We start from the raw sequence: 72,089 nt of genomic DNA, 5'->3' as shown, positions 1-72,089 counted from the left end.
CGCTCGAGGCATTGGTCGCCCGGCAGGGGGAGGCGAACTGCAGCCGTTTGCTGAGGACACCACTGTGACAGAGGGCTGGCGTGGCAGGACTGCGGCGGAGGAGATAAATTCATTGAAGCCTGCTGCAGCAGGTGTGTGGTCTCCTGGTTCTCCCTCCCCACGCATCAGGGAAACCTTAAGAGCCCCTCCCAGCTCTCCCGAGAGTGCTACAGCCAGCCCAAGGGAGTCAGAGGTGCTGCGGGACTGCCGCTCCCTCCAGGGATGGCTGTTGAGGTCTCTTGCACCAGCTATGGGGGTGTGGCTACAGGAGGGCAAGCAAAATTCGCTGAGGATTCTCAGCACCAAGCTCTACAAGCTTAGGGTCTGAGGGAATGGCAATCTGGAGGAGTGAGCCCAGTCGTTCATGAAAACAGGGCTCCCGGGAGCAGCAGACCCGGCCTGTAGCCAGTATTGTGGTGAGAGGGGCCTGGCTAGAGGAAAAGTGGAAGTGTTTGGACACAAGAGGAGGCCCTAGGCACTCAGGATTGGAGACTCGCCCAGTCTGGGAGGAGCTGCTGCACAGTGATTGGTTCCCGCGTACTGACGGGAAAGACTTGACCTGGGGGGCACAGCGCCACCTAGTGGAAGAGAAGTTAATCAAACTCTAAGACGGCATTTATTAGTCTTTTTTATTGTTTTTTTTTTTTTTTTTTGATTGATTGGGGTTTTTCTTTCATCTTCATTTTTCAATCTTGTTTTTTCTTTCTTTTCTCTTTTTTTTCTCCTTCTTTCTCTTCTAATCTCAATTTTATTTATTTTTTAATTATTATTAATATTTTTTAAAATTTTTGTTCTTTTTTAGTTCCTATTTCTTTCTTCTTTTGTCTTTTCATTTTTCTTATCCCCCCTTCCTTGAATTCTACCTGCCTACTCTCATTCTCCTTAGTGACTCCTTCCCTTCCCTTCTAATACCTTTCCTCCCTAGCATCAAATAAATTTATAGGAAAATAACAGTAACCCAGCAGTCAACCAGAACAAGAAGCAACATGAGCAGCTTCAAGAAGCAAGGAAGAAGAGGAGTACAAGCAATGCAGGACAACCTAAATACTCAGGAGGACCTAGAGTCATCAGAAAAATGGTCATATAAAGACCTCAAGGAACACCTTAGACAGATGGAATGGAACCTCAAAGAGGATACGAGACAGCAAATTCAAGCAGCGAAAGAACACATTGAGAATGAGTTACATAAACAGCTAAAAGAAGAAGTTAAGCATCTTTATAAGGAGATAGAGATTATAAAAAATAATCAAACAGTAATTCTAGAAATGAAGGAAACGATAAACCAAATTAAAAACTCAATCGAGAGTATCACTAACAGAGTGGAGCAAGTAGAAGCCAGAACGTCAGATAATGAAGACAAAATATATCAACTTGAAAAGAGTCTAGCCAACTCAGATAGGCTGGTTAAGAATCACGAGAAAAACATCCAAGAGATTTTGGATAACTTAAAAAAACCAAACTTACGAGTCATCGGGATAGAGGAAGGCACAGAGATTCATGCCAAGGGAATGAATAACCTGCTGAATGAGATAATTACAGAAAACTTTCCAGAAATAAAAAAGGAAACAGATATACAAATTGTAGATGCATACAGGACACCGAGCACACAAAATCACAGTAGACCAACGCCAAGACACATTGTTATGAAGCTATCCAATATACAGAACAAGGAGAAAATATTAAAAGCTACAAGAGAAAAGAGACAGATTACATTTAGGGGTAAACCAATAAGGTTGACAACGGATTTTTCATCACAGACACTGAAAGCGAGAAGATCCTGGAACAACGTATTTCAAACACTGAAAGACAATGGATGCCAACCAAGAATTCTGTATCCAGCAAAATTAAGCTTCAGATACGACAACGAAATAAAAATCTTTCATGATAAACAAAAGCTAAAAGAATTTGCAGCCAGAAAACCTGCATTGCAAAGCATTTTGAGCAAAACACTACACGAGGAAGAGATGAAAAACAATAACCAAAACCATCAGTGGGAAGTGCCTCAGTAAAGACAGAGGGCGAGGGGAAAGATAATCACGGAGAAACAAACTAAATATTAAAAAAAAAAAAAAGGATAAACATTCAAACATGGATGGAAGTTCAAACCATATATCAATAGTAACTCTGAATGTTAACGGCCTAAACTCTCCAATAAAGCGACATAGGCTGGTATCATGGATTAAAAAAACAAATCCAACAATATGCTGCCTCCAGGAGACACATCTGATTGGAAGAGACATACACAGGCTGAAGGTGAAAGGATGGGAAAAAATATACCACGCACACAGTTCTCGTAAGCAAGCAGGAGTGGCCATCCTCATATCGAATAAAATCGACTTCAAGACTAAGTTAATCAAAAGGGATAAAGAAGGTCATTATATACTGTTAAAAGGAACCATTCACCAACAAGACATAACAATTATCAATATTTATGCACCAAACAATGGTGCTGCGACATTCATAAAACAAACTCTCCTCAAGTTCAAGAATCAAATAGACCACAACACAATAATTATGGGTGACTTCAACACACCTCTTTCACCGTTGGACAGATCCTCCAAACAAAAATTGAATAAAGAAACTATAGAACTCAATATCACAATCAACAACCTAGACTTAACTGACATATATAGAATATATCAACCATCATCAAATGGATATACTTTTTTCTCAGCAGCACATGGATCCTTCTCAAAAATAGACCATATATTATGCCATAGGGCAACCCTCAGTAAATATAAAGGGGTGGAGATAATACCATGCATTTTATCTGATCATAATGGAATGAAACTGGAAATCAATGATAAAAGAAGGAAGGAAAAATCCTACATCACATGGAAAATGAACAATATGTTACTGAATGATCAATGGGTTACAGAAGACATAAAGGAGGAAATTAAAAAATTCTTAGAGATAAATGAAAATACAGACACAACATATCGGAATCTATGGGACACAATGAAAGCAGTTTTAAGAGGAAAATTCATCGCCTGGTGGTCATTCCTCAAAAAAAGAAAAAACCAACAAATAAATGAGCTCACACTTCACCTCAAAGCCCTAGAAAAGGAAGAGCAAAACAACAGCAAATGTAGCAGAAGGCTAGAAATAATTAAAATTAGAGCGGAAATCAATGAAATTGAAACAAAAGAAACTATTGAAAAAATTAACAAAACTAAAAGTTGGTTCTTCGAAAAAATAAATAAGATCGACAGACCTTTAGCCATGCTAACGAAGAGAAGAAGAGAGAGAACTCAAATTACTAACATACGGGATGAAAAAGGCAATATTACAACAGATCCTACAGAAATACAGAAGACAATTAGAAATTATTTTGAAAACCTATATTCCAACAAAATAGAAGATAGTGAAGACATCGATAAATTTCTTAAGTCATATGATTTGCCCAGACTGAGTCAGGAGGATACACACAATTTGAACAGACCAATATCAATGGATGAAATTGAAGAAGCCATCAAAAGACTACCAACCAAGAAAAGCCCAGGACCAGATGGATATACAGCGGAGTTTTACAAAACCTTTAAAGAAGAATTAAAACCAATACTTTTCAAGTTATTTCAGGAAATAGAAAAAGAGGGAGCTCTTCCAAACTCATTCTATGAGGCCAACATCACCCTGATTCCGAAACCAGACAAAGACACCTCAAAGAAAGAAAACTACAGACCAATATCTCTAATGAACCTAGATGCAAAAATCCTCAATAAAATTCTGGCGAATCGAATACAAAAACACATCAAAAAAATTGTGCACCATGACCAAGTAGGATTCATCCCTGGGATGCAAGGATGGTTCAACATACGGAAATCAATAAATGTTATTCACCACATCAATAGACTTAAAGATAAGAACCATATGATCATCTCGATAGATGCAGAGAAAGCATTTGACAAAGTACAGCATCCCTTTATCTTCAAAACATTAGAAAAATTAGGGATAACAGGAACCTACCTTGACATTGTAAAAGCTATCTATGCTAAGCCTCAGGCCAGCATCATTCTGAATGGACAAAAGTTGAAGGCATTCCCTCTAAAATCCGGAACAAGACAGGGATGCCCTCTATCTCCACTTCTATTCAATATAGTTCTCGAAACACTGGCCAGAGCAATTAGACAGACGAAAGAAATTAAAGGCATAAAAATTAGAAAAGAAGAACTTAAATTATCACTATTTGCAGATGACATGATTCTATACCTAGAAGACCCAAAAGAGTCTACAAAGAAACTACTGGAACTAATAAATGAATTCAGCAAAGTGTCAGGATATAAAATCAACACGCATAAATCAAAGGCATTTCTGTATATCAGCGACAAATCTTCGGAAACGGAAATGAGGAAAAACACTCCATTCAAGATATCCTCAAAAAAAATAAAATACTTGGGAATTAACCTAACAAAAGAGGTGAAAGATTTATATAATGAAAACTACAGAACCCTAAAGAGAGAAGTTGATGAAGATCTTAGAAGATGGAAAAACATACCCTGTTCATGGATAGGCAGAACTAACATCATCAAAATGGCGATATTACCAAAAGTTCTCTATAGGTTTAATGCAATGCCAATCAAAATCCCAACGGCATATCTTGTAGAAATTGACAAAGCAATCATGAAATTCATATGGAAAAATAAAAGACCCAGAATAGCAAAAGCAATTCTAAACAGGAAGTGTGAATCAGGCGGTATAGCGATACCAGATTTCAAACTATATTACAAAGCAATAGTGACAAAAACAGCATGGTACTGGTACCAAAACAGGCGGGTGGACCAATGGTTTAGAATAGAGGACACAGAGACTGATCCACAAAGTTACAACTATCTTATATTTGATAAAGGGGCTAAAAGCATGCAATGGAGGAAGGATAGCATCTTCAACAAATGGTGTTGGGAAAACTGGAAATCCATATGCAACAAAATGAAACTGAACCCCTTTCTCTCGCCATGCACAAAAGTTAACTCAAAATGTATCAAGGAACTTGATATCAAACCAGAGACTCTGCATCTGATAGAAGACAAAGTTGGATCCGATCTACAAATTGTGGGGTCGGGCTCCAAATTCCTTAATAGGACACCCATAGCACAAGAGTTAACAACAAGAATCAACAAATGGGACTTAATTAAACTTAAAAGTTTTTTCTCAGCAAGAGAAACAATAAGAGAGGTAAACAGGGAGCCTACATCCTGGGAACAAATCTTTACTCCTCACACTTCAGACAGAGCCCTAATATCCAGAGTATACAAAGAACTCAAAAAATTAGACAATAAGACAACAAATAACCCAATCAACAAATGGGCCAAGGACCTGAACAGACACTTCTCAGAGGAGGATATACAATCAATCAATAAGTACATGAAAAAATGCTCACCATCTCTAGCAGTCAGAGAAATGCAAATCAAAACCACCCTAAGATACCATTTCACTCCAGTAAGATTGGCAGCCACTATGAAGTCAAACAACAATAAGTGCTGGAGAGGCTGTGGAGAAAAGGGTACACTTGTACATTGCTGGTGGGACTGCAAATTGGTGCGGCCAATTTGGAAAGCAGTTTGGAGATTCCTGGGAAAGATGGGAATGGAACCACCATTTGACCCTGCTATTGCCCTTCTTGGACTATTCCCTGATGACCTTAAAAGAGCATGCTACAGGGATACTGCCACATCGATGTTCATAGCAGCACAATTCACAATTGCTAGACTGTGGAACCAACCCAGATGCCCCTCAGTAGATGAATGGATAAAAAAAATGTGGCATCTATACACAATGGAGTACTATGCAGCAATAAAAAATGACAAAATCATAGAATTTTCAGGGAAATGGATGGCACTAGAGCAGATTATGCTTAGTGAAGCTAGCCAATCCCTAAAAAACAAATACCAAATGTCGTCTTTGATATAATGAGAGCAACTATGAACAGAGCAGGGAGGAAGAGTAGGAAGAAAAGATTAACATTAAACAGAGACATGAGATGGGAGGGAAAGGGTGAGAAAAGGGAAATTGCATGGAAATGAAGGGAGACCCTCATTGCTATACAAAATTACATACAAGAGGTTGTGAGGGGAATGGGAAAATAAACAAGGAGAGAAATGAATTACAGTAGATGGGGTAGAGAGAGAAGCTGGGAGGGGAGGGGAGGGGGGATAGTAGGGGATAGGAAAGGTAGCAGAATACAACAATTACCAATAGGACATTATGTAAAAATGTGGAGGTGTAACCGATGTGACTCTGCAAGCTGCATTTGGGGTAAAATTGGGGGTTCATAACCCACTTCAGTCCAATGTATGAAGTGGGTTATGTCAAGAGCTTTGTAATGTTGTGAACAACCAATAAAAAAAAAAGAAAAAGAAAAAAAAAAAAAGAAATTATATAAGAAAGGTATGTGTTGCGTGCTGATGATTTTGGCCTTGAAGTTGAGTCTAAAGAATAAAATGTACATGTGCATATACAAATATGTAACAAGAAATCAAACTATTATGTATAATTATAATGAACCAATAAAAATTTAAAAAAAGAATAAAATTTACTCTGCCATAGTTGAATTTTGAGCAGAGGAATGCCACAATAAGATTTTTGTTTTACCTGTTCATCCTGGCTGCTCTGTTGAAAATCCTCGGAAGCAGGGAGGCTATAGAAACAGGTTGAACACAAGATGTGAGAGAAAGGAAGGAATCAAGAAATGACTAAGAACTTTTTTTGTTCTGAGATCCTGGAAGGATAAATTTGCTCCTGATTAAAATGGACAAAAGTGTGGAAGAAGTAAGTTATGGGAGAAAGACCATTATATCTGTTTTAAATGTGTTGCATTTGAGATGTTGATTACATATCAGGAGAGAGGTCTGGGCTGGAGGCATACTTTTGGATGTTATCAACATATATTTGATGTTGACTATGAAGAAACTAAGTTTATTAAAACAATGAGTGTAGATCAGAAAGAGAAGAGTCCTGAGTACTGCTAGCTGGGGCATATCAACATGTAAAGATGGAGAGATGAGGAAGAAACACTCATTGAACAGGGTCTAAGTCATCAGTGAATGTGAATGTGAGGTGTTAGAAGGCAAGTGTTGCCCTTCAATAGATGAATGGATTAAAAAATGTGGCATATATACACAAGGGAATATTACTCAGCAATAAAAGAGAGTACCATCATGACATTTGTAGGTAAATGGATGGAGTTAGAGAAGATAATGCTAAGTGAAGTTAGCCAATCCCAAAAAAACAAATGCGGAATATTTTCTTTGATATAAGGAGGCTGATTCATGGTGGGATAGGGAGCAGGAGCATGGGAGGAATAGATGAACTCTAGATAGGGCAGAGGGGTTGGAGGGAAGGGAGCGGGCATGGGGTTATAAATGATGGTGGAATGTGATGATCATTATTATCTAAAGTACATGTATGAAGACACGAATTGGTGTGAATATACTATGTATACAACCAGAAATATGAAAAATTGTGCTCTATATGTGTAATAAGAATTGTAATGCATTCCACTGTCATATATAAAAAAGAGTAAAAAATCATTATTATTTAGGTTTAAGATATCTGACATTTTTGTATTGATAAGCACCACTTCATATATTGATAATGTCTGTTCAATTGCTCTTTTATAAACTTGTATAGTTATATTTTAGTGTTTTATTACAATCCTTTGTTTTACATTTTGATTGTTTTTAAGTTAGAATGTATATGGCATTCACAATAATTGCTACTAAATGTAGTGTTTTGTCATTACTAATATTATATTAGTTTTCTTCTTCTTCCATTATTAAATAGCTATTATTCCCTAAAAAAAGAAAAGGAAAAGAAGGCAAGTGTAAAGAAAGTTTCAAGGAGGAGTGAGTGATCTAACCCATTAAGCATTGGTTTTTCATCTATGTTCAGTGTAGGAGCATATGTGGTAGAGAGAGTCTTGGAATTAGCCACTTAGAATCAGGACTAGTGTGTATAAAGAAGGAAACTATTATAAAAATTGAGACTGGAATACAAATTATTAAAGCCAGTGATAAGGATATGACTTTCAAGCACATTTATTCACAAATATTTATTTATTTATTTATTTTTTTCACAAATATTTATTGAATGTAGAAGATCACCATATACTCAACATTGGGCTCGAAACTACATATGCAAAGGACATAGAATTGATCTCTTCATTTATTCATTAGCTGTGGTTACCTCCTCTGAAGTAATCAAGAAAAGGAAACAAAATACATAGATTAGAAAGGAAGAAATAAAACTGCCTCTATTTGCAGATACTATATGATGGTCTACATATAAAAACAGCATACTACAGGGACGCAGTCACATCAAGTTTATAGCAGTACAATTCACAATAGCTAAACTGTGGAACCAACCTAGATGCCCTTCTCTAAATGAATGGATTAAAAAATGTGGTGTATATACACAGTGGAATATTACTCAGCAATAAAAGAGAATAAAATCATGGCATTTGCAGGTAAATGGATGGAGTTAGAGAAGATAATGCTAAGTGAAGTTAGACAAAAAAAAAAGGTGAATGTTTTCTCTGATATAAGATGACTGACTCATAGTTGGGTAGGGGGAGGGAGCATGGGAGGAATAGATGGATAGGGCAGAGGGGTGGAAGGGGAAGGGAAGGGGCCTGGGGTTAGCAAGGATGTTGGAATGTGATGGACATCATTATCCAAAGTACATGTATGAAGACATGAATTGGTATGAACATACTTTGTATACAAACAGAGATATGAAAAATTATGTTCTATATGTGTAATAAGAATTGTGATGCATTCTGCTGTCATGTAGTTAAAAAATAAAAGCAATTAAAAAATTCTGAGGATTATGGTACAAAAAGACCAGCTTCAAACTGAGAGCTTGCAAACCTGACAAATTTGTTAAAAATTCATTTTTAGAATATAGAAAAACTGAAAAACCCTCTCATTAAAAAGCAATCAAAATCATAAATAAGGAAAAGACATGAAGGAACATTTCACTGAGGAGAATATATGAATGGCAAGTATATGAAAAGATTGTCAGAAAAAAAGACAAGTGTTGGTGAGTTTGTGAAAAAATTGGGAACTTTGTACACTGTTACATTGTTACATATGGCTATTGGGACTCCTTGGTTCATGTTTGTAGACTTGATGAATATATTGACTTTTTCCTTTTTGCTGGTTGCCACTACACATGTGCCTGGTGTACTCCATCATTTATGGAAAATGAATAGTAGCTTCTGCTTGAATAAAACATAATATGAATTCAAATATTGTGAGTGTAACCAAAAACACTGAAGGAAGGATTATTTAAATGCCTATCATATTGTCTTTGGGTTTTATATCATTGTATGAAAAATTTTATATGATTGCCCAACGGGGGAGTTTCTCTTTTTGTCTCTGACTGCCATATTTTTGCCTAGTTCCACCTCCAAGGATAACTTCAATTTTCAAATTTTTCTTCCTTTAAAACACAACTTTACTACCAACAGAAAAAAGATTGACAGCTTGATTTTTTTTTTTTTAAATAACACATGTTATCTTTCCACATGTCCAATAAAATCTAATTTTTACATTATGATCTAGGGCAAGTGATTGTAATTTTTTTTTACTTTGGTAGGATTTTAGCTATTTTCTTTGAATGCTGTTTTTGGGTTTCTCCAGGGCACACTCTGAGTATTTTGGAAATTTTCATTTGAATTTGCACAAAAGTTTAGTAGTCTTCTGTGTGGTTAGTTATGGGTTAATTCTACTAGACAATCTGTAGGAAAAACACTAGCTCATCAGTCTCATGAGCAGTATAATGTTTTATGAGACTTTGTTTTAGGATACAGTGAGAAAAGAAATATGAGTATGGGTCCAAAAGAACAAAAGGAAAAAAAAAACACTCAGAGATAATCAGAAAGAATAAAGTTAAACTTATTTTTCCATAGAATGAAATAGTATATGTATAGGGTTGGAATGGATTTTTATTTATCTTTAATTTTTTTTCAGTACTAGGGATTCAACCCAGAGGTATTTTACCACTGAACTATATCCCTGGACCTTTAAATTTTAAAAAATGTTTTAAAAATTCAATATAGGGCAGAATAGCAGTCATAAATAATACATACAATAATAAATGCTGGAGAGAATGTGAAGGAAAAAGGAACACTTTTACACTCTTGGAGGAATTGTGAATTAGTAAAACCAATATGGAAATCAGTATGGAGGGTTTCTCAAAAGACTAAGTCTGAGACCACCATATGACCCAGCTATATTACTCTTCAGTGTATATCCTAAAGAATTAAAGTTATCTTACCATAGTGATACATGCATACCCAAGTTTATAGCAGCACAATTCACAATAGCAAAACTATGGAACCAGCTTAGGCGTTCATCAATGTATGAATGGATAAATAAAATGTGGTATACATACACAATGGAGTTTTATCCAGACAAAAAGAAAAATGGAATTATGTCATTTGCAGGAAAATTGATGGAACTGGAGACCATATTTCAAGGGAAGTATCCAAACTCAGAAGGTTAAGGGTTGTATGTTTCATTTAATATGTGGAAGCTAGAGAGGCAAAAGGAAAAGAAAATTGGATATAGGGGAGGCAGGAATTGCATGAAAATCATAGGGAGATCAGTAGATCAAAGGGACCAGGAGTGGAGGTTCACAGGGAGTCAGGAAGTGCTGGAGGGTGACATTGGCCAAGTTATGTTGTGTGCACATGCAAATATGTAATAATCAATCCCATCATTATCAACTATAATGCCCCAATAAGAAACGGTAGAAAAAAATTGAGACAGGGTCTTGCTACGTTGTCCAGGCTGGTCTTGAACTTAAAATCATCCTTCTTCAGCTTCCTGAGTTGCTGAGATTACAGGAATGTGACACCATGCCAGGGTCTGGAGTAGATTTTTAGCTTGGTCTTTAAGACCTTTGGGAACAGGGCATAAAGCAGAGCTCCAAGAAAAAAAAAGTAAGTAAAGGTTTCAATGGAAGAATGAAATCAAAACATCAAAATAGGTACTTTGAGCAAGTGCTGTCAAGAATCACCTTGAATTAGATAATCTTGAATTAAAATCAAATGTTGTGGTCCAGCAACAATGGAAATAGCTCATGATTGCAGAATGGTTTCATGCAGATGGATAGTGGGCAGTGAGGAAGATGCCACAAATTTTGCTGGTATTATATGGGCAGTTAGAGAAGCTTTCCATTGATTTCATGATGGCATTGCTATGACCCACCAATGAATAATGGGTAGAGTGGTTTCTGGAGTGTGCTCAATGAAGCTGGTTGCCTGAGTGCCAAGCCTTGAGGAGCCCATTATAGCTCAAGGAATGGTACTTAAGGAGGGCTGAAAATAGGATATGCTTGATCCTAAAATGATGGGAATCTCATATTATAAAATCATCCACATTCTTCTATTCTATATACATCTTTAGTTGCACATTTCTTATTATAACTACTTTCTACCCTTCAGAGTTATTCTTTAGGGTCATTGAAATCCCAGGAAACCTGTATCCTCATTGCCTAAAAACCAAACCGAACACCACACCCCAAGAATAGGAAGAATTAAACAGAACATCACAGAGGGCATGGGCTTTGGAATTAGATGTTTTTAAGGGGAGAGTTCTAGGTTTACCACTTAATTTAGTGTGCAATCCTGGGCAAATTACTTAATAGCTCTGTGCTTAAGTTTTCTCATTAATAAACAATAAAACAGGCTTCTGATAGTGTATACTGCATAGTGTTGTTGTGAAGAATCAAAGTGAAAATGCATGCAAAGTGTTTAGCTCATTATCTTAGCTCATATTAATTGAGTGATTAATTGGCCTACTAACAAATACTTTCGCACTTCCAGAAAATAGTAAAGAGAAATAAATCTCTATGAACTTTAGTAGGAATTTATAGGTAGTATTTAATTTGCTACTTTAAAATAAAAATAACTGCTCCTTATAACTGCTTTTGTAATTTTTTATTTTTAATTTTGGGGATTGAACTCAAGACACTCTACCACTGAGATACATTCCCAATCCTTTTTATTTTGAAACAGAGTCTTACTAAGTTGCTGAGACTGGCCTTGAACTTGCAATTTTCCTGTTCCAGCTTCCAAAGTTGCTGTGATTACTGGTGTGTGCTACCATAACACATATAAACTTGGCAATAGCTGCTTTGTTTTTTAAATAACTGCTTTTTAAAATTTTTTTTTATTAGTTGCTCAAAACATTACAATGATCTTGACATATCATACATTTGATTCAAATGGGGTATGAATTCTTATTTTTCCACGTGTACAGATTGCAGGATCACATTGGTTATACAGCCACGTTTATACATACAGCCATACTAGTGTCTGTTGTATCCTGCTGCCCTTTAAATAACTGCTTTTTAAATCTGGGTATATAGCTTGTGATCAGGATGTACAATTTTAGTCTAATACTAAAATTTAATTTTTGTATTACTGAATAAATTTTAAGTCAATACTTAAAACTTTAGTCTAAAAACTACTATAGTAAATTTTATGGGGAAATTTTTTCATTTTCTTTCAGGAGGATACTTTCTATTTCTTAATGGTTTGCATTATACATGTTAAAATATTCTCGAATAAGTTAATCTTTCAAAATGAAGACAAAAACATTTTACATGAAATGGGAAAAGCCAGGAACCAGCTGTCTTCCGGTGCTAGAGGTCACAAGGTGGAAGAGATCTGGGTCTGGCAGTGAAAGCCTGTGAGGTTTGGCCAACACACAGGATCATTGATTTCCTTTTCTCTCTCCAGCTGATCCAGGTTTTAGTGGCTTTCTTGGCTGGCTTGGCTGAAAAGGCAGAAAGTTTGCTTTTTGAGAGCACTCCACCTTTTTATACTCCCTAAGATTTAACATTCCACTAATGGTGCTGCCCTCTCACCTCTGCAGTCAGCCAGTTAACAAAGGAAAGGCTCTCAGAGGAGGAGAGCAGGAACTTAGAAATTACAGGAACTCAGAAATTCACATACAAAACCCAGACATTTCTTTGAATTCTACTATTAGTTTGTCTTCTTATGACACAGCACTGTCTACAGTTGCATTTGTTCTGCATATATAATCTCCCCTACTATTGAAGTGTGGATATTACAAATAGTTCTGTTTCCCACATAACACCAGAATGTATTTTCTCATACCCCTGACAACTTATCAACTAACCTCTGCTCTGCTTTCAGCCATGAGAGGCCTCGCCTTACAGAACATTTTTGGGTGGACAGGTACTCCTGCCCCAACTGTACACAGCTAAAGCTGCTTTATTGGCACAAAACATATATTTTTTAATTTAAAAAATATTTTTATCTCATTTCATTTCTGCACATATACTCTTTAACTTTCCTTTTGAATCTTGATCATTATCATTAATGTTTTCCAAAGCATTATATTGAAGAAATATTTAAACATGTTAAACTTGTTCATTGTTGTTCTTCCAGTTATTTTCACAATGATTTTACTGTAATTGTGAATTAGTAATATTCAAGTTTCATTTCTATTGTCTCCTTTGCTTGTCTTTGTGAAATTTTGTGATTTCAAGGAACACTGATGGCCTCTGCATCTGTGTGTTCCACATCTGAGGGTTCTGTATCCTCAGATTCAATAAATCATAAATCACAAATATTTAATTTATTTATTTATTTAGGGGATTGAACTAGTAATCCTGGGTAGCTGGGATTATAGGCCTGAGCCACTGTACCTGGCTAAAACCATTTTTAAAAAGTGCATCTTTATTGAATATGTAGAGATTTTTTTCTTGTCATTATTTCCTAAACAATACAGGATAATAATTATTTACATTGTGTTAGGTAGTATAAGTATTCTAGAGCTAAGTTAAAGTATATGGGAGGATATATATAGGTTATATGCAAATACTAGACTATTTTATTGTTGAGGGCCACAGCCGAGTCAGGATGACGCATGGCATTTTTGCCAGAAGTAGTGGTTGAGAGGTGACGCTAGTGAACCATTAAGATGATAACTTTCGAGTTCTCGCGGAGTTCCCATTGAGTTCCAGTTGAGCTCTTGCAGGGATTCCTGAAGAGTTCTCATTGGTTGGGGAAGTGCCGGAGGAGGGATTTTCCGGTTGGTGGTTGCTGGAGGAGCCCTGTGGGTGGGTTTGGGAGAGTTCCCAGGAAGCATGTGTGGAGTGTGCTGGTGGAGTTCAGAAATAAAGTTTGTACCTGCTTCAGTGGCTCATGATTTGTGCCCAGCCAATTTTTATATAAAATTGTACATTTTATATAAAGAACTTCAGTATTCACAGATTTTGGTGAATACTTGTGGAAAGTCCTAGTACCAATTCACTATGGATGGACAACTGAATACATATTATTCACTAATAGGTTGCAAAAATAATGATAGTACCTCACACACCAATCACCTGAGAATTGAATAAGCCATTAGTGATCTTTAGTGCTTGTTCAGAAAATTTCTTATGTTTTCTCCTTGCAGGTATTCAATACTAAACATAAAAAACCTTATCCATAGATCTGGGATCAAAGATTACCCTCAGATTATATGCAAATATTTGACCTTCTACATATGAGAAAATTTTAGTGAAAGAGATTCTGGAGATTGTCTTCAGGGTTTTGGAGAATTCTGTAAATTTTCTTCTGTTGGAGTAAATACTAGTCAGTGCCTAGGAAAGCTTGTAGTGACATAAGAAGGACCCTAAGGAAATGTGATAGTGAAGGGAATGGAGAGGGAAAGGTGGCCACTTCCTTTATCTCTAGTGTGGGAGGCCATCCTCACATGTGATTTGCGTTACCTCCCTGGCTGGGTGAGAGGCGCTTAGACACAGCTGTGTTAGAGCCTTCCCCACCCTTTCCCAGGTCCGAGGGCTTATCTGTGCAGAGGCTTGTCTGGCTACTGCCCTGAAGACCCAATCGTTGCCCCTGACCTTGGGATGCTGCCCCCCCCCCCCTTAACCTTCATTGGATGGAATTTTCCCTGGAATTTTTTGTTCCCCAATAAAAGCCCACCCCTGGCGTGTTCTCTCTCTCTCTCTCTCTCTCTCTCTCTCTCTCTCTCTCTCGCTCTCTCTCTCGCTAGCCTCTTCTGTAAACCTCAACCACCGCATTAGGTGGCTGGAGGCAGGAGCTAGGAGAAGCTGTCCCGGAGCTGGTATTAAAGGTAATGAGAGTCTTGTCTCTTTAATTTAAAACTCTCTAGCAATTACTCATGAATCGAACCTTCTTTCATGAAGCCAGCGCTGGTCGCATGGCAGACTCTAGTCTTTAGGTGAGGATCAAAGCAGAGTGACCTTGGTTGTAAATCAAAAGAATGTACTCATAAATCATCGGATGAACTCCACCTGTGTAGTGGGCATGCTCCCTATCGTGTATATTCCCCCTGCTTGTCAGAGCAGTGTGGCCCTCCACTGTATCCCTGCCTGCTGCTGCCCATGAGCACATGAGTAATAAAATGTCCAAAATCTCTATAGTGAGTCTTCCAAGTTCTTTCTTTGGTATTGGTAAACAGTATGCTTGAGGCATTTGCAGCCTAGGGTTGAACAATTGGCACAGTTGCCAGGATCCTAAAGAGGAATGTGCTGACTCTGGATTTGGAAAAGGACATGGAGCCTGCAAGGGGAAATTGTGGACTGGCTACCAGCCCAAAGTGGTTTGAAGTGGCTTCCCTATGGGAGAGGTAGGGACCACCATGTGCGTATGGGGACACCCTGAAAATGCAAAGAAGTATGCTGCAGGTGTTGGAAGCAGCACCCAAGGTAGATGCAGAAAAGAAATTGGAGTTCAAAGTAGTCTGAGGAAAGTGAAAGGAATCAAAGAATGTGCCGCTGTGGTGACAAGGTCCCTGCTCTGGGTATTAAAATTAGCCAGAGGCTGGGAGTTAGCTACTCAAGCTCAGCTCTGTAGAGTACAGGAAGAGGTTAAAGTAGAAACAGAGGCCCATTTAGAACAGGTTGACAGCAAAGATGTGCTGTTATGGCACCGAGAACTTGCAGACAAACTGCTGAAGGTAATGGCAGGCTTTTATGCTAAACTGAGGGGACATCATGGACCAGAGCCCATATCAGGGCATTGGTGACAGTAAAAACAGGACCTTCAGATGTGGGATCCACTTAGGGAGTTCATGAGTACTAGTGACTCAGAAGTTGAGGTGGAGGATGAAGACATAATGGTAGCTAGACCTGTAATGCTCCAAAAGTTAAAGACTCAGCAGCCTGAGGGGGAAGATCTACATCTACTCCCTGCTCCAGAGAGAAATTTATATAGCACCATGAGACTGTACACTCCTGCAGAGGTGGTGGAACTGGGGTCCAACTTCAGTCAGAAAATGAAAGAAAGTACACCTATGTGCATGGCTGCTCTGCTTGTGGGACAGTGGAACAGATAGGATAATATTAAAGAGTACAGAATTGTCTGAAATGGCTTCAATCATTGCTTATCCTGCTTTATGTCATCAGCTTTGTAACAGTGCCACTGATGAAAATATGGGGTCTTTTTTAGTTTGACTGCTTTTTTTCCATTTTAAAAACATTTGTAAATAGAAGATATCTCTATGCCTGGGGAGGGGCGGGTACCTGGGTTTTTATGAAAGAATTAAAGAGCTATTCAGTATGATTTTTACTACCAGGATGAGGGCTGCAGTGTTATGTGTAGCCCCTTCATCCATTTATGGTACCCAGATACCAATATTATTCTGATCAGCCTCTCCAGCCAGCAGCATAACTGATAGCAGATCTTGGAAAGATAGATTGTGGCAGAAAATGAGAGTCTGTAAAATTCACCTGTTGTGGTTTAGATGTGAGGTGTCCCCGAAAGTTAAGGTATGAGCCGACATGAGAATGTACAGAGAGGAAATGATTAAATTATGAGAGATGTAACTATGTGGTAACTACAGGCAGATAAGTTATGGCTGTAAGAAATAGGTCACTTGGGGTGTGCCTTTGGGGTTTGTATTTTGTCTCTTGAAAGCCGAGCTCTCTCTGCTTTCTGGTGCATGTCCTGAGATGCTTTCCTCTGCCATATCCTTCTGCCCTGATATTCTACCTCACATTGGGCCCAGAGCTATGGAGTTGCTTGACTGAGTATTGAATCTCTGAAACCATGAGCCCAAATAAACTTTTCTTCCTCTACGTTGCTTCTGTCAGGTATTTTGGTCAGGGGATACAAAGCTGACTAAAACACTAGCCAAAACTGGAAGGAACTCTTTGGTATATTGTAAACAGATGTGAGTGGACTTAATAGCAGTAAAAGTGGATTAAATAAAAATAGATGAACAACCTAATGTCAACCTGGGACAGTTATGGTAGCAATTTTCAAAGGACAAGAGCCATTGTCCATTACCTCTCAGTCAGGAAAAGTGAGATAGTCAGAAAAGTAGAAGAAACTTCTACTCTAAAATGAGAGAGACAAGACTCTCTTATTAGGAGATGTAATGAGAGCAGAGTCTACAGCTCCCCTGAACAATCTTTGAGCCTTTGGTTGTGGAATCATTGGGGGGAAGGTCAAGGTTCAGGGACCCAAGCCATGTCTCTGGACTGGAGGCCATCCATATGTAGAATTGGTAATACATTGGTCTTCAAAAAGTATTCAGAGAGTAACAGCATTGGTGGTCATGGGAGCTGAGTGTACATTGGTATTTGGTAATTCTGACAAATTCTCAGGCAGGTTAACTGCTATTGATGGATATGTGGGAAAATGATGAGGATCTGAGCCATAATACTAACTTGTGGCTTGCATGCCTGATACCTACCCACAAGTAGGTATTCATAGCTCCCATTCCTGAATGTATAATAGGTGTTGATATCTTCTGGGGTAAAGGCTTACAAATGACTGTATGGAGTTCTGTTTGTGTTTCCAGGAGATTAAGCATGTGTCAGCTGAGGGCATGATAAACACCCCACTCTTGTTTTACCTATATCTCACCAAATTGTTGCCACCAAATAATATTGGCTCCTTGGTGGTCATCAAGAGAAAACAGAGACCACATGTGAATTGGATAAATTAAACATAATTCATCCAACTGACAGTATTTTTAACTCCCCTGTATGGCCCGTAAGAAAGCTGAACAGAACCTGGTACATGACAGTGGATTACAGGGAATTAAGGAAGGAGATCCCTCCACTTTTTGCAGCTGTTTCCAACATAAGTACTATTCTTTAAGAGCTCAGCTCCCAATTGGGAACACATCATTGTGTAGTAGATCTTGCTAATGGCTTCCTTACCATAGATATTTCCCCTGAGAGTCAAGACCGTTTTGCTTTCTCATGGGTAGGCCCCCAATGAACATTCATGGTGTTATCTCAAGAATATCTCCATAGCCCCACCGTGTGTCATTTTATGGTAGTGCAAGATTTAGAAACCTGGTTTGGACCTGTATAGATAAAAATGTTTATTATGTTGATGATATTATTCTCACTTCTGGATTTCTTCAGCATTCACTGAGGCTGCACCCACAATTTTGATGCATTTTCAGGGAGAGGATGGACCATGAACCCTAATAAAGTGCTAGGCTTCGTTATTGGTGACATTCTTGGTGTTGTCTGATTGGGTAAAACAAAACTTATACCTCAGGCTATAATAGTAAAGTTGAGATGTTTCTACTTCTCAATATAGTAAAGCATATACAAAAATTTGTGGGGATATTGGGTTATTAGAGGACTCTCATCCCTCAGCTGACTAAGTAATTACAACCCCTGGGTCATTTGTATAGAAGGCATACAATATAGGACTGGACTCACCAGCATACGGAAGCATTTAATCAAGCCAAATGAACAGTGGAGCATGCACAGGCCCTTAGGATGCTAAACACATAAAAAAACTGCTGATTTTTACCACCCATGTCACTCTGGATGACTTTGGAAGTGTTGTAGATTAAGGACATAAGATTCCTATTAAATTTGGGTCGCAGTTATGGAAGGAGGCAGAGTAATGTTATAATTTATTGGAAAAATAATTGTGTGCTATTTATGCTGTCTTTCTCACCTTAGAGCCCATCATCAGAGAAGCTCCAGTCAAGTTGTGACCATCTGCCCCATCAGTGCATGGCTGGAACAAATGGCCAAGGACCGAGATCAGGATAAGGTTAGATAACAATCACTATGAAATGAGGTGAATGCCTTTAAATGGAGGAATAACACCTTGCCTTCCAGCTTAGAACTTCAGTAGTTCCTGGGAGCCATCACATATGTAGCAGAAAGAATGACATGTCAGAAGACATGCCTTTTCTCCCATCGCCCATAAAAAAGATCAACCTCTAGCATCAGAGTTAGTCTGATACACTGATGGATCATTTCTCCTAGGTGGAGAGATGTGGCCTATATCCAGTGACTGAGACTCTGAAGATCAATGAATGACAAGGACACAGAAGCCACAGTGGGCTGAATTGTAAGTAGTATGGATGGTTATTGCTCATGAAAGTGGGCCACTAACTATATGCACAGATAGCTGAGCTGTATTCAGAGGACTTAAAATGTGACTGTCTCAATAGCAACAACAGTGGATGATTATTGGCCGACCTCTGTGGAGAAAATGGCTATGAGGAGGTATCTGGCATTGTGTCTAAATCAGTCATCACAATGTTCCATGTGACTACTCATTGCCCTCTCCAATTTCCAGGAAATGATGAGGTTGACCAACTGGAAAAGAGAAGATGGCTGGAGAAAGCCCCAGCAGAAGAAATTGCTACTTGGCTACATTGTAGATTAGAACATACAGGTTCAAAGACTATGTGGCAACTGTGATTTGCTGGGGACTGCCCATAAAGATGTCTGATGTTGTTGCTGCATGCCAGAACTGTCTTGCCTGTTCCCTGCTATCCATGATGACTGAATTACACTGAGGGGCATATCAAATGAGGTGACATCCCTTTTCAGCAATGGCAGGTAGACTATAGTGGTTCTGTCTTATTTTCAGAAGGGGCTAAGTATGAATCGACTTGTGAGACACAGTTACAGGCTTGATGCAAGACTTTTCCAGCAAAAGGTTCAATCAAAAGGTAACTATTAAGGGATTATCATCTTAATAAGCTCCCTATGTCTGCTGATAGGTTCTTGCTCTTTGTGTGGCTGATGTGGATTATGAACGCAATGTGCCTCCAGAGCCCTGTTCTGAGGACTTAATGGAAGACATGGGACTGTATGAGACTGTGAAGGAGTTAAGGGGCTTCTGAGACACTGAAGAGGTGGGGTGTTGGAGTAAACACTAACCAGTGCCTAGGGAAGCTTGATAAGAAGTGAGAGAAGAAGGACTCTAAAAATGTGATAATGAAGGGGATGGAGAAGGGAAGGTGGCCACTTCCTTTATCTCCAAATTTTTGGTGAAGATCAGGGCAGAGTGACTGTGGTTGTAAAGTAACATACTCATAAAATGTCTGGTGAACTCCACCTGTGAGGCATTTATGTACCCTATCTCATATATTTCCCTTTCTGTAGGAGCAGTGTGGCCTTCCATTGTATCCCCGAATGCTGCTGCTCCATTGTATCCCCGAATGCTGCTGCCAAGGAGTGTGAGTAATTAAATGTCCAAAACCTCTCTGTTGAGTCCTCCCAGTTTTTTCGTTAGGATTGGTAAACAGTAAGCCTGGGGTGTTTGCTGCCCTGGGGTTGAACACTGTCTTGTTTAGATCCCTGTTTACTAGAAGGTTATGTGTATATGTAAACATTTGGTAGGGTTGCCATAGTAAATACCACAGACTGTATGGCTTAAGCAACTTAAATTTATTTTGTCACTATTTTGGAGTCTAAAAAAATTATATCATCAAGGTTTTAGCAGGTTTGTTTTCGTTTCCTGGACTTGTAGATTGCTATCTGCTCCCTGTGCCCTCACATGTCTCTCCTCTGTGTGTGATTGTGTGCTCTTCTGAAAAGGCTCACCCCAATCCACTCATTTTAACTTAACTACTTCTTTAAAGACTACCTCCAGATACAGTATCCTTCTGTGGTACTGGAAGCTAGTATCTCAACAGATAAATTTGGATGGGAGGGCACAATTCAACCCATAACTAAATACTAGCGTGAAGATAAAAAAATCAAAAAGTGAAAATGTATTCAGTTCATTTTAAACAGCTTCCCCTAGTCAGTGTCTGCTTACACAATTCTTGCTAGCCTGCAACTCAAAAACTGTTTTTTCCTTCCCCTCAAACCAGTTGCTTCTGAATGGGCTTCCTGAATCCCTGAAGCCAGAATCCATCAGTCACCAATATTTATGGAGCATCCACTGTGTGCAGAAATGTTGTACCAAGAACTTCAAAGTTTATGGTATCGATTTGGTCTGTCAGCCAGTGTCAGGTTGTCTTGTAAAATCACTCTGGCATCTGCCTTGTGTTGTGGAAAGAAGTTGAAGTATGGAGGCATGATCTGGGAATTTTAAGCTCTGAAATGTAAAGGTCCTCCTTGCCGGAGGGAGTCTCCTTCATAATTGTGTTTGATTATTAGTAGGAGGCCCTCTGAGACAAAGACTGCTAGAATTCTCTGCCAAGTAAACAAACATAATGGGGACAGGGATTTCATTAAATCCAACTTCACACCACAGTGAGAAATCCAGAAATCAGAGAGGAGGAGAAGAAAGGGGAATTGAGAGTAGAGAGCTGTGGTTACAGGAGGCTGGAGTCTGGGGAGACAGCCACTGACAATGTCTGAGGTGGAGATGGCAGAAGGGAGGTCTAACACTCCATTGTAAATTGTTGGTAGTGCTGTGGGTTGATGTGAGCCTCCTCTGCTCTCTCCAAATTCCAGTGGAGTCTCCTGCAGGGCACGTCTTTCAGTCTTTATTTATTGAGAAATAAAGGGAGATAGGCCAGATGTAATGGGAAAAGGGAGAGAATACAATACAAATATAAACGCATGAATGTACCTAACCTAAGAAATGGTATTACCATAATATCGAGGTTGCCTGTGCTACATTTTACAAAGCAAGCGGCAACCCTTCCCAGATTTAGGAGCTGACTTGATTGCAGTTGTATTACCCAATGCCTAAACTCTTGCTTGGTCTTTGGAGTGGCAGAAGCCATTGGAGCATGTGGTAGTGGTGGCAGCAGCATCAGTAGCAGCAATAAGTGTGTGCAGTTACACCTAGGCATCGGTGAATAAAGACTGCTAGTTTCTCTATACCCTGGATGACTAATGAATCACGTGTCCTTAATCCGGTCCAGAAGTGTAAAGTCAGTGCAAAGTGAAGGACTGTGTATCTTATTGAGGTAGTGTTTTACACACCTGTCCTTCCAATTCTGAAATGCACACAAAGTTACTAATCATGATGTGGGAAAGGGCAAGACCTTACCCACCTAGCTCTGCTTCTGCCCATTGCCTAAATTCATCTCCCCTCTAAGAGTATTTATGTAGTCAGACTGGGTCTTAAATATTCAATATCTCATTCTCTAGAGCCAAAGACTGATATTTCAAGGCTTGTTAAGAGTCCACAGCTTCTCAGTATTAATGTGACAGCTGGAAGGTGATCATATGTGCCAGGATCTTGCAGGAAAGAGCACACTCAAATTGGGTAACTGAGCAAAGTTTAATAAAGGGGCAAGGTATGGAGGTATGAGGGGGGGGGGTTAGTGAAAGCTAATGAGGGATAGTGATGCTCCCCAGGGCTCTTATCAGTAAGAACATTTGCCCCTTTAGGCTAAAGCCAGGAAGGGACAGGAGTGGATCCAGATCCTGGTGAGAGAACTGTCCAATGAGATAACACCAGGAGCTAGATTTTGGGAGAAAGGCACAGATAAACTCCATGACCTGGCAGAGAGGAAGGTTGGGCGAGAGATTCTGACCTTATTCTCCTTCTTCCTTCTGGGCTGGTACCTCATGTTGACTGAACTCAAGTGAGAACAAGAGGAGACTTTTGAGGTGCTTGCCTAGTGTATCTGAGTCACGGCACCAAAATGAAAGAATTCCCCATGCAAAGACACTTCGCGGGGAGAATTCCAATTTTATTGCAAAAGGCTGGGTGCTTATATAGAACTAAGGGGAGATGGCAGGGCTTAGATAAATGGCAGGCCACGTGTTTATTGGCAAGTTCTTCCAGATATCAGCTCCAGAGCCCAGGAATTAGTTCTTATTGGGGCTAAGGTTCCCCACCAGTGAGATTTGAAATTGGTGCTGGCGGGAGAGTTCACACAGGTGGGAACTTTTCGTGCCACTGCAGAAAAGGGGAAGGTAGGAAGAAGAGGTCGTTAGGCGCCATATTGGGGTTTTTCTCTGGGGTGTGGCTGCCATTTATACTTTTCCCAACATTCCTCCCTTTTTGTTTTCTTAGGAATTGGGGCATCGTTGGTCAGATCTGGCTGCTTCCTGCTGTGTGGGGGCGGCATGGGGCCTAGAAAGGGACGTGGAGGAATGTTCGGGGGGCAGGTCTGGGGATATCATGGCAGCCAGAAATAAAACCCAGTGGCTATAGACAGCTACTTCCGTAGGGGTGAAGTCTATGAAAGTTCCCTAAAGCCACAAGTCATCGATGGCATCGAATCAGTCCTGGATGGAGGAGATTGTTGGTATCAGCCACTGGTCCTGTATCAGAGACTCTAGGAAATGCTGGAAGTGTTGCCTTGACATGGCGTCACCAGCACCTGAAGAAGATCAGAGTGAATAAAAACAGGATGAAGATGAAAATTAAAGCAAAGGTCAATTTTTAGCAGAAGTTCCATGTTGGGGGAGTGACAGAGAAGAGGCCAAGGGCCACGAGGAGGCTTAAAAGGACATAAAGACTCAAGAATCCAGGGTGGCAGATTAAGAGGTTCTCCGAACTCGTTGTCTCCCGCTGTCTGATGTCCGTTGCATTCCATTGTGCCTGGTAGTGAGCTTCAGCACTGAGTGAGCTGTTCTCTTGAAGATGTTGGGGGTTCATTGGTCATCAGAGGCTGGTAGTGCCTAAGCAGAAGCTAGTTTAAAGTTTGATTAGAAATTTTTCTGCAATTGGGTTTGAAGGAACTTCATTATGCAGGGCAAGAGAGTGCAAAAAAGGAGCATCCCGATAAGGGGCCCCAAGAGAGGTAGCAAGTACTTGGCGAGAGAGGATTGGAAGAACCCCGTTATGGGATTAGAGGAGGTGGGTTTGAGCAATTGGGTCGATGATTCCTGCAATTTAACAGCAATCTTTTCCATTAGCCCAGACTCATTAACATAGTAGCAACATTCCTCTCTGAGGAACAGGCATGTACCCCCTTTTTCTGCAGTGAGATCAATCGCCCTTTGGTTCTGTAAAGCCACTTGTGCCAATGAAGTAACCTGCCACTGCAAGGAGCCCAGAGACCCAGCAGTGGTATTGAGCGCTTCCTGCAGTTTTTGTTGAAGGTCATTGGATGCCGATAGAGCATGACCTATAGCTCCACCAGAGAGTCCGAGACTCGCCACTGAGGTTGTTAAAGTGAGGCCTACCAGAACCAGCGGAAAGACTGCCCTACAGGTGCGGGAAGGTAGGGCCAACTGTCGGAATTCGGTGGGAGTATACAAAGACACCTGAGGAACTACAGTAACCAAGAAACAGGTGCCAGAGACATTGATCATTGAGCTACTTAAAGACCCGTTACACCAGAGGAAATGTCCAGGTTGCATAAACGCAGAGCTCGATGGGGTGCTATAGCTCAAGGAACAAATGGGTAAAGGATTCATTGTTGGCAGGTGGAAACAGATGAAAGGAAATGAAGTATTGATGGAATAACTTTCTCATAGTGGGATACGTGTCACGTGTAGGGGTTGTCCTTTCTTAGAGAAATTGTAGGTTTTTGTTGAAATATTTCCTGCTGCTAATGGGACTGCTGCTAGAAGTGGATGACTAAGTGAAGCACAGAGGAAGCGCTGAGAAGTAGGCACAGAAAGAGGGGTGGAGTTTAATAATCAAAGAGTTTGGTGTAGCAAATTGAGCCATGTGGGAGGGAGGCCTGAGGGGGTTGAAGGCTCTGAATCCTCTTTGGATGGGCTATGGATAAGATCTCGAAGTTTTGATTCTGACTCCTTGATGTGTTCGACTACCTGGATGGTTGCCTTAGGTGGCATTATCAGGGAGCGGCCAACAGTCATCCACCCTGTGGGCCTGGCTGAGGTTGGCCGAGCATAGACAGCAAACTCAACATAGTCCCAATGTTTGGCCTTGGGGTCAGGTATATATTTAAAGTATACCATCCATTGTTATCGGATGAAGAGCCTTTATGCCATTTTAGGTAACTAGAAGTCCACCCTTCAGGGTAGCCAAGTGATTGGTAAGAATAGCTACCGCATTCATCATGGAACCTGTATGACCAATAGGGGCACCCATTATATATCTCAGGCCACCAATGGCAATAGTCTTTGGTTTGATCAAAAAGGAAGCAAATGAAAGGCCAGTTCCAGCTACCAGGAACGAAGGTCCTGGAAGGTGACAATTTTAGGGAAATAGAGGTGCAGTTGTGGATGAAGCAAGTAGTTACATCCACTGTGCGGACGTTTTGCATGCCATGTTCTGAGTATCGTTCCGGAAGAGTGAATTGGTACATGGTAGGAGAGGAGGGTAAATACCAGTCCCAACAGAGCACAGAAAACAAGCAGAGCACAAAAAAACAAGCAGAGAGAGAAGACTAGGGTGTTGGGAAAGCTCATTGTGCCTTCTTTAAAAGGAATTGGGCTGTGGGGAACACCGTGTGAGCCGCAACTTAAAGGGGTGAGATGGGTGTGGAGAGCAGAAGTAAAGGGGAGGTTCAGGAGGTGACTCTTGGAGTTCCCCTGGGGTGGTCCTGTCGTCAGCAGGTGGGGCCTCCTGGTGATATGGCTTCAACCTAGAAATGTGAATCCAGGGAGTGAGACGGTTGTCTGGTAAGGAGAGTTTGGTGGCGGTGGGGGTACAGAGAATGACAGGATAGGGGCCTTCCCATTTTGGGGCAAGAGGCCCTTTTTCCTCTGGGGTATTATAATAGACTAAACTCCCAGGTGTTAAGGGAGGAGTGTTTGGAGAGGAGACTGGGTCCAGAAGAAGCCAGTCCTGATATTTCCAGAGTTCCGAGCGGAGATGAAACAAGAGAGGCAAAGACAAATCTCGTGTGAGAGGTCCTTGTGAAATGACCAACCCAGGTGGTATAAGAGATCTTCCATACATTATCTCAAAGGGAGACAGTAAAGATGGTTTTTTTATGGAGAGCTCTGATTCTAAGCAAAGCCAAGGGAAGGAGTTTGACCCAGTCTAAGTTTAATTTCATTGTCAATTTGGTAAGGACTTCCTTCAGAGTCCGATTTACCCTTTCCACTTTCCCTGAAGCCTGGGGGCAATATGGACAGTGGAAATGCCACTTGAAAGAGAGGGCTTGAGAGACCTTTTGTGTGATCCTAGAAATAAACTCAGGGCCATTGTCGGATTGTAAGGAAGTAGGCATACCAAACCTGGGGATGATGTCTGTCAGTAAGATTGAAGCTACAGTGGAAGCCTTTTTATTGGAAGTGGGAAATGCCTCAACCCAGCCAGAGAAAGTGTCCACAAAGACAAGGAGGTATTTAGTGCGCCATACTGCAGGCATGTTGCTGAAGTCTACCTGCCAGTCAGCAGCAGGAATGTGTCCCCGGGCTTGGTGGGAGGGAAACGGTTTAGGCCTTAAAGGAGATGAGGGTTAGTCCGCTGACAGATCTGACAATTAGAGGCTATATTCTGTAGCATGGCTTTGTCAGAGGGGGTGAGGGAGAAGAAGCTCTGTAAAAAGAGGGTCAAAGACTGAGAATTGGAATGGAATAGAGTAAGGAGGAACTCGAAAAGATCCTTGTTCTTACTGGAAGAAGTAGGGGCTTCAGATGGACAGACTAAAGTGGCCATTATATGTCCCCCAGGGGGGTCATAATTGGAAGTGGTAGCAGCCATCCGTGCCGCCTGGTCAGCTTTGGCGTTGCCTTCAGTGATAAGAGAGTCGTCCTTCTGATGGGACCTACAATGGACAACTCCCAACTGGGTGGGTAAGTGGGAGGCCTCTATCAGATTGGTTATAAGAGCAGAATTAGTGATCACATTACCTTCGGTGGTAAGTAGGCCTTGCTCCTTCCATATTGCAGCATGGGATAATAGAATATGGAAGACATATTTTGAGTCATATAAAGGGTGAGGGATTTGCCTTGTGCTAGAAGGCAGGCATGAGTGGCCACTACAAGTTCGGCCAGCTGGTTGGTAGTTCCTGGCGGCAGAGCTTTGGCCTCTATAATCTCAGTGGCTGAAACTACAGCATATCCAGAGTAATGAGTGCCGTTCTGCCTAAAAGAACTGCCATCAGTGAACCAGATAAGGTCAGGCTTGGTGAGTGGTCCCTCAGAAAAGGAAGAATGACAGGGGAGGAAATCATCCAAGGTTTCCAAGCAATTATGAGCTGGTGTGTCAGACATGGGGGTAGTTGGGAGTAGTGAGGCAGGGTTCAGTGCAGAGCAGGGGAGGAATGTAATATTAGGGTTTTCCAGAAAGGAAGTGAAGAGCAACAGAACTCTGGATGGAGGAAGGGTTTGAAGGCCCTTATAAGCTAAAAGATCCTTCAAGTGATGTGGGGAGTGGATAGTTAAAGGGGCCCCAAAAGTCAGCTTAGAGGCTTCTTTGTGTAAAATTTGTCCAGCAGCCAGAGCTCTTAAGCAAGGGGCCCACCCATGGATGGTAGGGTCTAGTTGCTTGGACAAATATGCCACAGGTGCAAATGTAGACCCATAATTTTGACCTAAGACCCTAAGTTTTTGCCCCCCTTTTTCATGGACATGTAGATGAAATGGTCTTGAAAGATCGGGAAGGTGAAGAGTGGGTTCCTTTAAGAGGAGTTGCTGAAGTCTGCGAAAGTGGTAGTAGGGGGAGGAGGCAAGAGATTCACCAGGGGGTCCCTTTGCTAGGTCATACAGGAGTTTGGCTAGAAGAGAGTAATTTGGGATCCAGGCCCTAAAATAACCTGCTAGTCCAAGGAATGATAGTATTTCTGCTTTTGTATGAGGCACTGGAAGATTAGAGAGGAGTTGCCTCCTATCCAGTGTTATTTCCTTTTTACCCGGTGCAAGGTGAAAACCAAGGTAGGTGACAGAAGACTGGGAAACCTGGGCCTTGTGGGGAGACACCCTATATCCCTTATCCACTAGGAAATTGAGAAGCTGGGCGGTGTGGGATTGATTGAGAGTGTTCCCAAGAGGGACTACATAGAAGAAGGTCATCAACATATTGAAGGAGAGTAGAGTCAGGACAGGTGGGGTGAAAGGATGTGAGGTCCTGGGCAAGAACTTGGCCAAAGAGATGGGGGCTATCCCTGAATCCCTGTGGGAGGACAGTCCAGGTAAGCTGACGAGAATGGCGAGTGTGAGGGTCAGTCCACGTAAAAGCAAAGATATCCTGAGATTCTGAGGACAAGGGAATAGAAAAGAATGCATCTTTCAAATCTAGGACCAAGAAGTGGATAGTAGTGGCAGGGATCTGAGAGAGGAGGGTGTAAGGGTTGGGCACTAGCGGGTGGATGGGGACCACAGAGGAGTTGACAAGGCGAAGGTCTTAAACCAGCCTGTAGGACCCGTTAGGTTTCTTAACTGCCAGAATGGGGGTGTTGAAAGGAGAGTGTGTAGGCCTAAGATATCACTTTCGTAATAAATCCTGGATGATGGGTTCTAATCCGAGGAGGGCTGTGGTTGTGAGTGGATATTGTGGTTGACTAATATATCTTGAAAGGTCCCATAAGACAATATGAATAGGACTGCATTTAGCCATAGAGGGTGTAGTTGTGTCCCAAACCTCAGGGTTAACTGGTTTAGATAGTTGTGGAAGAGTGTGTGAAGGAGGTGTATCTGTCCCTAGGAACATCATGAGGAAATGAGAGGTAGGAGAGGTGTGGGGTGAAATGTGAATGGTGACTTTCAATAGTGAGAGTATGTCCCTTCCCAGAGGGGAATGGGGCAATGGCTCATAACGAGAAAGGAGTGTGTGAAGGACAAAAAGGGATTCCTGCATATAACATGATAAGGGGGGGGTTTCAAGGGAAAATCTGTTTACCTCCTACCCCGACAATAGGAGTTTTTGAGGGTGTGGTAGGACCCCAATACTCCCTCAAGACCAAAAAAGTGGCACCAGTATCGAAGAGGAAGGTAATGAAGCGTCCATCCACCAGGAAGGTGACCCTAGGCTCTTGCTTCTTGATGGTAATAGTCGGGAGGGAAGGCCCAGGGCTCCGTCAATCCTCCTCTGCCAAGCCCAGGAGAGGCTGGGGTTGCTGGGTAGCTGACCAACCTCCCCTCTGGGTTGTTGGGCAGTCTGCCCCCCAGTGCCCCCTTTGGTGGCATTTTGGCCCTGGCCCAATGTCCCTCCTTACCACATTTGAAGCAAGCTCCAGGGGGTGTCTTATTGGGATGGCGTGGTGATGACCTTCTTTGAATGACCTGGGCCAACATTTGGATTTTGGCATTTTCAGCCCTCTGCCTGCGGCGTTCGCTTTTGTCCTCTCTACCATGGAAAACGTTGAAAGTGGCCGGGAGGATTTCGGTCTGAGGAGTAGCAGGGCCCTGTTCAAGCTTCTTAAGCTTGGCTTTAATGTCAAGGTAGCTTTGGGCCAGGAAATATGTCATTAAGACATGACGGCCATCAGGGGTTTCTGGGTCGAGGTTTGTGTACTGCTGGAGGGCCTTGGTTAGTCTATCCAGGAATTCTGAAGGTGTTTCTTCCTCCTTTTGAATGACCTGCTGCACCTTTTGAAAATTAACGGCCTTGCGGATGGCCTTCTTCAGGCCTCCCAAGAGGCAGGATGTAAAAAGGTCACGAGACTGTAAGCCTCCAGGGGTGTTGTAATCCCATAGGGGATCCTGCTCTGGGACAGCATGAGGGCCCGTGGGGTGGTTGGGATTGGTCCTATGATTTTCATCAGCATGGGCTTAGGCTAGCTCCCAGACCTGTCGTCTTTCCTCGGGGAGAAGTGTATTGGCCAAAAGCATGTAGATGTCATGATGACTGAGGCTATATGCTTGCAGGACCCATTGAAACTCCCGAATGTAAGTGGTAGGGTCGGTGGTGAATGAGCCTAACTTCCTCTCTAGCTCAGTAATGTCCGACATGGAGAAAGGCACATGTACTCTGATGACACCCTCGGGACCAGCTACCTCACGAAGGGGTGCGATTGTCATGGGGGTAGGAAGGAGTCCCTTAGACCTGGTAACAGGAGGACTGAAAGAGGCAGGCTGTGGACAGGAAGAAGAGGGAAGGGAAGGAGATGTCTCTGCGGAGGAGGAGGTGGAGCAGGCGGAAGAGAGTGGAGGGGAGGGGGATGAAACGGAAGGCTGAGGATCCGTGGAATCAGGCAGAGGAAGAGGAGGGTATAGCGGGAGAGAAGGGGCGGATGGGGCTGGGGGATAAGGTGGGGGTTCATCTGCTGGGTCGAATGAGGAAGAATCTGCGAAGTCAGGAGTAGAAGTAGGGGAAGAGAGGGGTTTGCAAGCAAGGAGGACTTGAGAGGGAGAGCAGGAGGAGCAGAGAGCAGGGTGCTGTGCGAGAAGGCTAAAACCTTCAATGCAGGGAATCTCCCTCCACTTTTTCAGGCGTCGGCAATAGTTAAAAGGGTCCCGGAGGAGGTTTGAATCTAAGGAGCCTTCTGGAGGCCAATGATTGCTATTATCCAGTGGATATGTAGGCCAATCTTGGGTACAGAATTTGATCAGAAGTTTGGGCTTGATGTCTGGTGTGAGGGAGAGTGTGGCCAGATTTTTTATTAGACATTTGAGAGGTGAGGCTTCAGGTATAGATGAAGAGGTACCCATAGTCACAGGGAGAGATGGAAGAGAGAGAGAGAAGAGAGAGAGAGAGAGAGAGAGAGAGAGAGAGAGAGAGAGAGAGAATAAGAGTAAGCGAGAGAGACAAAGGGAGAGAGAGAGAGAGAGAGAGAGAGAGAGAGAGAGAGAGAATAAGAGTAAGCGAGAGAGACAAAGGGAAAACCCGGGCTGGAATGGCTTCTTGGAAGCTCAGGGCGAAAGGGGGTCAAGTGGGCATCCCCAAAATGACCGGCCGTCATGAGGAAATACAGAGGGCACTACCCGGACGTCACCAGTGAAGTGCGATCTGTGAGACCCAATAGGGTTGGAGCCACGGGCGACCTGACATCAGGAAAGTTTTTGACTGCAGCGAAAAAAGTCAGCAATGAGAACAGAGCTCCAGCTCCGGCAGAACACAGCTCCAGGCTGGAAGTTCAGCTCCGGGCAGAAAAGCAGCTTCGGGGGGACACAGCAGCTCCCGCAGGACACAGCAGTTCTAGCTGGATGCAGCGGAGGAGGAAAAAAACCAGAGACCCTCTCGTGTAAACTCAGAAGCCTCACGCCCCAAAGGGAAGCGGATCATCAGAGGGTCCACTGCGACTGGTGAAGGTCTTAGTGGGGTGGGTTCCCTCCTTCCTACTGGGCGTCAGGAGTGTGCCGGACGATCACGGTCACAGTACCAGCGTAAGCCCGAAGAGAGTTGGCGAGCCGGGAAAGGGGAAACTTACCTAGGCCAGATCAGTGGTGAGTGCAGGGAGCCGGCATCTGAAAACAGCGGACCAGGGCAGAGTATCTTGGTGGAGCCGGGATGGGCTCTTTTTAGAAAGAGCTCACCCGTATCTGAGTCACGGCACCAAAATGAAAGAATTCCCCATGCAAAGACACTTCATGGGGAGAATTCCAATTTTATTGCAAAAGGCTGGGTGCTTATATAGAACTAAGGGGAGATGGCAGGGCTTAGATAAATGGCAAGCCACCTGTTTATTGGCAAGTTCTTCCAGATATCAGCTCCAGAGCCCAGGAATTAGTTCTTATTGGGGCTAAGGTTCCCCACCAGCGAGATTTGAAATTGGCGCCGGTGGGAGAGTTAACATGGGCGGGAACTTTTCGCGCCACTGCAGAAAAGGGGAAGGTAGGAAGAAGAGGTTGTTAGGTGCCATGTTGGGGTTTTTCTCTGGGGTGCGGCTGCCGTTTATACTTTTCCCAACAGGGAGCAAATCTGCTCGTCCCTAAGCAGATAGGGCGAGAAGAAAAATGGCCATTTTGAGAAAACGGAGAAGATTGATACAGTATATTTGTGTCTTGTTTTGTCTTGAAATGTTGTATTGTCTTTGTGATGAAAATATGGAAGGGGTATTAAGTAAATTACTAAGGGAAGAAGGCACCCCAATGGAACCAAGAGCAATTAGGGCATGTGTTGATAAAAGCCCAGGAACTCTAGTCAGAAAGAAAAAGAAAGTTCAAAAGAAGGAGGATTATCAGGAAAAAAGTTGCAGCAAAAGGCCATTACTAAATACTTTTCATTACCAGAGGGTACATGAATTGGCGCGGCGGCTGCCATGTGCGCGAGCTGGTCACGGTGCAGCAAGGACTTTCCAAGCGGCGGCAGCCGGCTCTTGCACTGCCGCGAGCCCAAATCTAGACCTGATCTGGAGGCACAGTCTCGCGGGCTCTTGCTCCCTGTGCCCGGAAGCGGTTTGAGTTCAGGACACTCCTCAGGGCCCTCTGGGGCTGCCCGGGACGCTACAGCCGGCAGAAGACGCTACCTGCGTCCCTGATATTTGGTCATTTTCAATGCCAATAACTAAGCTACAATGGTTCTCCTACACCTGGAAGCTGATGAATAATGAGCACCGTTAAGGCTTATTTCAAATGTAAAAAACCTTGAGATAATGTACTAAATTGTTCAGAAGGTTGTTTTCTTAGTGGAATACTACAGGATTTTCTTTAGCCAGCATTGTCAGAGTTCCTGACTTTGTCCCAGTGCTGGTGAGGACAAGGGTGGAAGAATTTCCAGTGTTGCTGAGAACCGGACAAGACTTCGGATCAAGCTAGCTGCCTGCAGAACTTACCTAGACTGTGATTTAAGCTAGCTGCCTGCAGAACTTACCTGGACTGCTTTACCTGGACTGAGACAACAAACTGTAATCTACAACAAATTGTAACTCGGTATCTTTGCTAACGGTGTCATTGCTGGTATAATTTTTCCAAGGGCTTCTTGCACGGAGCCATCAATTGGCTTGGTATTGTGGCATTTTGTATCCTCCCCTTCTGCTTGTAGCAAATTATTTATGGTGTTTGTATAAAACCCACTATGGTCGTTATTTAAATTAAACAAAAGGGGGAAATGTTAGGGTCTGTAAACAAGTCAAGATGGCGCCTGGCATTTTGCCAGAGGGAGTGGTTTGTGAAGTAATGCCAGCGAGCCATTAAGTGTGGAGATTCCTTATTGGTTGACTGCTGTATCTAGTTTATGTTAATTAAGATAAGCTGTGTGGAATGTATATATACCCCTCCTGCCCTACAATAAACGGCTCCCACTCCTGCTGTATCAATGTACACAAATTGCTCGTCACCCCTGGGTTATTTTGCTGTAGCCGGACTGCGGCAGATCTATTGACCAATACTCTTGGGTTCTCATTTTTCATCTAGGTATTAATTCACTCAGTCGTAAATTATCCAGATCACATTTCTTGATCTAATTTGTCAGTACATCATTAAAAACTTCAACTACCTTATTACAACCCAAATATAATCTTTTATGCCAACCTAGCCATCAGAAAAGGACATTAAGTTGTTTTACACGATTTCTTCTTTGTAGGTCCAGGCTGGCTGCTAGTGGTTAATACTTAAAAATGTTCTCAAACCTCATTAGGAGTTTGTTCAAGACTTTTGCCAGTGTTAAAGATATGTTTTTAAAGTCTAGTTTCCATGATGAATATTTGGAAAATGGAACGTTTGCCTAGTAACCTTCAGCTTTCTGCCCTCTTGTGCACTTTCTACAATGTGTTCAATGCTCTTTGTCCTGTAGCACACTTAGAAAATATTTTGTATTCAGGGATAGAGTTCATTCTGGTTAGAGCCACTAGAAATTCAAACAAATTAATGAAAAATCTAACCTAGTAGAATTTCTTCAGTTCCCATGTTACAAAGTTTGTATTTCAATTCTATTTTTTAACAGTTTATTTCATTTTTTTGGTTAGATACCTCCAAATAATGGGCTTTTTGCTGTTTTGTTTTGTTCTGACTATATTGTTTATTACTCTCTCCCTCCAACAGACAGACAGACAAAAGCAGTAAACCAAGCAAACAAACATCAATATTAAAAAAAAAAAACTAAAAACAATGTCCTTTTACTGTATTAATTAGTACTGGGAGGTGTAGGCCCAGAGAGCAGAACTGAGTTTAACTTGACTTCTGGGGTTTCTGTGGCATTCAGCTATTCTTGCAGAGTTTATTCTACTTTTTATGTTTATGTAGCTTTTAGATGTTTTTCGATGACTTTAAGATATTAATAATATTCTTTTTTCCTGTGCTGGGAATAAGACAGTGATTGCTTCAAGTGCCTGGACCTGTAGAGATAATAGCAAACATTAGCAGAGAGATGTTCTCTTGAGTCTGTTTACCCAATATTAGTATGATTTGATGATCTCACTATGGTATCTCTTGCTTGTCATAAAATTAGCTACTTAAAGAAAAGTTGGCCCCTTCTCATTTGATTTTGTTGTTGTTTCCTTCTTAGTTGAACAAAACAAAAATTCCAACTCTTATTTTTAGAGTTTTTCAACACCTAAGGTATAAATACCCACAAATAAAAAATTGTGCTCAAAAAGACTACACAATGTTCCTTCCTTTATGTTGTTACTCTGGGTTTGTGTGTTACAAATTTCTAAGTTTGGATCTCTGATCTGATTAGTTGATCTTTGTAAGCACTTATATAGGTGTGCAAAGCCAGCACAGTCGTACTTTGATTAAAGACACTAAAATGTGTTTGCTGGTTAGAGGTCCTTGGAACTCTTCAATGATTTCACCTGGCGTATACAGATACTAGAAATTACATTTTCTTTCTATCAAACTGAAGACTAAGGAGCAATTTAATACTGTTTTAACTGTAAGAAAACCTTGTAATCAGAGGACAGTGTTGTTTTTTTTTTTTTTACCTCTCATGTTTTTGCTGGGGGAAAAAAAGAAAAACAGAATTGATATTGAACTGCACAAGATTCAAAATAAACTTTGAGAAAAATCTCTCAACAGTAAGAGTTCAATATTAGAAGAAAATTCTGCTTGCCTATGAGAAAGTGAGGGGGAAAGAGAGAAGATAAAAATGGGGTCATTGAGAGAGTGTATCTGGAGTAGGAAATAATCTCCTATAATTTTCAGAGAGGCTTTTACAATATAACAGATTGACAGAAGATTAGACTAAATTTTCTCTGGGAATTCAAGGAGGATATTGGAGGAAGATTGGATAGCTAATGGTATTTTAATATCTTGGTCCATATTACAATTTTATGAGTAATTATTTTAACAATTCCAACATAATTAATTTTTCTTAATAAAAAAACACACTTAAAAAAATTAAACCAAAGTCACACATATGTATTGAACTTGGTCGTGCAGGAGGTTCTTGTGGGTTGGATGCAATTTGCATATTGCTAATTATAGTCACTGATGCTTAGGAATAGATACTTGGAATGCTCAGAGTGGGTTTACATAACTACTTGAGATACTTTTTCTACCCCAGCTAAACCTCACCCCATTTTCCTGCCTCATTGTTTTGTAGAAGTGCAAGAGTACCACATGGGGGTTATTCTCATCTGTAGTGTCTATAGCAGTATCACACAAAGGTCATCTTGCCTGTTGATCCTGTGCTATCTGAAGTTCTACAGGTCATATGGTAATCTCTAGTACAACCTTAAGCCACGGAAGGAGGGGTATGCTCTTTGGGTTTTTCTGTGGGTTAAATAGTGTCCCCTACAAATTTATATGTTGAACCTAACCCTATGTACCTCAAAATGGAACTGCATGTGAGCCTTTAAAGAGCTCACTAAAGATAAAATGGCATTGTTAGGGCAGGCTTATCAGTATGACTGGTGTCCTTATAAGAAGAGATTAGGCCACAGAAAACACACAGAGAGGACCACGTGTGGATGTGGTGAGAAGGTAGCTACTTACAAGTCAAGAAGAGAGGTCTCAGAAGAAAACGACCATGCTGAAACCTTGGTCTTGGACTTCCAACCTCCAGAGTTATGAGAAAATATATTTCTGTTCTTTAAGCTACCTAGTCAGTGGTATTTTTTTTATGACATCCTTAAAAAACTAATGACATGTACCATGCCCCATTTTGGCCCTTCTCCTGCATTTGAGTCCATAAAGGATTAGGGGTCCGCTAGACGAAGGGATTGCCCACTGGAAATATGGTGCATTTAGTGCTTATACCTGCCTCTAAGTCATGTTCCATAGCGCTGCACCATGAAATTATGTAACTAAATGGCCATGTCCACTTTCAGCGCTTGAGTGGGCCTCTTCATCTGGTGAGTCCTAGTGAAGATATCTCTCTTTCTCAATAGGTACACCTCTACACCTGGACTATAACTTTGTGGGGGTAATGTGGATAAAGCTTGGAAATGTGGGTGGGGTGTCCACACACAAATGAGCAAGATCTTTTATTAAGTACTAATGGACCAGGAGTAGAAAAAGAAAGGGGACAAGAAGGGCAGGATAGAGGCAGGGAAAGGGGCAGTTTTCTCAGTGTTGCAGTGTTATGATTTGCAATGCCGAGGAACTTTAGCATTCAAAGTTTCAGCTATTCTTCAGATTTTGGTAAAAGTATATTTTTCAAGGTGATAGGAAAGGATGTATTTTGTTGAGATTTGTAAACCTGATTTATAACTTTTAAATATTCAATTATGTGTTTTGTGGGTGTTTGTTTACACTCTTATCCCTGTTTCACATATGTAAAGGGTGGGTCTGGTAATTGCCAATTCCTCTATTGTAATTTCATCTTAGTTTATTCTAAGTTTGAGGGGAGGACTTTAAGAATTTGGGCAACTATGTTCAGAGGGGGCAGAAAAGAATTCAGAGAGTTTGCTCCTGGGAAAGGAGGAGTTGTTTACATGTGGTCAGATAACCTTGGATGAATCATAATGTCAGCATTTTTGGATGGTGACTGTGTCATTTCTAGGAAGCAGATGTTAACACAAAGTCAGAGATGTGGGAGGCTTATTAGCAGTAGAGTCTGGGAAAGAAAAAAAAGGCAGGGCAGGCAGAAGCAGGCAGGGAAAACCTGTGGAAGATGCTAGTGCTCCAGGGATGGGGAGGGAGGAGGTAAGGAAAGGGGAAGGTTGGGATAGCTCTGAGAAAATCTCAGCCTCCCAATAGTGAGCAACAGAACACTGATTTCTCTTAGAGGAGTCCCCTTGGGCATACAGGGCCAGGCTCTAGTACTCTCACTGTGTTTGGTATTGGCTGAGAGCTGCCTGTGAACTTGGCCTCAGCTCCAATACTGCAAAGGATCCTGCAGGTGTCTCAGTTGGCCGCCTCCCCCAGAGTGCACTACTCATGGCACTTCTCTCTTGAAGGAGGATCTCAGGGGGCACTACTTGGCTGCCACATTTATGATTCTTCCTGATTACAAGTATGATTCATGTTTATCATGAAAACTTCCTAAAAAGTAAACAGAAAAGTCAAAACATTTCAGAAGAAGTAAAAATGATCCATAACTTCATCTTCTGTGGATAATCGTTAACATTTTGGTGACTATCTTAAGCATAGAGATGCTTAAAAAATCAAGTTTATATTGTATATATTATTTGGCAATCAAAATTGAGCATTACATATTTTCCCCATGTCATTAAATATTGTTTTTCAGCATAATTTAACAGTTGCACAAAAGGCATTAATTTACTAACTTATTTATTATCTTATTTTTGAATATTTAGTTTTCTGATTTTTTTAATTAAAAATAATATGGTGCTGGCTCGATGGTGCACACCTGTCATTCCAGTGACTTGGGAGACTGAGGCAGGAGGGTTGCCAGTTCCAGGTCAGCTTTGGAACTCAGCAAGACCCTGTCTAAAAATAAAAAATAAAATAAGCTGGGGATGTAGGTCAGTGGTAGAGCACTGCTAGGTTCAATTCCCAGTAACAACAGTTACAACAACAACAACAACACAAAAGCATGTGATGAGCATTCTGGCATATTGTGATTTTCTTAGAATAATCTGAAAAGGAAGAATTCCTTGGTGAAAGGAATCTTATCTTTATGTACTTTGGCAAAGCACTGCCTGATTACCTTCTGGAAAGCTTGCCAACATTTCTCTTCTCCCTGCATCTCCCTGTTGCCTGTCATCCAGCTCATCTATGGTGTAGCAACTAATCATGTATTTTCAGCCTAGATAAATGTAAAAGCCTATTTTCAAATTGAGTTGGGACCTCTTTCTGTGCTTCTGATCCTTTATACTGAGACACATTTGTAGTCTGAGCAGGTAATCACTTTAGTGATCATCTTATTTAGAACAACTGAGCGTTGAATGGAAAACAAATGAGTAAACTGAGGCCCAGAGGAATGAAATGTCACACTCCAGACCCAGATGGTTGGTGACAGCCTGGGTCTCAGAACTGAGGTTTCTCAACTCTTTTGCTAGTGTATTTTCTGTCCTGGTAATTATTGGTTAAGCTTCCGGCAAGACTACATATCTAGACAATTTTTACTTATTGAACAGTCTTACATGGTATTTCTTTCTCAAGTGTCAAATACCAATCTATGCACCTTAAAAATATTTGATTCCTTTATTCCTTATACCAATCCTATGAGATGTACTGCTAGAGTTTCTGTTTTACATGTGAGGAAACAGGCACACAGAGGTTACGTAAATTGCCTGAGATCACAAAGCTAAGTGGTGGAGGAGGAATTGGAACTCAGGTAATAGAGACAATTTTCTATTCTTCAGGTTACTGGATATAGAAAAGAGGGCTAACTTACCGACACATTTTATCTTTCATCTGAGAGTATCCCCTCTTTCATGTTTATTATTATGATGTTCAGAGAATGATTTCCATTAATTTTATTGGAGAGGACTTAGGATATTTATACTCTAGGAATTCACTGCTCTGTGTGTGTGTGTGTGTGTGTGTGTGTGTGTGTGTGTGTGTGTGTGTAATAGATCTGCTCCAGGCTCATCAGGGAAGGTGCGTACCCTGTCTCACTCATGGCTAGGTCCTAGTACCTGCAGTTGTTTCTGAGACATAATAGATACCCCATAGCATCAAGTCAATGCATGAATAATTAGGGCAGTCTCCTCAGAAGAGGCTTTGAATTGGAACTCCAGTGGAAACACAAACAAGCCATACAGCTATCTCAGGATGGAGTGACCTGGCAGCAGGAAGAACAAGTGTGAATACCCTGGGTGGGAACACACTTGACATGTTTCCAGGACACAAAGAGGCACAGTGGGAAGTGTAGGGTGCACTTTGAGAAGTGGGTGGTTCCAGTTCCTCTTGAGCCTTGTAGGCTGTCCATAATAAGGAGCTTAGATTTGTATTATAAATAGAATGGAAAAGCTTCAAGTGGTTCTGAGTGGAGAATAGCATGATTGATTGGACTTAGGTTATCGGATGATTTCACTGGCTCTGGAGAAAAGAAAGTATTTCTTTCTTTATTTTTTTAATATATTTTTTTAGTTGTAGACGGACCTTTATTTTATTATTTTATATGTGGTGCTGAGGATCAAACCCAGTGCCCCACACATGCTAGGCAAGTGCTCTACCACTGAGCTATGGCTCAGAAATCCAAGAAAGGATTTCCTTCAAGGGTACCAACAGAGACATTTCTAGTTTAGTCTAGCTTATTAATGTTAGGTAAAGGAATCTGCCACCGTGTTACAATGTTTTATGTACATCAAATTGATCTCAGATGGTTCTTAAACTTTTTTTTGAAAGCATAAAAATAGTTTCCTAAAAATGTTTCCCAAATCCTATTATCATATTAGAAATTCAATTGCTATCAAAGCTTTCCTGGGATCAATGAATGAGTTTTATCATTTAATTTCCAAAGTTTCATTTTACTAAGTATATTCTGAATTGTTAGTTTTATTTCCCCCTCAATACCCTTTCCAATGTCATTTGATTAGAAATATTAGCATTAATTAATGAGTTTCTATAAAGAGGATGCTTTTAAATTTCCATGAGTGGTGTATCTATTTTAAGTATAATGAGAAATTGTTTCAATATAGTTGAACAGCAGATAAGAGGATGTTTCATGTGGTTGATGTGAAGAAGAGACATGTTTCCAGGACACAAAGAAGCACAGTGGGAAGTGTAGGGTGCACTTTGAGAAGTGGGTGGTTCTAGTTCCTCTTGAGCCTTGTAGAGAACAGCTAGTACAAAACATCTGAGGAGACCAGAAATGCAGCAGGGATTGGGAGGAGATTGGCAGAGCTCAGAAGGACTGAATGGAAGATAGAGGAGCAGATACAGGGATGAAGCCCGAGGGTGGTGGGCAGCCTTGGAGCTTCTTATAAAGACCAAGACTTTTTTTTAAAATACTTATTTTTTAGTTGTAGTTGGACACAATACCTTTATTTTATTTATTTATTTTTATGTGGTGCTTAGGATTGAATCGAGGGCCTCCCTCGTGTGAGGTGAATGTTTCTCCACTGATCCACAACCCTAGCCCCTAAAGACCAAGAGTTTTTAACCTGAGATAATCGTAGAGCCATTGGAAGATTTGAATAAGTGACTTGTTCTGACTTGGGGCTTAAAAGGGGACTTTGGTTACTTATGTTGAGAATTGAATGTAGCAAGCAGGAAGTCTGGTTACAATCTAGCTGAAAGATGCTGGTGGCCAGAACCAGGGTGGTCACAGTGAAGGTGGTGATGACTTTCAATATGTAACTCTTTTGCCTCCTTAGTTAAGTTTATTCGTAAATATTTTATTCTTTGTGATATTATTATAAATGGGATAGTTTATTTCCTTTTTGAATTGATCATGGTTAGTATATAGAAATGGTACTGATTTTTTTGTGTATTGATTTTTTATTCTGCAACTTTGAGTATACTTTTTGTTCTATTGTGTTTGTGTGTGTGTGTGTGTGTGTGTATGTGCATGCTTTTTAGTCTTTAGAATTTTTTACATATAGGGTCATACCATATGTGTTTAGGGACAGTTTTACTTCTTCCTTTGCAATCTGGATGGCTTTTAGTTTTTTCTTGCATGATTGCTCTGACTATAATTTCCAGTACTATATTAAATAGAAGTGGTAAAAATGGTGAGTGCCTTGTTACTTACAGAAAAAGAGTTTTCAATTTTTCAACAGTGAGTATGATGTTAGCTGTGGATTGTTCGTGCATGGCTTTCATTATGCTGAGTTAATTTTCTTCTGATGCCTAGTTTGCTGAGTGTTTTTAACATGAAAATGTGTGGAATTTCATAAAGTGCTTTTCCTTCACTAATTGAGGTGGTCATTTAGTTGTGTCCTTCATTATATTAATGTAATATATTGCATTAATTGTTGTATGTTGAATTATCCTTGCATCCAGGAATAAATCTCACTTGGTTATAGTATGTAATCCTTTTAATTTGTCTTTGAATTTGGCTTGCTAGTATTTTTTTTGGGGGGGGGGTTGCATTAATATTAATCAGGAATATTGCTCTGTAATTTTCTTGTAGCATCTCTGTTTTTGTCATGAAGGTAATATTGGCCATATTAAGTGAAGGTATTCTCTCTTTTTCAAATTTTTGGAAGAGTTTGAAAAGGGTTGGTTCCAATTCCTTAAAAGTTTGGTAGAAATTACCAGTGAAACTGTTTGGTTCTTGCAGCAGGTGTTTGGTTACTGATTAGGTCTTTGTGCATGATAGATCTGTTCACATCCTACTTTGGTCAGAAAAGATTCTTGGTGTGATGTAATTGTTTTAAATTTGTTCAGACACATTTTATAATCTAAAATTTTATCTATTTTGGAGAATGTGTGCTTGAGAAAAATGTATTTTCTGCTACTATGGGTAGTGTTTCATAGAAGTCGATTAGGTTCCAGTTGGTCTATAGTCTTGTCCAAGTCTTCTTTTTCCTCACTAATCTTTTTATCTGATTTATCTGGTCATTATAGCAAGTGAGTTATTGAAATCTCCTATTATTTTATTGATTTTCCTTTCTCCCTTTAAGTCTGTCAATGTTTGCTTCATATATTTGAGTACTTTGCTACCAGGTGCATGTATATGTTTAAGATAGTTAAACCTTCCTGGTGAATTGATCCTTTTATCATTATGCAATGATCTTATTTGTCACATGTAACAGTTTTTGATGTAAGGTCTCATTTGTCTGATACAAATATAGACATCTCTACTCTTTTTGGTTACAGTTTGCATGGAATAACTCTGTTTTAGTCAGCTTTTTCTCTGCTGTGACTAAAAGACCTGACAAGAACAATTTTAGTTGTGCATGATAGGTGTGTTCACATTCTACTTTGGTCAGAAAAGATTCTTGAGTAAAATTGTTCTTGTCAGGTCTTTTAGTCACAGCAGAGAAAAAGCTGACTAAAACAGAGTTATTCCATGCAAACTATAACCAAAAAGTTTACTTGGGGGCTTACAGTTTTAGAGGTCTCAGTCCAGAGATAGTAGGTTCCTTTCCTTGGGGCTTGAGGTGAGGCAGGACATTGTGGCAGAAGAGTGTGGTGGAGAGAGGTGACTCACATTATGATCAGAAAGCAGAGAGAGAAACCGCTCACCAGATACAAAATATAAACCCCAAAGCCACGCCCCCAACTACCCACCTCCTCCAGGCACATCCCATCTACCTACAATTACTACATAGTTAATCCCATCAGGGGGTTTGATTCACTGATTGGGTTAAGGCTTCGATAACCCAATCAGTTGCCCTCTAAATCTTCTTGCATTGTCTCCCACATGAACTTTTGGGGGTCACCTCACATCCAAACCATAACACCATCCTTTTCAGTTTTTGTGTGTTCTTAGATCTAAAATGAGCCTCTTGTAGATGGCATATAGTTTGATCTTGTGTTTTAATACAATTAGCCACTCTGCCTTTTAGTTGGGGAGTTTGTTCCACTTACACTTAAAGTAATTACTGGTGGGGAAGGACTTCATATGCTCATTTTGTTGGTTGTTTTGTATATATCTTGTAGTTATTTTGTCTCTTTTTTCTCTCTTGCTGCCTATCTTTGTGTTCCATTGATGATGATGATGACGACGACAACGATGATGACAATTTTTGTAATGACATGCTTTGATTCCTTTCTCATTTTCTTTTACAGATCTTCCATAGATATTTCCTTTGTGATTACTATGGGGTCCCATATAGTATCTTAAAATTATAGCAATCTACAATCATAACCATCTATGTTAAGCTAATAACAATTTGAACTATGTACAAAGCTATACTCTTTTTTCCCTTCTGTTCTCTAATTTATGTTATCAATATCACAAATGACATCTTTCTATTTATTTTTTATTCATTAATAAAGTATCTTAATCTGTTCAGGCTGCTGTAAAAATATTATAGACTGAGTGGCTTATGAGCAACAGAATTTTTTTTTCTCAGTTCTAGAGGCTGGAAAGCCCTGATTTAGTCTCTGGTGATAGACCATATTCTAGTTCACAGTCCATTAATCTTCTTGCTGTGTCCTCATGTGATGGATGGGGCAAGGGAGTTCTCTGGGATCTCAGAATGAAAACTAAATTAAACCACCAGAATTCCTGGGTTCTTCAGCTTGTAGATAGCAGATTGTGGGACTTCTCAAACCTGATAATGGTGTGAGCCAATTTCTACAATGAATGAATGAAAGAATAAATAAATAAATCTTATTGGTTTTGTTTCTTTGGAGAGCCCTGGCTGACATACACAGCTTTATAGCTGTAGCTTTTTGTGAAAAAAAACTTTCATATCTTGAATTCTATATGAGAATTTAAAATTATTTACATCCCACCATCACAGAATGCACGATTACATATTTGTTTATATATTTGCCTTTACCAGAGAACTTTATCTTTTCATATACTTTCATGTTGAAGTTTTATCCCAAAGCATTCCCTTTAGTGATTCATATTAGGTAGGTCTAGTGGCATTGGACTCCTTGTATTTTATTTATCTGGGAAGGTCTTTATTTCTTTTTCATTTTAAAAAAAAAGTTTTGCTGGATATAGTATGTGTGACTGGTCATTTTTTTTCTTTAGTACTTTGAATATATTATCCATCATCTTCCTGGCCTTTTTTTACCCCCTGAGAAGTCTGATAATCCTATGGAAATATTCTTGTATGTAATGAATTGCTTATCTCTTGCTTCTTTCAAGTTTTTTTCTTTGGCTTTGAATAGTTGATGATAACATATCTTGGTGTTAGCACTTTTGGGTTCATTATAGTTGGAACCCTTTGAGCTCCTTGAATTTGGATGTTCATTTCTTTACTTAGATTTGAGAAGCTTTCAGCCATTCCTCAAATTAAATTACTAATTTTTTCTTCTTCTGGGATTGTAAGAATAAAGACATTGGTTAACTTGATAGTGTCCCATAGTCTTTCAGACTTTCTTCACCCTTTTTTATAATTTGATTAGGTAATTTCAAATTATCTGTCTTCAAGTTCACTGGTTCTTTCTTCTGCTTGGTGTAATCTTTTGTTAAACGCCTCTAATGGTCTGGGTCAGTTTCTCGAAATTTACTGTTTTTTTGATTGGACAATGTTTTCCTGTTTCTTTGTATGTCTTGTTCTTTGGTGTTGTTGATAGGATTTGTGCATTTGAGAAAGCAGTCACCACTCTAAGTCTTTAATGGGCTGGTTTGTACAAGAAAATGCCTTCACTAATCATCCTGGCTAGAGATTCTGGGAACCTTTCAAACTTTTCCTGGATATATGACTTCTTTGAGCTTGTGCGCATCATTTTCTATTATGAATGGTTTCCAGGTTTCTTTTTAGGAGTTTATAATCTCTTGGTAATTCTGGCATCTGTCTGCAATCCTGCAGGATCTCCAGTGCTACAAAAAATGTCCTAGCTCTTTTATGTTTTCAGTGGTCTCAAGACATCCAACATATGGATATCTTTGTGCCCCAAGTTAGGCAAGGCAAAATGTAGTTTCTCAGGTGGTCCCACAAATAGCTGATACTTTGTATGTATTTTACACTTGTCTTTTTCTCCCTTTAAGGAGAGACCATGAGTTGAGCACTGTCTCCTGACTAGGCTGAACAGTGGGTTCTCCTTATGAGTGAACTGCAAGACTTTTATAACTATTATTGCTTTTCCACTTGCCTGTGTAGCACTTCAATTTCTGAACTTGTTCCTGGGTTTCTCATAAAGATGTTTGGGTTTTACATTAAAAGACATTGTCACTTGGAGAGATCATGCTCTGTGGTTCCCTATTCTGACATTTTGCTTATCTATACTTCTTTTAAGGATCTCTTATAAAGACCTACTCTACAGTTCTGCTTACATACATCTCATTGTCCAGAAATAGTGTACATGGTCTCTAACTGTGAGGTTGGCTACATAATGCATATTTTCAAAATCTGGATTTGTTAGTAAGAGAAAATTAGAGAACTTATATCAAGTAGTTTAGACTTCTTTGGCCACTTAATATTCATTCACACATACATTTCTTGCCTTATGTAGAACATTTGACTTCTTAAAGAGAAGCAATTCCAAAGTCTCTTTCAACTATTTCATCCAGTTCAAAGTCCAGAATTCTGATATAAAGTCCTCTCCATTGGATCCTGATGTGACTTTTCTAGTTCAGCATTCTATAAACTAAAAGACAAGTTGGCTGCCTCCAGCAAAACCTCTGTCTCCCTTATGTTTGTGGGGGAAAAAACCCAAGATAATTATAATAAAACCAATTACAAAGGGGAGAATTGGAAATGCATAGTAACCATTGCCTTTAGCAATGTTCAAATGATATTGGTAGGAATATCCAGGACTTACTGCCTTGACCGAAGGTTAAGATCCTTGATCAGGCCACCTGGAAGACCCATTTTTACCATCTAGAAGAAATTTTCTTGTTCATTGTCCTTGTTTTTAAACTTTTAATTGAATTATATAATACATGTATGTGTTCTACTTCAAACACACACACACACACACACACACACACACACACACACACACACACATATATATATATATATATATATATAAAGAGTAGATTTCTTAAATTTTTGAAAATTATTGGCATTAAAAATTTAACAACTATTTGTTCTCTAAAATAGTTTACTTGTAGTAATAGAGTATTTGTGTTTTAGAGTACTCCTCTTTAAAGAATTTCAAGGTCCTATATATTACAGAATTGTACATATAGTCTTTGTAGCTAAATAAAATATATAATAGCATCATTGCATTAAAATTGAATTTTATTTCTCACAACAGCAGCACCCCTATATTTAAAATCATTTTTTGTGCATTTAAGTATGTGATGACTTTGTTGATAAATTAGTATAGTATGTTGAATAGTATGACATAATTGACTGATAATGCTTGCTGTATCTCAAGGGTTTGTTGCTCATGACTTGAGAATTGGACCATGAGCTTATTTAGTTGTAGGCATATGCTTGTCCCTCTATCCCACCTGTCATCAAAGTTTGCACATGGTTGTTTCTCTGGAAATACTAGTTTATTTATATCTTTTTTTATAGTCACTATGAATTGCTTTACAGTAGAGTTTCTCTTCTCTAAAACCCAGGATGAGTGAGAAATGTAGATTGTTTCCTTCTACCCTCCTGAGCCTAACGTAAGTTTTTCAGTGTTTTCTATGGACTCCTGTTGTAATTGCTATCAGTTTTGGTGTAAAAAAATCATTGAGAAGTTAATAAATAGGGGAAAGTTCCCTTTCTTTATAATTGATTTAAGTTAACTGATACTGGAATTGGGAATAGTAGTGAGTCTAAATGGGCCAGGACATTTTTGGTAATTCAACAGAAATCAGAAATATGGACTTTTCATCTTATAAAAAAGATTAAAAATAAACTATAACATAGGCCAATCAAGTCTGTGGGATAATCTGTAGCTTTTGGGTTTATAACTCATGTGCAAGAAGATTTTTATGCTTGGGGTTATATCTCATGCCTTTTGACTTTTTCTAATTGTAAATAACACATCAAATGTCACTACTACTCCATAACAACTTCATATCATATAAGGTTTTTGAACTTGGAATGGAACCACCATTTGATCCAGTTATCTACTCCTTGGCTTATACCCAAAGGACTTCAAATCAGCATACTACTTGATGCAGCCACATCAATGTTTATAGCAGCTCAATTCACAATAGCTAAACTATGGAACCAAACTAGATGCCCTTCAACAGATGAATAGATAAAGAAAATGTGGTATATATACACAATGGAATATCACTCAGCCTTAAAGAAAAATGAAATTATGGTATTTGCAGGTAAATGGATGGGGCTGTAGAAGATCATGCTAAGTAAAATAAGCCAATCCCAAAAAAACAAAGGCCAAATAAATGTGGTTTTTTTTTTCTGATAAGTTGATGCTGATCCATAATAAAGTCAGGTAGGGAAATATGAAGGAAGTTTGGGAGGTTAGTGGTTGTGGGGATGGGAAGGACAGTGGAATGAGATAGACCTTATTACCCTATATGCATGTATTACCCTACCTGTATGACTGTGTGTCATGTACAAGCAAGAGGAATGAGAAGTTGTGCTCTATTTGTGTACAATGTGTCAAAATTCATTCTATTCTCATATATAACTAATTAGAACAAATTTAAAAAAAGAAAAGAAGGTTTGGGAGAGATATAGTAGAATCTCTAGGCAGGGCTTGATGTAAGGGCTCACTAACAATTAGAGTTTACTGCAAGAAAAAGACAGTGTGTAGTTTGACAATTTTTAGAAAGTTGATAGAGTAGTTGTTACTATTATCTAATATTAAAACTTTTCAAGCACTCTCCATGCATCCTCTGATATTATTTGCAATCAGTTCCAATTCCACCTCCTTCACTCCCAGACAACCACTAATCTGATTTTTGTTACTTTAAATTTGACTTTTCTGGACATTTCACATTAATGGAATCTTATGATGGGTATTCATTCACCTAGCAGGATGTTTTTGAGATTTAGCAATTTTCATGAATAAACACTTTCAGTTTGTTGGCTTCCTTTGTTTAACTTCTAGAGGGCTGAAATGGTGGGTTTTGACTATGGTTACTTTTTTGGGATGTGAGTTACTGACCTCCTCATTTATATGTAGAGGAAATGAATTCCTTCTCTGGCAAATCTTTTTATTTGAGTGATTTAACTTTTCCCATCCTAAGAAATTCAACCTGAAAGTTTAAAAGTAGAAGTTTTGAAAGAATATTTTGCCTGACATCAGTCATCACAGGGTCTGTACCCACTTACTCTAGGTTTCTTGGATTTTTCGTAGGTTCTTTGCTGTTTTCTAGTAGTTGGTTCTTACAGACCATGGCTGCATCTTTCAGGTAGATTTCTTATCCATGTCATGTCCAGGCTATTCTCAGGCCCACAGGGAAACAGGTTCTAAGCCCCAGGTTATAGGATTCTGCAGGCTCCTCAGCCTGTCTTTCTAGATATTCCATGAAGCCATTTTAATCCACTGCTTTACTGCCCTGTTGGTTTCATAGTGATGACACTCTACAACTCCAATCCTTCTCTGAGGGTGACATGAAAGGTAAGGCATAGATTTTTCTACTCTCAGAATTTTAATTCTCTTTAGGGATTTTCTCTTTCTCTCTCCAAATCTCAAATATTGCTGAATTGAGGTTAGGGTACAGATCTGCTTCAAAGGGAAAGGAGATGTTACAAGGAACACAGAGTTAAAATTACTTTTTAGGCAGCTTCTGATTTTCCTATCCCCTCCATGCAAAGACTTTATTTTGTCATGAAATGTTTTAACTATTTTTTATGTTTTTAAAGTTTATTTTTTTATATCATTAATAGTATATTCTGAATCCACCACAGTTTTGGATTTTCATATTTAAAAGCTTCAATATGTGCAAGTCAAAGTCTTCTGCTTCAAAAGTATTTTCTTTGCTTCGAGTTTCAGAAAGTTAATTTGAAACCTCGAAGCTATAAATTAGTTCCTTTATAATTACTTTCTGTGTTGTAATCTCTTCTTTGAAGTAGAAGGCTCTGCTTAAGGAGAGGGAGGAACTTGAGATAAAATGAATATAGATAAACATTATTTCATGACATATTTGTTTCAAAACTAAAAAAAAAAATCATGGTTGAAAAACCTGAGCATTTTCTTTTTTAATTTTTAATTTTTTTATTCATTTGGTCTTTTTAGTTATAAAAAAGGTAGTAGAATATAATTTGACATGTACAAACATGGAGTATAACTTCCCATTCTTGTGGTTGTACATGATGTGGAGTTTCACTGGTCGTGTATTCATGAATGATCATAGGGAAGTTATATGTGACTCATTCTACTGTCTTTTCCACTCCCATCATCCTCTTTCCCCCAGCTCCCCCATGTCCAATCTGGTATACCTCCACTCCCCATTGCTTATTGGTAATCATCATCTGCATATCAGAGAGAACATTGGGCCTTTGATTTTGGGGGGTTGGCTTATTTCACTTAGCATGATATCCTTTAGTTCCATCCATTTACTGGGAAATGCCACAATTTCACTCTTTTTTGAGGCTGAGTAATATTTCGCTGTGTATATGTACCATATTTTCTTTATCTATTCATCTATTGAAGAGCACCTAGGTTGGTTCCATAGCTTAGCTATTGTGAATTGAGATGCTGTGAACATTTATGTAACAGCATCACTATAGTATGCTGATTTTAAGTCCTTTGGGTATATGTGGGAGAGTGAAATAACTGGGTCAAATGGTGGCTCCATTCCAAGTTTTCTGAGGAATCTCCATACTGCTTTTCTGTGTGATTGCACCAATTTGCAGTCCCACCAGTCATGTATCAGTGCACTTTCCCCCTCTCATCCTCATCAATAGTTATTCTTACTTGTATTCTTGATAATTGCCATTCTGATTGGAGTGAGATGAAATCTCAGTGTAGTTTTGGTTTTCATTTCTCTAATTGCTAGTGATGTTGAACATTTTTTCACATATTTTTTGACAGATCATATTTCTTCTTCTGTGAAGTGTCTGTTTAATTCCTTTGCCTATTTATTGATTGGGTTATTTATTTATTTGTTTTTGGTGTTAATTTTTTTTGAGTTCTTTATGTATCCTGTAAATCAGTGCTATATCTGAGGTGCAGGTAGCAAAGATTTTATCCCATTCTGTAGGCTCAGGGTCCCTGGTCTAATGCCTAGGTCCTTGATCCACTTTGAGTTGATTATTGTGCAGGGTGAGAGATAGAGGTTTAATTTCATTTTGCTACATATGGATTTCCAGTTTTGCTAGCACCATTTGATGAAGAGGCTATCTTTTCTCCAGTGAATGTTTGGGGCACCTTTGTCTAGTATGACATAACTGTGTTTATATGGGTTTCTCTCTGTGTCTTCTATTCTGCACCATTGGTCTTCATGTGTGTTTTTGTGCCAATTTCATGCCATTTTTATGCCATTTATTAGCTCTTTAGTATAATTTAAGGTCTGGTATTTTGATGCCTCTTGCATCATTTTTCTTGCTGAGGATTGCTTTGGCTATTCTGGGCCTTTTATTTCTCCAAATAAATTTTATGGTTGCTTTTTCTATTTTTATGAAGAACATTGTTGGAATCTTAATAGGGATTGCATTAAATTTGTATAGCACTTTAGGTAGTATAGACGTTTTGACAATATTAATTTTGCCTGTCCAAGAACATGTTAGAACTTTCTATCTTCTAAGATCTTCTTCAATTTCTTTTTTTAGTGTTGTGTAGCTTTCATTGTAGAGGTCTTTCACCTCTTTTTCTAGATTTAGTCCCAAATATTTTATTTTATTTGAAGTTATTGTGAATGGAATAATGTTTCTAATTTCTCCTTCAGTTGACTCATCACTGATGTATAGGAATGCATTTGATTTGTGGATGTTACTTTTATAACTTGCTACTTTGCTGAATTCATTTGTCAGTTCTAGACGTTTTCTGATGAAGTTTTTTGGGTCTTCTAAACACAGAATCATGTCATCAGTGAAAAGGGATAGTTTGAGTTCTTCTTTTACTATTTGTATCCCTTTAATTTCTTCTAATTGCTCTGGCTAGAATTTCGAGAACTGTGTTGAGTGGAAGAGGTGAAAGAGGGCATCCCTGTCTTGTTCCAATTTTTAAAGTGAATGCTTTAAATTTTTCTCAATTGAGAATGATGTTGGACTATATGTAGCTTTTACAATGGTAAGGTATTGTTATGGTTTAGATGTGAGGTATCTCCCCAAAGCTCATGTGTGAGACAATGCAAGAAGATTCAGAGGAAAAATGATTGGGTTGTAAGAGTCTTGAGTCTTAACCCAATCATTGAATTAATTCCTATTTAGTTATTAATTGATTGGTAACTGAAGTGGTAGGGTGTGGCTGGAGAAGGTGGGAATTGGGGCATGGCTTGGGGTATATATTTGTATCTGGCAAGTGGGAGACTCACCCTTTCTCTCTGCTTACTGATCACAATGTGAGCTGCTTTCCTATAACACACTCTTCTGCCATGATGTTCTGCCTCACTTGAGCCCTGAGGAATAGAACTAGTGTCCCAGTCTGGCTGGGCAAAATAACCAGGAGGTGACAAGCAACTTGAAGGTTGAAGCGGGAACTGCTTTATTGTGGGGGAACTCAGCGGGAACTGAGCGGGAACTCAAGGTAGCGGGAACCCAAGGTAATGGGAACCTCCTTATTGCGGGACAGCAGAGGTATATATACCTAACTGATTACACACAGCTTGACTCAATTAGTATCATCTAGATACAGCAGTCAGCCAATAAGGAATCCCCACCATCTAAATGGCTCGGCGGCGTTGCCTCACAAACCACTCCTCCTGGCAAACTGCCAGGTGCCATCTTGACTTGATTTGTGGTCCCCAACAAGCTAGCCTTCTATAGATTGAGATAATTGAAACCATGAGCCCCCAAGTAAACTTTTCTTCCCTAAAATTGTTCTGGTCAAATCTTTTAGTCACAGAAGCAAAAAAGCTGACTAAAACACATATGTTCCTACTATTCCTAGTGTTTTGAACATGAATGGATGCTGAATTTTTTTTAAGAGAGAGAGAGAGAGAGAGAGAGAGAGAGAGAGAGAGAGAGAATTTTTAAATATTTATTTTTAGTTTTTGGCAGACACAACATCTTTGTTTGTATGTGGTGCTGAGGCTTGAACCTGGGCCACATGCATGCCAGGCGAGCGCGCTACCGCTTGAGCCACATCCCCAGCCCCTGGATGCTGTATTTTGTCAAATGATTTTTTTGCATCTATTGAGATAATCATATGATTCTTTTCTTTAAGTCTATTGAGGTGATGAATTATGTTTATTGATTTCCGTATGTTTTACAATCCTTGCATTCTTGGGATGAACCCCACTTGCTTGTGATGCACTATCTTTTTAATAAGTTTTTTAATGTGAGTTGCCAGTATTTTATTAAGATTTTTTTTTAATTTTTATTTTTTTTAGTTGTAGTTGGACACAATACCTTTGTTTTATTTATTTATATTTATGTGGTGCTCAGGATCGAACCCAGGGCCTCGCATGTGCTAAGCGAGTGCTCTACTGTTGAACCACAACCCCAGGCCCTTATTAAGAATTTTTGCATCTATGTTTATAAGGAATATTGGTCTGGAATTTTCTTTCCTTGATGTGTCTTTGTCTGATTTTGGTATCTAGGTCATACTAACTTGATAGAATGAGTTTGGAAGTGTTCCCTCTTTTCCTGTTTCATGGAATAATGTGAATAGGATTGGTGTTAGAAGGTCTGGTAGAACACAGGTGAGACTCCATCTGGTATTGGGTTTTTCTTTCTTCTTAGGTTTTTGATGACATCTTCAATTTCATTGCATAAAATTTATATGTTTAAATTTTCAATGTCCTCCTAATTCAATTTGGGTAGGTCATGTACCTCTAGAAATTTGTTGATGTTTTCAAGATTTTCTATTTTATTAGAGTCTAAATTTTCAAAATAGGTTCTGATTATTGTCTGTATTTCAGTATTGTTTGTCATGATATTTCCTTTTCCATTGTGAATTTTAGTAATTTGTGTTCTCTCTCTCTTCATTAGCATGGCTAAGGACTTATCAATTTTATTGACTTTTTCAAAGAACCAACTTTTTAAATTGATTTTTCGGGTTGTTTCTTTTGTTTCAGTTTCACTGATTTCAGCTCTGATTTTAATTATTTCCTGTCTTCTGCTTTTGGTGTTGATTTGTTCTTCTTTTTCTAGGGCTTTTAGATGTAATGTTAGGTTTTTATTTCATCATCAATTTTGAAGCTTAATTTTGCGGGTATAGTACTCTTGGCTGGCATCCATTTTCTTTCAAAGTTTGGTATATATTATTCCACAACCTCCTAGCTTTGAGGGTCTAAGTTGAGAGATAAGCTGAGATCTGGATTGGTTTCCCTCTAAATGTTGCATGTCATTTTTTTTCTTTTCTCCATTGTCAACTCATTTTCAAGAATATATATTTTGTCTTTGTTGCCTGAAACTGTTTTCCAAGTATCTAGTCTGTTGAATTTTAATTTTGTTTAATAATTCCTTAATTTTGAGGATTTATGCTTGATTTTAATTCAGAATCTCTCTTTGTTGAAGTGATCTTTCATTTCCTGAATTTTCTCTCTGTTTTCACTTCCTATCTGTCCTTTACTTTGCAGAACAGTTTCATTATGTATATTCTAAATTCCTTCTCTAACATATTTTCCACTATAATGTTGATGAATTTTGTTATTGAAGTATCTTGGTTTGTTTGGTGTAATTTGTTCCCTTGCTTTTTCATGTTGTTTGTGTGTCTACCCATCTAACAGTGTGGATTTATGGCAGAAGGGTTTCTACCCTGTGGACTTATAGTGTCCCTCAAGGTTTCCAGTACCTCACTTGCTGAGAAGCTGCCTATCTGCTTTTTTGGCTTCATGCCACTGAGCATCCAGGAAGGTGACCTCTTCAGTTTAGCCATCTTAAAAGTCCTTCCGGCATTTTCTATTTTATGACTTAGGATGTGAGATTACAATAAAAATTATGAAGTAATTTGCTTCATATTTTCAAACTTCTCTTTTCTTCTTCTTGCTTTTTATTTTTAGGTATCAGAGAAATAATTTATGCTTGTTAGCTAATAAATGTTGATAAATAAAACTGTTGTATGTTTGCAGTATATACAGATTACATGTGTAGATTACAAAAAAAACCTCTTGTATTTAATGCTACACATCAAATAAAATTAAAAGAATTTCATACTAGTTTTGTGGTTAAGAATGAATGGGGAATGAGGAAGCAGAGTAATGGCAGCCAGCAGAAGTGTGGTGCAGTTTTACCTTGTGGTATGCTCCAGGTCCTATCCCAGCATGCTGCCAGAGCTGATTGAGGCTCCTTTTATATAAACCCCTGAAGCCTCTTGCCTAAGCTATGTGTAATATGCTGTTCTGGGCACATTTCAAAGTTATCCCCTTATGCTTCTTTCTGCCTTCAGAAGTTTCATTTTAAAAAATTGATGAAATCCTCTGACTTTTTTTTCTCATTAATCACCCCTATCAGTGGGAGAGATTGAAAACTCTTACCACAAAAACCATCTTTCACATTCTCAGGAACATCCAGTCTTTTTACAAATGTACAATTCCCCTGTGGAAGTAAATTGAATCCTCTGTGAAGATGCATGTGGAACACAAATATGCAAAATAAAACATAACCACTTGAAGGAATGAAATGCTTTAGAAAAGATTTACATTTAATACTACAAAGAGAATTACACCTATAGGAAATAATCTATACTTTCTATATCATGGCAACAGGAGCTGGAACTTTAGAGTAATTAAGTGCATCTATTGTTAGGTATTTCCAAATACCTAACTGACATATATTTTATGAACTACAATCTGACAGATATTTTATAAAATAAAATGAATATTATTATTGTCTCATTTATATAAGTGAAGAAACCAAATTATTTTGTTTGCGTTCAAACAATTGGTCTGGAAATTTTGTAAATAATTTAGAAATTGTCTCTCATAATAATTTTTCATCTTTAAGTGCAAAATAGTTTTCAAAAAATGAAATAATTCATATTCTCAATATCCTATAAAAATATAGTAGCAACTACAAGGAAATAGACTTGCTTATTTCTTATTTTTGTATGGTTTTTTTTTTGTTTCTTTCAGAATGAATTATGCAACTCTGGATAATTTAGATCTTTTAACTCATTTTCTGAAAATGCTATTTGAAGGAAATGAAGTTTCCCTTGTCACGAGTTTTTCTAGATAAGGACCTTAATATTATTATATGTAACATTTATATCTGACTCAGAGTAGGTAAATAAACATTTGTTAAATGAATGAATGAATGTCTGTTCTTGCCAGATTTTTACAGGATCAAAATGATAAGCTAACAAGAATGTTGATACTTTCATTGAATGAATCTACTCTCAGATCCTATGACCCCCATGTTTGCCTTAGGGGAGAAGTAAAAAAATAGCATTTATAATAAGTCTGAGTAAGAGCCCAATCAAGATAGGTAAGCTTAGCTCTCAGGTATCTTACTTCTGGGTTGCTTCAGTGGATTTTGTTGTTTTATCAGCCCTTAAAGCAATACTTATCAAACTTCAATGTGTACAAATCACTAGGGAATCTTGATGAAATGTAAATTCTGTTATTTGTTAACAAGTTGTAGCCTTGTGCTAGATCTTTTTTTGGTCAAATATTTTATGTTTTATCTTGATGTGAGATGAGAGCTTGATGAAGCTTGTTATTTAAATTTATTTGCTCAAAATACAAAGAATCAATAAAATGTGAATAACTATATTTATTTCCCCAATGCACAATTCTATTTTTGGGTTGATTATGAAACATTAAATTGTCCTGTTTGGATGTCATAGGAATAATTAAATGCCATTAATGATTAGTAAATCTGCTTTGTGTGCTACCCTTTTTAGGGCCTTTTTGATAGACTTGCATACTATTTCAAATACTCCCTCTATTGTTTATTTATTAAACTAAATTGTTTTCTTTCATAGGTCAAGGCATTGGTATTTTGTGGGCATCTTTGCTTCCATAATAATCAATTTCTCCATACTCTGAGCTGACTGATAAATTTATTGTTATTTCATTTCCTCTGACTTTTAAACTTTTAATATCTGCTATATTTTATCTCCTCCTAGAGAAGAAAGGGAAATTAATCATGAACCATGGTACACTTGAACAACATACACAATATTGTTACATGCTGAGTGAATAAATACATACTGGATGATCCTCAGGTATAGTCTATTGAGTCTGGTTTATTTGATTCCATATATTCTTGTTCTACCAAATCAGATTTTTTAAAAAGGCAGTTTCCATTATAATAGGCATTGTTCTAGATAAATGCACATGTACAGAGGATTTAATATCAGGCCATATAGATGACTAGGTGAGTGAGAGCAGGCTGTGACCTATTCTGAGTTATTCAATGTTATATGAAACAGCAGCTTGCAGGCTATACATAGCCTTGAGTTACTCTATTTTATATCCAGCAATTTGCCCTGAGGTACTCTATTTTGAGTGCCCCTGTATTCAAATGATTTGGTAGCTTGTCTGGGCAAATAGATTGCCACTAGATATTGGACATACGGAGTTATAGAAAATAATACCCCACATCTGCACAGCACAATCATAAGGCACAAACTGTCAAATGAATCACACTTATAAAAATCACTCCCTGTGAATTTATTGAATTAAATCAGAGGCACAGGGATTCATGGCTTATCAAACCCTTATCAGGGAAAACAGGCCTCTGAGTTTGTCTGATACACCAGACCACCAATGATGCAGTGCCCCTACCTGAAACTCATACAGGTGGTGTTTTGGGGAACACCTTAGCCCATCATCTTGCCTGACCACCTGGTGAACACCTAATGAGGTCAGTAGGCTAAGAATTTCCTACTATGTCCTTGGGGCTTAAGCTCTGCTTGATCTCTGTAAAGGAACACCTGTGGAGGAGGCACACAAAGGACAGACACAGATACACGGGGAAGGTGCCGATAGAAGGATGGCAGACAAAAGGATGCCTACCTCTCTCTGTCGTCATCTTTATTAACCCCCCCAAAAATGTTTCATATTACCCTCCACCAATGACTACACTTTACCCAGTATTCCTTTATCCCTGAGTCTTAGCTAACTGTGATAAGATCCAGGTTAATACAAACACAAAGCCTCTCTCCTTCAAAGGAAGTCACTATGGAAACCAGGTGGTGCACCCGCATAGTTATCTTAATAGCCTCAGAGTGAGGAGACTGGGCATTCCAATTGTGGGAATCAGGGTGCCAGTTACCCGCTGGGAGTTTGCTCACTGGGGAAACACTTCCCTATTTCCACGATCAGAATACCTATAAATATCCCTGCTCGGCAGGGTCCGCTTCAAAACTGTCTTCGGTCTGGACTCTTGCTTGCCTTGACCAGGTTCTGTGCCTTGTGGCCTTGTACAAGTACTACCTTCACCTGACCACCTGCAGTGACTCTTTTTTACTTATATCAGCCTTTGCTTTTGGTTCTGCCTTTTTAAACCCTGTAACCACTGGTAACTGTCTTAGTCTTTCTGTAACTTATATATATATCACTGTGTCAAGGGTGGTATGTGAACTGAGTGTTATAGATATTAGTAATTAAGATTGAAATGGAATAAAATACGCTGTGATTGCTATAGTCCTGACAGTGAGCCATGAGTATTCAGTGAATTGAAGATAAGGAAATTAATGGATCCTCTGAATTTATTGTTACTCAATAAATTTCAACATTGTGGAAAGACACAGATGTGTTTGGCTATGTTAATTGCATAGCTCACTCATGACAGTGATGGTTGACCATAAGCAAATGATTAATTCAAATGTAATAAGGTCACTTGCAAAGTAAAAACTCATAATTGGCCTCCATTATGGTAACTCAATCATAGCATTTAGGGAGATATCATTTAGGCCTCTGTTATGTATCTTTTTCTATAATGAACTTCATGTGAGTTTATTAACTGAATTTTCAAGTTGAATTAAAATGAGACAATTTTGGAAATACGGTGAAATTCATAGAACTTCAGAAAAAAATGTGCACATATAAATATGCTTAATTTTTAAAATATAATTTTAGAGAATTTGTGAAACTAAAGATTTAAGAATAACTTGGGCTGGGAAGAAAAAGGAATGTAAAAAGAAGATTGAGGAAAAAAGGCAATGATTATTGCTGGTGAGATAAACAAAAAACAAGAAAAAAAATAATCAATAAACTTGATACACACAGTGATCTTTATCAGCATGTAGCTATGCATGAGACTTGTAGGAGACGATTTCTCTTGGAATCTAAGAAATAAATTCTCAAAGATCAGTGGCAAAAATGAAAATAAGTAGAAATTTGGTAAAATGTACCCAAACAAATGTCAATATAAAAATGCAGCAATCACACTTAAAACTTTAGTCTTAAAGAGAGAAAAGAAAGTGGGTACACTATTATGCAATCATGAAAAATGATACTGTACAGCAATGATTATCAAATTTTAATGCATATGTGAATCAGTGGTATCTTGGTAACTGTTTAACAACTGGCTCTCTGAAAAAAAATTTATTTTGTAATGTTTGATGATTTCCATGATATAAATATCCTACCATGGCTGATTTCAAATTACCAGAGTAATGCTACTTGTGGAAAGCCACCTGTGGAATGTGAGAGCCCCTCTGCAGCAATGAAGGCAGTGAGGGCAGAGATCTGGTATTTGGGAACTTATAGTGGCAATCCTGCTGTTAAGATCACCCATTACATGTGAACTTGCTCTCAGTTCTGCCAAGAGGTCCCATGCAGCACCAGAGATGGGTGTGACCCTTTAAAGAACCGAGCAGCCTACCTGCCCCATCTCTATCCTGTTTTGGGCAAGAACTTTTTTTTTTTTTTTTTTTTAATTTGGAAGATTTGTATTCTTTTTTTTTAATTTTTTTTTATTGATTATTTAAAGCATTACATAGTTCATGATATATCATCTTTCATACATTTGACTCAAATTGTGTTTTGAACTCCCATTTTCACCCCAAATACAGATTGCAGAATCACATCTGTTACATATTCACACTTTTACATAATGCCATATTAGTGACTGTTGTATTCTGCTACCTTTCCTATCCCCTACTATCCCCCCTTCCCTCCCCTCCCCTCCCATCTTCCCTCTCTACCTCCCCTGCTGTTGTTCAATTCTCTCCCTCTTTTTCCTTCCCCCTTGCCCCTCATAACCTCTTATAATTTTATGTATCATTGAAGGTCTCCTACCATTTCCATGTGCTTTCCCTTCTCTCCCCGTTTCTCTCCCCCCATTCGTCTTTGTTTACTGTAGTCTTTTCCTCATGCTCTTCCTTCCTGTTCTGTTCTTATTTGTTCTCATTATATCAAAGCAGACATTTGGCATTTGTTTTTTAGGGCTTGGCTAGCTTCACTTAGCATAATCTGTTCTAATGCCATCCATTTCCCTGCAAATTCTATGATTTTGTCATTTCTTAGTGCTGCATAATACTCCATTGTGTATATATGCCACATTTTTTTTTTATCCATTCCTCTATTGAGGGGCATCTAGGTTGGTTCCACAGTCTAGCTATTGTGAATTGTGCCGCTATAATCATTGATGCAGCCATATCCCTATAGAGCGCTCTTTTAAGGTCTTCAGGGAATAGTCCGAGAAGGGCGATAGCTGGGTCAAATGGTGGATCCATTCCCAGCTTTCCCAGGAATCTCCATACTGCTTTCCAAATTGGCCTCACCATTTTGCAGCCCCACCAGCAGTGTACAAGTGTGCCCTTTTCCCCACATCCCCGCCAACACTTATTGTTGTTTGACTTCATAATGGCTGCCAATCTTACTGGAGTGAGATGGTATCTTAGGGTGGTTTTGATTTGCATTTCTCTGATTGCTAGAGATGGTGAGCATTTTTTCATGTACTTGTTGATTGATTGTATGTCCTCCTCTGAGAAGTGTCTGTTCAGGTCCTTGGCCCATTTGTTAATTGGGTTATTTGTTATCTTATTGTTTAATTTTTTGAGTTCTTTGTACATTCTGGATATTAGGGCTCTATCGGAGGTGTGGGGGGTAAAAATTTGTTCCCAGGATGTAGGCTCTCTATTTACCTCTTTTATTGTTTCTCTTGCTGAGAAAAAACTTTTTAGTTTAAGTAAGTCCCATTTGTTTATTCTTGTTGTTAACTCTTGGGCTATGGGTGTCCTATTAAGGAATTTGGAGCCCGACCCCACAATATGTAAATCGTATCCAACTTTTTCTTCTATCAGACGCAGTGTCTCTGATTTGATATCTAGCTCCCTGATCCATTTTGAGTTAATTTTTGTGGATGGCGAGAGAAAGGGATTCAATTTCATTTTGTTGCATATGGATTTCCAATTTTCCCAGCACCATTTGTTGAAGATGCTATCCTTCCTCCATTGCATGCTTTTAGCCCCTTTATCAAATATAAGATAGTTGTAACTTTGTGGATTAGTCTCTGTGTCTTCTATTCTGTACCATTGGTCCACCTGCCTGTTTTGGTACCAGTACCATGCTGTTTTTGTTACTATTGCTTTGTAGTACAGTTTGACCTCCAGTATCGCTATACCTCCAGATTCACACTTCCTGCTTAGAATTGCTTTTGCTATTCTGGGTCTTTTGTTTTTCCATATGAATTTCATGATTGCTTTGTCTATTTCTTCAAGATATGCCATTGGAATTTTGATTGGCATCGCATTAAACCTGTAGAGAACTTTGGGTAATATCGCCATTTTGATGATGTTAGTTCTGCCTATCCATGAACAGGGTACATTTTTCCATCTTCTGAGATCTTCTTCTATCTCTCTCTTTAGGGTTCTGTAGTTTTCATTGTATAAATCTTTCACCTCTTTTGTTAGGTTGATTCCCAAGTATCTTATTTTCTTTGAGGATATTGTGAATGGAGTGGTTTTCCTTATTTCCATTTCAGAGGTTTTGTTGCTGATATACAGGAATGCCTTTGATTTATGCGTGTTGATTTTATAACCTGCCACTTTGCTGAATTCATTTATTAACTCTAGCAGCTTCTTTGTAGACTCTTTTGGGTCTGTTAAGTATATTATCATGTCATCTGCAAATAGTGATAGTTTAATTTCTTCTTTTCCTATTTTTATGCCTTTAATTTCTTTCGTCTGTCTAATTGCTCTGGCTAGTACTTCGAGAACTAAATTGAATAGAAGTGGTGATAGAGGGCATCCCTGTCTTGTTCCAGATTTTAGAGGAAATGCCTTCAGTTTTTCTCCATTCAGGATGATGCTAGCCTGAGGTTTAGCATAAATAGCTTTTACAATGTTGAGGTAAGTTCCTGTTATCCCTAGTTTAAACCCTATATTCCAATAAAATAGAAGATAATGAAGATATCGATAAATTTCTTAAGGCATATGATTTGCCCAGATTGAGACAGGAAGACACACACAATTTAAACAGACCAATAACAAAAGAAGAAATAGAAGAAGCCATCAAAAGACTACCAACCAAGAAAAGCCCTGGACCGGATGGGTATACAGTGGAGTTCTACAAAACCTTCAAAGAAGAATTAATACCAATACTTTTCAAGCTATTTGAAGAAATAGAAAAAGAAGGAGCTCTTCCAAATTCATTCTATGAGGCCAACATCACTTTGATCCCAAAACCAGACAAAGATACTTCAAAGAAAGAAAACTACAGACCAATATCTCTAATGAACTTGGATGCAAAAATTCTCAATAAAATTCTGGCGAATCGAATACAAAAACATTAGAAAACTTGTGCACCATGATCAAGTAGGATTCATTCCTGGGATGCAAGGATGGTTCAATATACGGAAATCAATAAATGCTATTCACCACATCAATAGACTTAAAGACAAGAACCACATGATCATCTCGATGGATGCAGAAAAAGCATTTGACAAAGTGGGCAAGAACTTTCTATTGAATCTCTCTGATCTGTTCCGATATAAATAAACTGGGCACCGGCTCTTTCTTTGTCAGAAGCTGCATCCATCTGGTCAGCTTGGCCTGTCACTGTCCTGTGGTTATTTTGTAGAACTGCTTTTCTTAGCGTTTATTTCTCAGCCAGCCCATTCCTCCGTGGGTGAGAGCTACTGAATGTTGGAAAGAGAGGTGCACAATTGGTCTCTTAGGATGCAAGCCAATGCTCATGCACCACTGAATCATGAATCACTTGCAATCTTGTTTAAATGTGGATTGAAATTCACTAGTTCAGGATAAAGCCTGAGATTTTTATATCTAAGAAGCTATTAGGTCATGTTACTGCTGCTTTTCTGGATACAAAGTGGCAGGGTTGTAGAATAGTATGTATATTGAGAAAGGAAAAATGTTCCCAATATATTTCTGTATGAAAAAAGAAATCAAACTACAGAAAAGAAATCGAACTACAAAACTATGAATTGTCATACCTTTTCTCCAAGGTATATAATACAAATTTGTTTTATCATATAACATGTTTTTATATGTAATATTTATATGCACAGAAAGTTAATACAAGTGAAGCTTTTAGGAATGGAACCCTAATGAAATTTTATTTTTGTCTCCTAGTGTCCCTTTAAAATTAATTTAATAGAGAAATTTTCCTAGTGCCTCACAAATACTAGGCAAGCACTTTACCACTGAGTCACAACCCCAGCCCAGGGAAATTTCTTTGCCTGAATGTAAACTTAAGAATGAGCTAATTGTCTAAATTATGAAACACAATCTTGATTTATAATTAACACATGAAGTTTTAATAATCAAAACTCCAAATTTTATTTAAAATTAAATAAAAGTAATATAAATAATAAATAATAAAATAATATAAATAATAAAAATAATATAAATAATAAATAATAAAATCTCCCATCTTTCATATAGATAGCTTACTTTGGGCTTGGGAGCATGGATGGCGTCACCTCCTTTTTCTCTCTATAAATTGTGGTTTTCTGGCCCTTCTGCAGGTGATGCATGTGGTAGAAAGGAGTAAAAGTGCATGTGAAAGTTCCCACTTGAATTACTTATTAGTACTCTGTGCTGGGCTGGTGTTGGCTCTCTGTACCTGGCAGATGGCTTATACATGGCTCCTCCTACGGAGCACTTGATCAATTCCTCAGATCCTCATTCCTGGAGACTTCTTATTTGCATACTGTGGCATGGGAATTATTCTTCCGTGTGGTTTTCTGTGTGAACTTCCTCTAATCCCCTTCACCCTAGCAATTCCAAGGGCACCTAGGTTGGTTCCCTAGTTTAGCTGCTGTGAATTGAGCTTCCATAAACGTTGATGTGGCTGCAACACTGTAGTATGCCGAATTTAAGTCTCTTGTTCCTGGGATCCCTTCATCTCCCTAGACATGCAAGTTCCAGGTTTTTTTTTTTTGCACAGGGAACTTTTATTTTCACCTAAGTCACTATTAAAGTTGAGGCCAAGTCCTACATACCCTGGCTCCACATTTGAAGCAGTTGCTTCATGGCATGCACTGGACTTCCCCCAGGAACTTCGGACTCCAGTCGCCCGCACCTCCACATGTCAAACTCTGCAGTAGTTCTGCTGAAGCTGGAGTTCTTCATCACATCCTCTAGATGTGGGCATTCGCTGTCTCGTTGCTTCCTCCTTGGGTGTCAATAGGCATGCAGCATTCGGTAGCTCCTTAAATCTCCCTTTTAAAGTCTTCTTCCTCAAAAATGTGGGTTTTACTTTGTTTCCTCATGTGGCTGAGAATTCTAAGCCACTGGGGGAATTGTCAGTTGTCCTTATCCACTTTTTTTGACAAATACACAGTTGAGTACAGCTCCGTCGGGCTTTTCCCTCTGGTATTGTTCTAGTCATCTTCTGCATTCCCGTGACCAAGAGACCTGACAGGAATAACTTAAAGGAGGAGAGTTTATTTTGGTTTATGGTTTCAGCGGTTTGGTCCACACTTGACTGACTGCATAGCTGACTGAACTTCATGGTGGAAGGGCATGACAGAGGAAAGCAGCTCAGGCTATGGCAGCCAAGAAGGAGAGAGAGAGAGAGAGATAGAGATAGAGACAGATAGCTTTGCTCAAAATACGAGCAAACTGTAAACACAAAGGCGCGTCCCCAGTGACTTACTTCCTCTAGTCACACTGTACCTGCTTACAGTTACCATTCAGGATAATTCATATCAGTGGATTAATCTGCTAATTAGGTTATATTCCTCATAGTCTGATAATTTTCCCTTGCATTGTCTCACACATGAGATTTTGGGGGACATCTTATACTCTAAACCATAAGAGGTATATAAGATCAACCAGGTTTTGTTCTTGAATGAAATTGAATTTTAATAAACCATAAAAAAAAAACTGAAGGATATATCTCAAGATACTAACACTTTCTGTGGTGAGATGGTGAGATTGTGGGGGTTTCTCTAAAAACCCTATATATGTTTCCCACTTTTGTCATAATATATCACTTTTATAATGAAATAAGTTTATTTTTTATTTTTTAATTTGTTCTACTATGTCATACATGACAGTAGAATGCATTTTGACACATTGTACACAAATGGAGCACAACTTCTCGTTCCTCTGGCTGTACATGGTGCAGAGTCACTCCAGTAGTGTAGTCATATATATATATATATATATATATATATATATATATATATATGGTAATAATGTCTGTCTCATTCCACCAGCCTTCTCATCCCACACTCTCTCCCCTTCCCTCCCTCCCCTCTGCCCAATCTAAAGTTTCTTCATTTTCCATATCCTCTCTCCCCCTTATGCATCAGCATCCACTTATCAGAGAAAACATTTGGCCTTTGGTTTTTGGGGTTTCACTTATTTTGCTTAGCATGATATTCTCCAGCTCCATCCATTTACCTGTAAATGCCATAAGTTCATTCTTCTTTAAGGGCTGAGTAATATTCCATTGTGTATATATATCTCACACTTTCTTTATCCATTCATCTGTTGAAGAACACCTAGGTTGGTTCCCTAGTTTAGCTGCTGTGAATTGAGCTTCAATAAACGTTGATGTGGCTACGACACTGTAGTATGCTGATTTTAAGTCCTTTGAGTATAAACCAAGAAGTGGGATAACTGGGTCAAATGGTGGTGCCATTCCAAGTTTTCTGAGAAATCTCCATATCTGCTTTCCACAGTGGTTTCAACAATTTTCATTCCCACCAGCAATTTATGAGTGTATTTTCCCCCCACATCCTTGCCAACACATATTGCTAATTGTATTCTTGATAATTGCCATTCTGACTGGAGTAAGATGAGATCTTAGAGTAGTTTTGATTCGCATGATTTAGGTTTTTTTCTAAAAAGGAATTTTTTTTAATAACTTTGGCTTTGGCTTTTAAAATCTCTCAGTGGGTCTGTTTTTATTACTAGTTAAGTTCTTGATATGTGTTCAACTTCAAATGCTGGCCCAAATTTATATTACAATTAGGAAAATTATGTCTGAATATCATGATTTTAAGGGTCAATTTAATATATGAAACCCACACAATAAAAGGAAGCTTTGAATTTTATATTTTCCATGTATAATAAAGTCTTTTCTTAAGTGAGGTGAATACTGCCTGATTTACTGAAAATTCTAACCCTTGACTTTTCTCTGTTTAGGGTTACCTTTATCTTTTTGTGTACTGCCTTCCTCAATTAAAAAATGTAAAAGAAATGCTATGTTTTCCCCACACTTAACAATAGCATATCTTTTTTTTGTGGTTGGGGGAGATGATGGGGAATAGGGTTAGCTGGACACTACAGCTATGCACAGAATGAATGATGGCATCTTAGCTGGCAGGTGAAACACTGCTTTGCAACCTGGAATTAGATGACACTTAAAAATTCAGGCAGGGAGACATTTGGTTTCAAGAAGTCATTGTGCTCCACGGCTTCTAGCCGCTGGACAGGTGGAGAGGATCAGAACTCTTGTTGGTGGGTAGTGTCCTGGAAGGAATACAGTGGTCAGACCTCTGTTTTTGAAGATGTTGTTCAGAGATTTTTATAGAATCCAAGATATTCTAATTTACTTGATTGGAGGTGTTCTGAACAAGGTCTTTTCAGAAGTACCTATTATCAGTGAAATAAGACTGGTAAAAAGTATTGTTATATGGACAAAAAAAGGGAATTCTAGTTATCTGACTTTAAAATGCAAAATCAGGGCTGGAAGAGAGTAAAGGTGATGAACATTGAACACTGAGTATTCTGTTGGTGTTCTCTAAATTCCACCTGCTGGAGGGTGGATTTGGTTTTGGAATTTCCTGTTTGGGGTGAGAGGTTTGAGCTTACAGGAGGGAGGAAGTGTGAAGATAGATGCTGGGGCTAAAAATGAGTTAGACTTGTGTTTTCAGTATAGTCCTAAAATCACCTGCATCTGAGTCATTTTGAAGGCTGATTAAAAAATGCAGATTTATAGACTCTAAGCTGAGGCTTAAGTGAATGTCAAAAAATCTGTAAGGCTGTGAAGCATTCCAAGTGTGATTGTTATACATGTGGGGCCCAAAACTCCCAGAACAATAGCCTCAAGAGGAGCCTCTGGCTGGGGATGTCTTTTGCATTCAGCTGCTGATTCTGCCACCCTCTTATTTAACTCAAGTGTTACCCTCTGACAAGGCTATTCTCAATCTTTCTAGAAGTGAATCACACAGTCCTTGATACTTCATGGTACATGCCTTTACCATGTTTACCTGTAGTATAGTTATTTATATATATGGGTCAATTTTATTGGGGTGGGCAGCACATCACAGTGATTAAGAGTCAGTCAGCCTGGATTTAGGACTCAGTTATACCTTCCATCAGTGATGTGACTTTAACCAATTGCTCACGTTTTTAAATGTTTTAGTCTTTTTATCTATAAAACAGAGGTGGTGATGACAATGAAATGGATTCAGGGAATTCAGGGAAGTAAAGCACTTGATTTTGTGCAGCACTCTAGATGCTCAAGAAAATGATAATCTTCTAGGGGAATATGGCATAGCCTATTAATTTTTGTCAAGCAGTACAGAAGCAGGCACTCAAAAAACATTGGTTAAATTAAATTGAATTCATCTCATAAGGCAGGTAAAAGGTCAGTTAAGACAGTGTCCCAGTAGGGAAGACATGTTTGGCTCTTTGGAAGAAATACATGAAAACTTGTAATGTAATATTTATGATTTTGAATTTCAGAGTGTGAAGGGAGGGAATTTAATTAAAGGTATAATAAAGAGAAACCAGGCTGAGCAACATGCCAGAGTTTTCAAAACAAACTCTGGAGTATATTCAATATGCTTGTCATGTGTCTTGTAGAATATGACTGCTGCTCACTGAATGATTGATGCTTTCCTGCCTCTTAAAAACAAAATGTTTGTTTAGAAGTTTACTCTGTAAGAGAGTTCAGAACTTCCAGACAATGCCTCACTTTCCATTTTATTTTTAGGATTTTTGCATATGAGACCTCAATTTTCTAGTAATATACCTTTGCTGAATAGAATACGAAATAAATCTCATGTAGAACTGTATGTATGTGTATATAAATATATATGATATTGTATTATATTTCTAGGTAAATTAAAAAAAATTTTAGTTATACATGGGCACAATATCTTTACTTTGTTTATTTATTTTTTTGTGGTACTGAGGATTGAACCCAGGGCCTCACATGTGCAAGGCAAGTACTCTGCCACTGAGCCATAACCCCAGCCCCATAGCTAGGTAAATTTTTAATTAAAAACAAGATTATCATTTTCAAAAATAAGAAAATGGCTTTTTTTGATCAAGAATCATTCAGTAACCAATTTCCGGCAATCAGTGGATAATTCTGCTTTGTTGATAGGTGTTTTAGCTAAAAGAAACTGATTATTTCAAAATTTGTAAGAGATTTTCATATTCTTTAAGAATTCTGTTTGCTAAGCATTGTGAGTGAAAGTACTTCAATTCTTACAACAAAATGTTGTTTTCAAATTAAAATTTAAAGCTTTAGGATACAAATACAATAGCACACTTAATGAAACTGTATTAAAGTTTCAGCCTGTATGGAGTGTACAGACTCAGGTGGCTCTGGCTTAAGACAGAGACTGTCTTTTGCCTTGAAGGACTCTTAGGTAACCAAGAGATGAGGATGGTAGAAATAGAAGGTTAAGAGAATAATTCTATAAAATGGGCCCACTGTGCTGACCCCCACATGCTTTCTATTCCAAGAAGCAATTTACTTCCAGTCCTGCCTGGCTTAAGTGCAGAGGATGGGTCACATTCCTCAGCAAACTACTTGTTACCTGCAGGAGAAATGCAGGCCTCCTGATAATGTTAATAGGAGGAACTCTGGAGACTTTTGTGACCAGATCCTGAAACTCTGGGAGGTAAAGACTAGTTCCTCTGAACCATAAAATCTGAAAGTATGTATGGTTAAGAATCCAATTAGAACCAGTCAGCATAGGCCAAGGTGGACTTGGGCAATACTCTCTGGAAACTTCTTTGGGATCCCCAATAAAACTAAAGCACAGGAGAGGCATGTTGTTCCTCTCCTCTCTGAGAGAACTCACTTTCTCCCTTGGGGGTATCTCCTTCCCCTTATCCTACCTCTTCAGTAAACTCATTACTGTTTCGCTGAGTGACATATCTGAAATCTTTCTGACTGGATCGCTGGAATCCAGGTTTGAAGAGGGGGTCTTTGCAGTGCCTCAGTTTCTCAGAAGGCCCCAGATCTGTAACATGACTATTCTATTTCTAAGATACCAAAAGAAAACTAGTCCTCCCCACCTCAAAAAAAAAAAAAAAAAGTCTCAGGGTAAAAGACCATTAATCTTACTTTCCGCTTTCAGTCATGGTGGAGATTTACCCTCCTGCTGAAACCAATTTAAAATGCAGATGAAACATAAAACAATGTTCATGTTGGGTGATAGGCCGTGAGCTATGCCATTAACATAGACCAAACAGGTTTGCGTCTTTCCACAAACTGGCATTTATTAAATAACAATGAGTCCACAGGCTCCATCACTTTCAATGGTGCCAGTTCACTGAATACTTTTGGGTCACCTGACAGTCATAAGCAGGGCAATCGCAAGCTCTTTTATTCCAATCTTAACACCTAATATCTCTAACACTTAGGTCACATAGAAAACTTTACATGATATATATATGTTAGAGAAAGGCTAAGAAAGGGCTAAGGTGGTCCTATAGGGTCAGGAGGCTGAACTGAGAACAAAGGCAAAGAATATATAAATGCCAAGAGTCATGCTAGGTGATCAGAGAAGATGAGAAGATTTCAAACCAGAAGCAGCAGAGGAACTTGTTGAGAGCGCAGAGCTGTCAAAGCACTTAGTCTAGGCCAAGGTCTGGACAGATGTGGCAGTTTCAGAGTGTCTGCTTCGAGTGTCTCTTCAGAAATAATGCAAGGTAGAAGGCAGTACACTGACATCTTTAAAGTACTGAAAGGAAAGAAAAAAAATTATCCACCTAGGGATATATTTATGCCCAGAAAAAAAAATCTTTTAAAAACAAAGGCAAGCTGGGTGCAGTGGTGCATGCCTGTCAATCCCAGCAGATTGGGAGCCTAAGGCAGGACGATCATGAGTTCAAGGCCAGCCTCAGCAACTTTGTGAGGCCCTAAGCAATTTAGCAAGACTCTGTCTCAAAATAAAAAATAGAAAAAGGGCTGGCGATCTGGCTTAGTGGTTGAGCATCCCTAGGTTCAATCTCTGGTAAACAAACAACAAAAATAAAGGCAATGAGTTTTTTAGACATTGAAAAATGAAAAGAATTTACTATCATCAGATTGATATCTGTAAGCAATGTGAAAATGTTGTCTCACAGGCAGAAGAAAAAAAAATACTAGAAGTAACTCTGGATCCACACAAAGAAATGAAGAGAAACTGAAATGGTAAATATATGGGCAAATATAAAAGATGCAAAGGAAACTCAAACATTGCCTTTGGGAATGTATGATGATACGATAACTTCGATAAACAGTTTGGCAGCCCTTTGTTATAGTTAAACATCTCTTAGCATATGTAGTCATTCTATTCCTAGGTATTTATCCAAGAGAAAAGAAAGCACAGTAAGATTTTTAAATGAATATTTAAAGCATTTTTATTCCTTCCATCCTTCTTTTTTTCCTTTACTTTCTCATTTAATCAGCAATTCAGATTGAGGGAATAATATGTAGGGGGTACTCTCTCCATGCTAAGGATGAAGAAGTAAGTAAGTTAAAGTCCTTGATCCTACATACCCTGAGGGAGGGCAGAAAATAATTTTAAAAATGTGTTATTAAAAGTCTGGTAAGGATAATTGTTACGAAGAAATGAAACAGAGTATAGTAATAGAGATGGACAGAGCAGAGCAGTTTTGAGAGGTGAGATTGGAATAATCAGTAAATATTTTTCCTTCAATAATTTTGAGTAGAGCTGTCATCCAGAGGAGTAAGCTAGATCAATAGGGAGAAAGAAGGTGCCATTTATGAGTGACAGATACCAAATTTGCTGGCTCCTTGATTTTGAACTTCCCAACTTCCAGAATTTTGAGCAACATAGTCTGTTGTTTTTTAAACCTGGTCTAAGATATTTTATTATAGCAGCCCTAATGAACTAAGACACCCAGGAAAAAAACATATCCACTTCTGTTTTTTAACAGTTACCGATATGTAGAATTCAGGAAAATCTAGAGAAAGCAAGAAGATGTTACTGGAATTGGAAAATGATATCACTCAAAGTATGGGTGCAAAATTGTAGTCTACTTTCTGAAGTCTAGGTGAGGAGTTTCTCTGCAAAGCAATTCTGTTATTTATTTAAATTGTGATTTTTATTTTAAAAATTGATTTATATTTTAAGGAATGATGTACAGTGTGTGTGTGTGTGTGTGTGTGTGTGTGTGTGTGTGCGCGTGCGCGCTCAAACTGTGTAGCATACTACTTCCCTTCTCACATCTCCTTTGACTCTTAGCCTCCTGCCTCCCTCTCTCTCTGATGGGGACATTGTGATTATATGGGGCCCATGCAGATCATCCTGAATAATCAATTTTCTATCTCAAGATTCCTAATGCAATCATACTTGAAAAATATCCCATTTGTCATGCATTCACAGGTTTCTAGGATTAGAAGGTGGAAATTTTGGGATGACCACTATTCTTATAGCACAACTCAAAGCCTCTGAATTCTCTAGGGCTGAGGCTTTTAGAAGCCAAAGCCAGAGGAAAAAAAAATCTGGGTTTTCTGTATTCTGCCCCATGTTATCCTGCTTGAATCCAATTCTCTGGCTTGAATGAGAGAAAAGCAAAATGGAAGTACAGGGAGGGGGAAAAAGCAGCGATCATATTAACTAAATGGAAAAGTTCCATAGAAGCGGAAGTATTTAGTGTTAAGTATCCTGATAGTACATTAAGAAAGAAACTGTTCTTTTTCTCTGCTGAAGAAAATATTGAAGATAGGAACTTCATTTGAATTTATGCTGATTACATAGGGATTACTCCCTTATCAAAACAGCACTCAAATGTGGGATAAAGTGAGCTCACATGACTTCCTTTCTTTAGAGTAGGAAAAGACCCATTTGGCTGTTCAAGTGTGATTCTCGTATTGTGGAGGAGATAGAAGTGTTTCTTTAAAGTTTGTGATTTATATACCTTTCTTTCCTGATAATTGTGTACGATAAAAATATCAATTTAGTAAGCTGGTCTAGCTTGTCACAAGTTAAACCACTGAAAATTTAGGCATGTCCTAGTCTGTTTCTTTGTCTGAGTGAATCAGAAATTTTCAACATTAGATAGAATAGAAATCTAAATTATGTTATGATAATTTTTATAAAACTTGATTTTACCTGTATTGGTCAAAAAAGAAGTAAAAGCCTTCCCAAATATTTTACTAATATAACATTTTCCAGGTAATATTATGGTGTATTTTTTTTGTGACTCTTGGGGCACAAAGGCCCCCTAAATTGCCTAGAACATTGCTCCCAACCAATTGTTTATCAGCAACCAGTGAATGAAAAGGCCTTTCCTGGAAGATTTTCAGTCTATTGCCTGTGCCAAGCTTTATGTCCTCTTTCCTGAAATTTAATTTATATAGATTCTTTAATTTTAAGCAGTAATATCCTCTCATAGCAGTTGGACATTTAAGATTTAAAACAATCAAAAAGAAAATTGATATGAAGAAAATTAATTTGTAGCATTGTTTTGTATTATTCACCAGAATAAATTCTACATGCATTGAAGAGTTAATTGTTAAAAGCAAAAATACAACTATAAAATATGGTAGTGAAAGTGTAAGTAAATATTTATCTCAAGACATAGAAGGACTTCTAAAAATAAATAGTATGAAGGAAATCACTATTTCCTTCATAGAAGGAATGATGATTCATAGACTTATATACTTGACCACAGACTTGCATACCATATTGATATATTGTGAATTAGACACAAATTACATA

The sequence above is a fragment of the Spermophilus citellus genome (assembly GCF_964194105.1).
Source record: "Spermophilus citellus genome assembly, chromosome: 8".
Lineage (NCBI taxonomy): Eukaryota > Metazoa > Chordata > Mammalia > Rodentia > Sciuridae > Spermophilus > Spermophilus citellus.
Note: the sequence above shows the minus strand (reverse complement) of the source record.